Genomic DNA, 55,878 nt, shown 5'->3' with positions numbered 1-55,878 from the left:
GCTGCAAATCAGAGGAGGGGCAGGCCTGTGCCATTGTGGAGATAGCCAGCCTCTATGTTGGTAGCTATGTGGATAGCTCTTGCCTTCTGAAGATTCTTCAAGATCCATAGTGTTATAGGTGTGGAAGTGCTGTTCATTCACCCCTGCCTCCTCTTGGAATGATTTCCGGAAATCCTCATGTTGTTTTCCTCCCCTCAGGTGCCCTCCTGTAAGAATGGATGCTGAGGCCAATCATTTAAAAATTGGAACTATTCTCTTCACATTTATACTATTACAGGCTTGAGTAGCCTGATCTCCTGTAACTGGTTCTTGAAACTGGCACTTGCAGTTGTATTTAAACATTTCCCCTCACTGCATTTTTATCTGTTTGACTTCCATTTTTCATGGAAACCAAACTAGAGAAGCAGCTGGTAGATAACAGCTGAGAATGAGAGAGCTGCTGGTTGTCAGTAATAGTGCTGTTTTTTAAAATTCCCTATGGTGTTGTACTTTAGAATGGAAAAACAATGAAAGATGAAAATAAATGAAGCCACCACTTCCCCCCTTGAGTTGGAGTAGTGAATTCTTGGATGGCAAACTGGTTAACTGTGTTTGGTATGCTAGATACCTGAACAGATGGAACCTTCATCACCCGCTTATTTTCCATTTTCCATCAGGCTGAATTTCTGCTGAATTCAGCAATACAACTCCCATTAGCTTCATTTAGAGTTTGCACTGATTTGACCCTAGATTGCTTTCCTAAAGAGGATTAAGGGTACATGGAAATGGATCCCTTGAATAGGAATTGAAATTTTATAGTCATCTAGTAATTTAGTATTTTGATCTTTGCAGATTTCATCAGGCAAAATTAAGGTTGGTTGGGTGGTGCAAAGCAAGTGGGGTGGGAGTGAGTGGCAGTGGGAAGCTAGCTATATCTTGTCATATATATAAATCCATGGTATGCCCACATCTTGAATACTGCCTGCAGATGTGGTTGCCCCATCTCAAAAAAGATATATTGGACTTAGAAAAGGTTCAGAGAAGGGCAACAAAAATGATTAGGGATATGTGTGATGTTCTGTACCTTGGGGGAACACCCTGCCCCCCCATGTTCATCCTTATAATACAATTGTGTGGTATCCAATGCAATGTTTGTCATGTCGGGTTTCTTTGGAAGGCTCATGATGCATTGAGCATTGTTGTTATAGTAATGTTATAGGTTGTAATTTCATGTATATAGTTATGAGTCTGAAAATGTGTCCTCATGGCTTAAAACAATTCCAGGCAAAAACTCTCCAGGAGCAGAGGCCCAGGCAAAATTCTCCAAGAGCAGAGGGGCAGTTCACACCTCATCAGGACATGTATGGGACAAACCCAGCTCAGCCTCACAGGAACAAAGGACACTGGCCTAGACATCAACAAGGGACCTGTTGGACTCTCCAGTGAGTCACCCCCCTTCCCTTGGTCAGTTTGGGACTACGGTGAGGTAATACTCACTTGACTCTGAAGGGAATGGAGGGGGAAAGCCAAGAGGGAAGAAAGGACATGATAAAAGGGAGAGATGTTTGCCATGCTTTCTCTCTCTTCCACTTCCATCTACAGACCCACCACCAAGTGACTGAAGCACTGATCAAAGGGGAGAGCCTGGCTGACGAGCAACCAGGCAGTCTGTGGTGAGAAGCATCTAAGTTTGTAAAGGCATTGAAAGTGTTAAGATCATCTTAGAATACATTTTGCTTTTATTTCATTTGATCAAATCTGACTTGTGCTTTGACTTATAATCACTTAGAATCTATCTTTTGTAGTTAATAAATGTGTTTGTTTATTCTACCTGAAGCAGTGCGTTTGGTTTGAAGCATGTCAGAGACTCCCCATGGGATAACAAGCCTGGTACATGTCAATTTCTTTGTTAAATTGACAAACTCATATAAGCTTGCAGCATCCAGCGGGCATAACTGGACACTGCAAGACAGAGGTTCCTAGAGTTTTGTCTGGGACCAGAGATTTGGCTGGTGTCATTCAGTTGCACAATCCAAGCAGCGGCTGGCCAAGAATGCTCACTTATGTACCTGGGAGCAGCTTACATGCCAGAGGCTGTGCGTGAACAGCCCGGGAGTTGGGATTCTCACAGCGGAGCAGGATAAGGCTCGCTCACAGAGTTGAAGATTGGCGTGATATAGCAGATCACCGGTCCAGATAACACCAGGGGAACGTCACAGTATGGAAGAGATTAAGAAGTCTGGGACTTTTCATCTTGGCAAAGAGACAACTAAGGGGGGATATGATAGAGGTCTATAAAATCATGACTGGTGTGGAGAAAGTAAATAAGGAAGTGTTATTTACTCCTCATAACACAAGAACTAGGGGCCATCAAATTAAATTTATAGGCAGCAGGTTTAAAACAAACAAAAGGAAGTATTTTCTCACACAACGCACAGTCAACCTGTGGAACTCCTTGCCAGAGGATGTTGTGAAGGCCAAGACTATAACAGGGTTCAAAAAAGAATTAGATAAATTAATGGAGGATAGGTCCATCAATGGCTATTAGCCAGGATGGGCAGGGATGGTATCCCTAGCCTCTGTTTGCCAGAAGCTGGGAATGGGCGACAGGGAATGGATCACTTGATGATTACTTATTCTGTTAATTCCCTCTGGGGCACCTGGCACTGGCCTCTGTCGGAAGACAGGATACTGGGCTAGATGGACCTTTGGTCTGACCCAGTATGGCCTTTCTTATATTATGTTTTTATGTCACTGTTTATTTTCAGACTTTTTAATGTTTAGTTGTAGAACTGTAAATAAAATATAACTTCTTTTGAGAGGTAACCAGGCTCCATTACTACACACTTGCAAACTTAATATTTTTAACAGTTTTTTAAAAATCCCATTTTTTAATGATTGCCAGAAATTTAAATTGAGTTGGTCCATAAGGTCAATGGAGGGAGCCCTGTTCTGAAAGATCTGACATTGATCAATCAGGGTTCCTGTCCTACAGCTTTCAGCAAGTCTATAGGAGGGTTGAGTAGGGTGATATATGAGGGGTAGTGAATAACGGAAAGGAATGAACATGTTGATGGAGAAAGGCTTTTATCCACATAGCAAACCTGAAATGCTAAATTATTTATATCTAGAAATTGTTAATGTTTAAAGTTTTAACAATGAAATACCACTCCATCTCACCCTATTCCTCTCAATGACTCCACCAACTCCCTTCACTCCTCCTCCATGCCCCCTCAGGACACTGTACACCAAGATCTCAGATGATCCATTTCTGAGAAACAAATATAAAGCAACAAAGTTTTAGACATAGGAAAACTAATCTGGAAGTAGAGAGAAATAAAGAAAAAATTTCCTAGATTTTAAGACCACTATCCAGCAAAGATCTTAGGCACGTATGTAATTATACACATGAGTAGTCAAAATGATCTCTGGGACTCTTCATGTTCTAAAAGTAATGCACATGCTTAAGTGTTTTTCTGGATTGGGGCCTAAGTGCATAAATAATCTTTAAAACACAAAACAGGGAGACCTTCTCCACCAAACAACCACGCACATTCCACCCAAAAAAAGCATGAGGCCTGGTCTATGCTAAGAATTTGCTTTGGAATAGCCATGTCTCTTGGGGTGTGAAAAATCCACTCCTCTGAGAGATGAAGCTATACTGTCCTAACCCCTGTCATAGACAGCACTAGGTTGATGGAAGAATTCTTCTGTCAACTTAGCTACTGCCTCTTGGGGAGGTGGATTACCTATACCAACAGGAGAACGTCTTCCATCTGCATAGGTAGTGTCTACACTGAAGCACTACAGTGGTGCAGCGTTTTTTGGCATAGAGACACCCTGAGTAAAAGTTTAGTAAACCCAGGCTCTGTTGGACTGATCAGAGACCATCCATTGAGAAAGCCCTGCTTCCTAGGCCCTAACTCAGTGGTCCCCAAATTTTTTACATCACATCCCCTCTTACCGCTGTCCACCCCTCACCGCCCCCCCCCGAAGCCGTGGTTGGAAGGTGGGGCTGGGAGCAGGGCCCCGGTCGGGGCCACGGCTGGGGGCAGAGCCACAGTTGGGGGCAGAACTAGATCCAAGAATGGAGTCACGACTGGGACCTGGAGGTGGGGCTGGAGCAGAGGTAGGGGCAGCAGAGTGGGACTGGGTGACATTCCTTCCCCAAACCCTGTGGGGGCTGGCCTGGGTCCCGCCGCACACCTCTGAATGTTCCTCTGCATCCCCTATGGGGGTGTGCCCCATAGTTTGGGGACCACTGCCCTAACTGATATACTTGGGAACTGTCAATTTAAGCTGTCGCTGCTGTGTTAAAACATGAAGAGAGAGTCCATATCCAATTTGGTAGGGTTGAAACCATTAAAGCTTAATGGATCAAAACCTAGACTTTGACTTATACCTGGGAATGAACTAAAAGGCAGAGTAGACCCTGGGACATATAGTCATGTACAAGAACCAGCACTATTGTTTGAAAACTCAAAAGGAGGCTAGAGAGAGAAAAACAATCCTGATGAAGTCTTTTATTCTTTAAAACAAAAAGACAAAGAAGACAAACTGGAAAAATGCTAAAATGGCAAGGAGGATAGCTGGAAGCAATCAGCAGCACATACAAAGGTATAAAGCTCATGTGATATTAGTAGGTTTCAGTTCTGTATTTGTTATACTGCTGCTGTGTTGCTTGTGAGAGATTTCTGCTAATAAACAACCCTCTGCAGTTTGTCCCTTCCAAATGTTTGGCATTTTGGCTCTCAAAAATAAAAACATCCCAATTTTTGCAGGTTCGGGGAAGAAACCTTTGTTTAATAGGAAGCAGTGGGGTTGGGGGAGGATCATATTTCATCTTACCTCAGACTCACATAAGTTGTGTATACCAAAGTTTGTAGTGTAGCAATGGCAGTATTCCTGTACAGGAAGAGGAATTAGCTATACTGGTGCATCAGCATTATGGGTTGTACTGATATAACTATATCAGTACAAAATCACACCTCTAACAAAAATAGTTATACAAGTGCAAAATCTGTATATAGACCAGGCCGAAGACACATACTGCCATAAATGATGGCATGGTGGGGGCAAGACAGTAGAGCCAGTAAAGCTCTCTCAACACGTGTACACAGGTTTGAAGTTTAGTCTCTAAACCTTCGTGTAGGAAGTATGCAAGAATCTTAGCTGTTACTAGAGCATATGGGCCATGAAGTGGCGGAGGAGTCATCCCTTAGCCACTTTGTACCAATGCACTGTGTTTGGGGTATAGGACTCCCTTTTCCTCAACATTTTTAAATCCCTTGTGCAAAACCCATTATGTAGAGGTTTCCGTACTTGGTCCAATAATATAAGGTGTGAATTACTCCCTTTCATCTCAGTGGCATGATAGCTCTAAAACATACTGACAACAATTTACAGACAATATTAACTAGTTCATTACTGATCATTATAGCAGAAACATCCATCTATTATGCAGCTGTAGGTAAAGCTTGAATAGAATGTTATCAATCCTTCCATTTAACCCCTGGGCAGGATGCACTTAGCCGTACCTGCCTAATCCTATGCTTTTGATGTGCCTGGTGTATACTTAAAATTTAGGTCAATTTAGCTACTGCGCTCAGGGGCATAAAAATCCACAACCTGAGCACCATAGTTATGCCGACTTAACCCCTGGGGTAGAAGCAGCTAGACTGATGGCAGAATGCTTCTGTTGAGCTAGCTACCATTACTCAAGGAGGTCGTGTTCCCACAGCAATGGAAAAACTCCTTCTGCTGCTGTCTACACCATGGGGTTATGCTAGCATAGCTACAGCTCCATAGCTACGCTGCTGTAGTCCCTATAGTGTAGACCAAGGGGTTCTCAAACTGGGGGTCGGGACCTCTCAGGGGGTCGCGAGGCTATTACATGGGGGGTTGCAAGCTGTCAGCAGCCTCCACCCGAAACCCCGCTTTGCCTCCAGCATTTATAATGGTGTTAAATATATTTAAAAGTGTTTTTCATTTATAAGGGGGAGGGTCGCACTCAGAGGTTTGGTATGTGAAAGGGGTCACCAGTACAAAAGTCTGAGAACCACTGGTGTAGACATAGCCTGAGACTAGCCTTTTAGGAGATTTCTTAAAATCTCAGGATTTCCTCCAAAATCTCCGGAGTATTGTCAAGGCTGGTCGTGTCATAACCATAAAAATATAGGGCAAAAAAGAGTCCCACAAAGAAGATAGATCCTGAGCTCTAGAATAGTCTAGATTCACCATATGGCATATAATATTCGTCCTCATTTAAAAGATGCTGAGATACCAGACTGGTGGCTGCTTTATAAATTTCTAAGTTACATCCAAAATAATTTAATGTTAATATTTTTTCAAATGATATGGAGAAAATTGGATGAAATGGATGGGCAGAGGGAGTCTACCTATGCTGAAAGGTATACCTCAGGCTTTTCTGTTTCCATTTGCAGGCTGGTATGTACCCATTGCCAATGTGAGACAGGATCAGGTCCTTTGGTTATAGATCTTTGGGGTATTGACCATATCTTCTTATATATCTGTAAAGTGCTGTGCAGATTTGAGCTGGATTTAATAATAAAATTAATGCCCATGCAGAAGCTCTGAATATCCTAAAAATAATCAAACTTACAATAACAAAAAGAACCACCCAGCAGCATTAAATACTAACAAACAAATACATTATCGGCAGCATTGAATAATCAAATAATGATGCTTCATGGTACTGCATTAATATTGAGATACTGGGGATGGACAGCGACTCAGACATCTCAAAATTGCAGATCAAGATAAATAACACCATGTCACAACATTGGCAGGGGCAGTGGGATACGAGAGAGGATACACAGAAATGTCTTGAAGCTGTGGAGTGAGATAAACAGCACTGTATCTTAATGTGTAGCAAGTGATAATGCAAACCATAGAAAAATATAGAGAAGAGCCTGAAGAAAAATACACTTTCTGTTTTTTATGAGCTTTCTGTTTTCTGTTTTTTTTTGGTGGTAGTGTCACAACTGGACATGCTGGAATTCATTCCTGCACTGAGGCCACTGTAAGCCCTTCTGGGGAATATACCTGAAACGAGGGGGCACAACAACAACACAGTATAGCTGGTTCTTTGCTATCCTCATCAGGAGTCTTCACCTCAAGAAGTGTGCCAGGAGAGCGGCCAGGGTGTTCCTATGCCAGGGCTATTCCTAACTGTTAGAATTGCTCATAGGGAAATAGTTGCTGCTGGGGCAAAAACTAGGGCAGCCCTTGGGAATGCTGTGACCTGTGTCGGGGTGCACAGAGGTGTGTGGAGTGGGTCAAAAGCATGCCCTAGCAGCCCTGTGATTGGAGAGGCGTGATGCCCCTGCGCTGTGCTCTGCACTGGTGCAGGGATGAATTTGGTCCACTTGGAAAGCCAAAAGTTTGCACAGATATGTGGGACCTCCCTAAGGCTGAAGGTAAGTTAGTGGCAAAAATAACAACATCACTGGGGAAAAGATTGGTGTGATCTGGATTTCAAAGAAATAATGGCCATGCATATTACAAGTACAGGACAAAACTTGTTTTTAAGATGCTATGCCCTGGCATGCAATTTATTTGTGGTGTAAAATCACCTATTTGTATCAAGATCATGGACTTTTTTTGTTCAAAGATTGGTGGGTTAATTTTGAGGGAGAGACCTCTGGGACTGCGTGGTGGGTGGTTTTTGAACAGTTAATGCTGCATGCAGGATTACATTTTTGGTGTAATCCTAGGTGTGTTTATGGCACAATTAGTGGTGACGGTGGATTATGTTGGGGGTGAGTGGTAGGGGTGGGGAGTGATTGAAAATGTAGCAATGGGAGTTTTGGGGGTATGCTGGGAGGGATATTCGGAGGTGGGAGTGTTTATGTTGGGGGCTAAGTGAGGCTGGGGGTGTTGCTGAACATTGGGACGTGGGAGTAGGTATTTTTTGTGGGGGGAAGGGGTCTCAGGGCAGTTAGAATTGGCAGTAGGCTCTCTGAGGAGGGTGGATGCACAGAGAGAGCTGGGTAATATCTGTGGCGGGGGGGGGGTTACACTTCGAGCTGGGAGTGGCTAATTCAGGGGAGCCCTGCGCCTGTAAGATGTCCCCGCTTAGGAGAGGGGAGGATGGAGACGATAGGCCTCTCCGGTACAATGGCGTCACTATGGTAACCCAAGAGCCCTCTTCGCTCGCCCCCCCCTTTCCGGATTCGTTCTCGCGAGAGCTGGCCGGGCCGGCGCGGAGAGGCCAAGGCGCTCAGGGGCCTTTTCAAACCCAGCGGCAGCGGCGCTCGGCAAGGAAATGGCGGAGAACGATAAGCCGGAGGCCGCGGCGGCGCCGCCACCGGGAGGAGCGGAGGAGGCCTTAGCCGCTCCCGACAACCAGCCTCAGCAGCAGGATGAGGAGGAGGCGGCGGCGGCAACGGCGACCGAGAGCGGTGGCAGCGCCAATGGCGTCAAAATGTGTGTGCGGGGCTGGGCCTGGGCTCCGAGCCGGGGGACAAGCGGGAGGGGGCCAGGCAACGGGGCTACCTGAGCGCGGGGATTCAGCCGGCCGCCTAGGCCGTGGTAGAGAGGCAGCCTGTCCTCTCCCCCCCCCCCTTCCCGCGGGCAAGACTCCTCCCCCTCCGGGGGAGCCCCCATCACTCGGGAGGGGAAGTAGAAGCCCCCCGATTAGTGTTGGCCGTTGTGGTGTAGCCCGGGGGCGGTGTGTGGAGGAGGGGATAAGGAGCAGGTCAGAGGAGGGGGCTCAGGAGGGCTGCCCTGCGATGGGGTGCTGCGCTAGGGGAGGCTTGCTTCCCCCATGCCATTAGCCTCTTCTTGGGAACACGGAGAGCGTGGCCCTGCGGCAAGGCAGTTGCATTATATTAACGATGGCGAGGTTTCTCGGTGTGAGCAGTGCGCTTCCTTGAATGGTCGTGTGTCTGCTCGCTGAATCCAAGCCTGTACGTGTAACACAGACAGTAAGTATGTGATTCTGTGAGGATTGTATGGTTGTGAGTTGATCATCACTCCACAGGTCGCTTTCGAGTAGTGAAATCTTTATGCCTTCAAATACCATCACCTGTTCTGTTTCCACCACGATTTTCTGGAGATGTATTGTAACTTTATATTGCTGCCTTTTATATATATATATTTCTCCATCTCTAAAGCCAGGTTGTCTTAGAAACAGGAGTGCTCTTGTGCAGGTGGATAGAGACAAATCTGTACTTGTAACACATTTTGAAAAGGTTTTAAAAATTAACTGCTTTCTTGTAAATTACAGTGCTGTTTTAGTACTTGTGGCACCTTAGAGACTAACAAATTTATCTGAGCATAAGCTTTCGTGAGCTACAGCTCACTTCATCGGATGCATCTGATGAAGTGAGCTGTAGCTCACGAAAGCTTATGCTCAGATAAATTTGTTAGTCTCTAAGGTGCCACAAGTACTCCTTTTCTTTTTGCAAATACAGACTTAACATGGCTGCTACTCTGAAACCAGTGCTATTTTAAGATCCAGTAAGCCAGGACCTGTCAGGGACAGATGTGGAACATTATTAAGAAGCTTGGAATTTCAGCTTTCCAATGCAATAAAGCAAAAGGACTTTCTAGAACTGATGGTTCTTGCCTGGTAAAAGTTTGAAGGTCTGATGTCAATGGTTGAACATAGGAAGTCTTTGATCTCAAATCAGTATAACTTTCAGCTCCTCATTTTACCCAGTTCACACCTTGGAGGAAAGTATATTTTTTTACAGACTTCTTTTAATACATAGTGGCTGTTTGAAAGCTGCATTGACATTTGAAATGTTAAAAGTATGGATTGTGGTAAACAAACACACTTGAGGTCAGATTCAAAATAAAAACATTTATATAAGGGGTGACGAATGAAGGCATTTATTCCATGGTATTCTTGACCACACATATTTGTGTATATTATATTTTTACATACCTCGGTCAGGTTTTCCTTTGTTGTGCAGCTGGCTCTAAATGGTCACACTCCGGTTTTTTGTGGTTTGTATTGTTCTTGGTTTAAGGCCATATGTAGAGTCTTGCATTTTCAAATTGCTGTGCAAACATCAAAATGCAACATGGTGTTAATCACAGTTTTTCATTTTCTTCTGGGAATGTAACAATTATGGCACTCCTTCTAGGGTGCACAGAAGTTCTGCATCCATGGATTTCTATATTCCTTATGAATACTCAGGTGATCAGATTGTTTTGCTATAGATAAAAAATCAAAATACCAACATATGCTTGTTTTCTGGATATTATCTCTTTGGATATAATATATTTTTTAGATATAAATTTTGCAATAATCTCTCAACTAACTTGATTATTACATATTTTGGCTACAAAGCCCATTTCACACCAGTGCTTTCTAATTCTAGGAAAAGTAATTGCTTCAAATTCATTCTCTGAATTTCTAAAATGGAGTTTGGCATTGTGGATGGATAATAAATGGGACCCCACTGTAGAACTTTTCATTTACTTAGCGTGACAGTAATAAATTGACTTTATTGCACACTCAGGATATACAGGTTGATTACATTTGAAGGTGTGGTTACTTTTTAATGAAGAAAAGGAGTACTTATGGCACCTTAGTCTGTATTCGCAAAAAGAAAAGGAGGACTTGTGGCACTAAGGTGCCACAAGTCCTCCTTTTCTTTTTGCGAATACAGACTAACACGGCTGCTGCTCTGAAACCTTTTTAATGAAGAGAATCTTAGTTCTTAATTTCATAATTCTTCAATAAACACAAACCAAACAGTCCAGCAATGTACTCTATTTATAGAACTGAAATGTGTATTTTAGGTCATTTGAGTTACATGCTGAAAGTGTCAAAACTTGGTATAAAATTTTAGGTCCTGGAAGCCTGTTGAAACAAATACAGCTTGTGAGGCATTGTGAAGATACTGTTTTGCTCATGTAATAAGTTAAGCAAGAGGTTCCATATCCCCCTTTTCTGCAATCTTGTAACACTTAGATATGAGATGAATATTGTGTAATTGCAACTGGTGTCTTATGCAAAGATCTTTCAGTACACTGTTTAAAACACTTAAGACTCAAGGCTTGTAATAACTAGGATGGTACATCTCAGTTACACAAGTTTTTAATAATCCGTTTCTTTATAACACCACCTTGCTGGAACTTGACCGGCATATTAGTACAGAAGTACAACTTAACTAGAAATCCTTACTGTGATTATAATGGAACAGTGTGGCCTTTCTTTGCAAACTTTAACTTCTTATTTTGTTGCCAAATAAAACAGAGCGTGTTCATGAAATAATTCTTAAAATATCTTGGGAATTAGGGAGTTCTGAATGGTAGTTGCAAAGTTGATGGCATGCAAAATGTGGGATTTGCCCTATTAATATAGAACTGTACCATTATTTCAAAGCAAAACTAATCTGTCTGTCTTTTTGAAAATATAGGGATAATGATGAGGCAGCAAAGGAAGAGAAAGCACCTGTGAAGGAAAAGTATGTTCCAAAACCGAAGGCAATTCCATCTCTTGGAAACAAGAATAGATTCCATCCCTATTCAAAGGACAAGAATTCAGGCACTGGAGAAAAGAAGACTATTAACCGTAACAGAGTTTTCATTAGCAACATCCCATATGACATGAAATGGCAAGCTATTAAAGATCTTATGAGAGAAAAAGGTAACTCACTCCTGATAACCCACTTCATATAGGAAGGGGAGGAACTTAAAATATTTTTGTCCTTTGAGCCACACAGATTTGACTTGCATTTTTTTTATTTTTTGTTTGGCCTTTACTTGATGCATCTATCTTTCCCCCATTCTTTCATTTGAGACAACTGCATTGCAGAGTAGTACGGGAAAATGAAGTGTTTACAAACTTGCCATTCTAGTGTGACAGTAGAGAGCCAAAAGCATATGCATGCCCTCATGACTTTTTAAAGAGATTGTGTTTTGTCTAGTTGTAGTCTTCATAGATTTTTAAAGGGCTATTGTATTTAAGCAATGCACTTAGTGTGTATTTCAAAAGATGTTTTGTATTTCCTTGGTGGAATCTGGCTGTGGAATTAACTTTGTCTGCATTGTAACTACTGCCATGACTGACTGTCTGGAGATTTATATTAAAAGTGTGTTACTGCTGTTGCAGTTTTGATAGAGTAATCTGAACAACCCAAACGTTTTACTCTGGACAGTTTGGGGGAAAATAACTCTAATAAGAATTCTGTAAAAAGTTAGATCTGTTATTTTTCTTGAAAATATTGATTCTTTTAAAGTAATGCAAAGCACACTTGGCTTCTAGGCTGTTAAATAATGCCAAAAACTTTTTGTAACTGTGCTTGGTGTATCTGTTGTAAGGTGACATGACTATTTGATTGGTTTTATTCACCGAAACTTTAGAAAGTGTGTGGCTTGCTGTGAAATATTTGACGTGTAAATTTGGTTATTTATATTGAAGGCAAACTCTTATGATTGAAGACATTCAGGTAGAAAGTCACCTTAAAACAGCTGTTGTGAGTAGGATGACAAATGTCACTGAAAAGTGCTAATGTTGATGATCTAATCTGATAGGTTAAGGGACCAAGTGTGTATCTGAATTTGTTCACCAACTATATCATACTGGCCAAAATATGATCTGTAGTATGAATTAGGTTAAATATAGTTGTTTGTATAGCTCTTGAGAATGTGGCTGCTGCATATTTCTGAAAATTAGCTAAATTTATATAGCCATTGACAGGAGGTATGTTGGTCTGGTTTTGATTGTTGGTGAATAATAGGTGCTTCTTTGTAGAGTTGTGCACAGGGGCACAGTAAAGCAAGATACTGGTGTTTAAATGCATTGTCTCTTGGTATTTTCCCTTTGTATGTCTTATGTAGTTGGTGAGGTTACATACGTGGAGCTGTTTAAGGATGCTGAAGGAAAATCAAGGGTAAGTGCCGTGGGCAACAATCTGCTAGAGGTTTAAAAGTTCCTCAGCAGTTTTATTTTTGTATAATACCTGTACCAGTTTTTGGAAAGTAAGTTTCATTTTTATTTTATTATGATAGACTTGAGGCTTCTGTATTAGAATCAGTCTGACACTTTCATGTAAATCAAACTAGCTGGCTGTAAGGGACAAACTATTTTATAAAAGTCAACAAATGGCATTTACTTAATTCTTTTAAGGTAATACTTTTCAGCCAACACTTTAATTTAGGATTTTTGTTGTGTTCTAGATCTGTTTTATGTAAAGGACTTTAAAAAAACTACTGAATTGACAAATTTTGCAAGTGTAATTTTTTTGCGGCCAATTAGTATAAAAATGTTAAGACTATACTGTTTGAAGAATCTAATTTGAGAGTTTACAGGACTAGTGCTCTGAACACTTTGGATTACTGAATTTGCCTGTTTTTTAAACTGAATGGAAGGAGGTAGTTGGCAGCCAAGAGAATGCCAGCAATGAGGCACTTAGAGTGAAGAATGTTAAAGCTCCTTTGTCTTTTTTCAGTCAAAAGTTTGAGCTATAATAGATCTGAACCTGCTTTATGAACTGAGAAATGCAGGTTTGATTCTAACTAAGGAGGAATAATTGTTGTAAATGAGTTCCCTAACATTTGTAAAACAAAATGGTGTGTTTTCAGTTTAGTCTATATTACTGCTCACTTAAAGCAGTCCTAAGCTAGTTGCTTTATTAAATGGGTTTTGGTGCAGTCGGTAATTTACTTTCATGAAAAGTAACTTAACCTTTAAATGTAATTGAGACAGGTACACAAAATCCTTCTATATGTATGTGAAATTAAATTTTGTACTCAAAGATCAGCATCCAGTGACACACTGAGTGTGCTGATGATATTCTTTTAACTGTCCTTATATCGATCTGTGTGACATTTTTCTATAGTCCAATTCTGGTTTGGCTCAAAGAGAATAAAATAGAGTTTACAATATTGTCTTTTGCTTTTTAATTGTAATATCCACTGTAGTGCATTTGTTCAAAAGACACTAGGTGAAATTAAATTTTGGCTATCAGTAAAAGTTTGTGTTTATAAATTCTGGAGTTGAAATTTAACTAACAGTTATTTAACAGTAATATGGAATCTTAAAATATTTTATTAGTTATGTATACTGACTCACTCCTTTTTTTTTTTTTTTCCTCCTCATGTGTTCACAAATCTTCATCATGGATGTAGGGTTGTGGGTAAGTTTCTTTGTGTGTATGCGGAAAGACACTACTGTACAAATGTTCTGCTAGGTGTTTAAAATTAACTTTACTTTAATACTCTACATATTTTGTTCCTTCTTAAGTGTGGTTGAATTCAAAGATGAAGAATTCGTAAAGAAAGCATTAGAAACTATGAACAAATATGACCTTAGTGGAAGACCCCTGAACATTAAAGAGGTATGAATGTTACCTTGTTTTAGCTTGAATTGATGAAATCTTTTCTAGGAACACTTGAAGTGGCTTTACACTAACATGAGGTGGTCTATTAGCTATACATATCTTCCACTTTCTATAGTGGAAAGGCCTCTTTATGTTTCCTTAGCCAGCCAGGGGCCTATTGCTCACAGAAGGCACAATGCCAGGGACCTAATATGACAAAATCCTGATGTGTCCTAAAGTCTGTAGTATGCCAAAATAAACAAATGCCTTTTTTTTTTTTTTTTTTTTAAATGGTAGATATCTCCTAACTTCCTACCGCTTCCCTCTGTCATCCCTGGCTATTACTTTCAGTTTTTATACTTTTATCAAAATGACTCTTAATTCTAGTCTGCCAGTCAGATTGTTCTGACTATTTTGTAGTGGGACAGGGGGATGGAAATAGAGTGATTGTGCAAATTGAGATTTCAAATAAATGTCAAAATTCTCAATGTAATATATAGTGTTGGGTCCTTTGGAATAATAGTTCTTTGGAATGTTCTGTTACAATTTTTCATCATGGATTAACAAATAATCAAAGTTCATTGAATTAACTCAGTGCTTGGAAGAAGGTACTAGACTGACAGCCCACTAGATTGAAATCTTTTCTACTTGTCCATAGGCTAGGTACAGCATGTGAAGTGGCAGTGCACGCTTCCTCCACAAGTGCTTTGCCAATATGCCTCAACCCTCATCTGAAAGGACCCACCTCTAGAGGTGAGGGAATTAGGTCTCCATGCTACTTAAGTGCTTGATCCCTCTGCTGATGCTGACAAGGATATTAGTTGATGATTTTGATGGATTTTTGTGGAATTTTAAAATAGTACTTTTTTTATTCAACTGTCAATCCTGCTGTTGATGAATGTGTTAGCTTTACTTTTAAATGTGTTCTAGGATCCTGATGGTGAACATGCTCGTAGGGCATTGCAGCGTGTGGGAGGACCATTCCCAGGAGGACATGGACCTGATATGGCACCTGGATTGATGAATTTACCCCCTTCAATTCTCAATAATCCAAACATTCCTCCTGAGATTATCAGTAATTTGCAGGCTGGCAGGCTTGGGTCCACTATTTTTGTTGCTAATGTAAGTTTAAGCACATTTAAAAATTTTAATGTCTAGTCTGTCTTAAAAAATCCTTATGTTCAGTAGTACCAATCTCTGTGAATTACGCAAGAATATCCACTCGCTCTCCATTTTAAAAGGAAATGCATATGAATTAATTTTGAGGTCTGGTATTTCTTTCCTGAAGTTGAAGAGAGAGCGCATGTATGTGTCCAGATTGGGGTGTAAAAACAAAATACGTGAAATGGATTTTCAGCAGCAGCAGACTACTACTAGCAGGTCTTTATGATGGTCTTCACTATGCTGTAGTCCTTTGTTGCAATTTTTTAAAATAGTATTTACAGATAACTTTGGCTTTTCTTTACAACTGAGTGTACTTGTTAGTTGGCAAGTGTATTTGTATGTATCCACCTTGTGCAGAAAATCTTGCCAGTTACTCTGCATGAACACAAACTCTAGTTTACATTATTGTTTTAATGCAATCATTTATTCTGATTCTCTTACTAGCTCAGAATTTTCACAAATTTAAGAAATACCTGAACTAGTCCTGTTTCTCTTTTTAGATGCAAACTGGCACTTAAGAGAATGCAAGTGCTGCAAAAAATTTCCCTTCCTAATCAGCATGTTAAAAGTTGAGTAGGGAAGCATACAGAAGTGACATGAAATATATCGGAGGGATAAATACAGGAGAGGGAGAGGAATTATTTAAGCTCAGCACCAATGTGGACACAAGAACAAATGGGTATAAACTGGCCACCAGGAAGTTTAGACTTGAAATTAGACGAAGGTTTCTAACCATCAGAGGAGTGAAGTTTTGGAATAGCCTTCCAAGGGAAGCAGTGGGGGCAAAAGATCTATCTGGTTTTAAGATTCTACTCGATAAGTTTATGGAGGAGATGGTACGATGGGATAATGGGATTTTGGTAAGTAATTGATCTTTTAAATATTCAGGGTAAATAGGACTAATCCCCTGAGATGGGATATTAGATGGATGGGATCTGAGTTACCCAGGAAAGAATTTTCTGTAGTATCTGGCTGGTGAATCTTGCCCATATGCTCAGGGTTTAGCTGATCGCCATATTTGGGGTCGGGAAGGAATTTTCCTCCAGGGCAGATTGGAGAGGCCCTGGAGGTTTTTTGCCTTCCTCTGTAGCTGGGGCACGGGTCACTTGAGGGAGGCTTCTCTGCTCCTTGAGGTCTTTAAACCACGATTTGAGGACTTCAATAGCTCAGACATAGGTGAGGTTTTTCGTAGGAGTGGGTGAGTGAGATTATGTGGCCTGCGCTGTGCAGGAGGTCGGACTAGATGATCAGAATGGTCCCTTCTGACCTTAGTATCTATGAATCTATGAATTCATCACTTTTAAAGAGATTTGACTTGTTCGACCCACTGTGGTGGACATGTGCTATAAAAATATATTATTTTTAGGAGTTTAAAAAGTTACTATGCTGTACAATGTCTTCAAAATTATTTAATGAGAAGAGGTAAATGTATTGGAATTGTGTAATTTTGTATATTCAGCTTGACTTTAAAGTTGGCTGGAAGAAACTAAAGGAGGTGTTCAGCATTGCTGGAACTGTAAAACGTGCAGATATCAAAGAAGACAAGGATGGCAAGAGTCGAGGAATGGGAACAGTCACTTTTGAACAAGCAATTGAAGCAGTTCAGGCAATATGTATCCTTATTTTTGAGAATTATTTCTGGTTAAAGGAGCAATTTGTTAAATGTGGATTGTTTGCGTTGAATGGTATATGAATGTATATGATTGATTTTAAAGCTACGCTATATCCATTTGCATTGTAGCTGGTTTATGTGCATGCTAAATTTCAGTTTCTGTGTACATGAAGACCTTGAGTGCACTTCACAAAACAGCTTAGGCGCCTAAACTCCAAAATTAGGCATGTAAGTCCCCATGCGTGATGCCACTGAAGTCCACAGAACTTCTAGGCTGCCACCTAACTGTTGGCACCTAAATTAACTTGGCACTCAACATTCCATTGTAAAAGTTCCCTGGGCACCTAAGTTTTTAGACTTAGACTTTGGGCATGTCCAATTCTACTCTAGGCATCCAGGTGCCTAAGTCCCAGAGCAATTCATGAACCAGAGGAAGATAGAAATTCGTTGGTTTGTGTGGCTTCAGGCACATGCACCAGTTCGGGTCCCATTCAAAATCCAGGTGGTGTTGGTGGTGCCTACCTTATAAATGTTAGTTCAGTGGTTAGAGCACTCCACTGGGATGTGGGCGACCCCGGTACAATTCTCATCTCTCTCTCCACCCTGAGCTATGGGATATTCTGATGTGGGGCTTCCTCAGCTTCTCTTGTTGAAGCCATTCCATAGTGGATAAATGAGAGTGGAGCAGGGGGACTGTACTAGGTTCTTCCACTTCCCAGGTGGGTGCTCTAACCACTGGAATATAGAAACATTCTCTCTCTCGCCCAGTGACTGTTCAAATGTGGATAAACGCTTAAATAATCATTGGGCCGGAGAGAGAGGGTAACTCTGCAGTCCAGTAGTTAAGGTTGAAAAAGGAGCTGATTTGTTCAGTGATTGTCTGTAACTGTCATTCTAACTAGCTAATCTCCTTGATTGGAGAAGTGGGGAGGGAACCACTAAGAAGGGTCAGCTAAATTATAAAAATGAGTCTTTAAAACTAGTTAGGCTGCCTTCAGTAGTCAGATCAAACTTCTTTGACTTGGTCTTCAGCTATGTTCAATGGACAGTTCCTGTTTGATAGACCCATGCATGTAAAAATGGTGAGTTGTCTGCCCTTTTCCCCCTTTAGCTAAGCTAAAATATAGTGAAATCCCTCCTAATAATACTCATTTCACAACAGGATGACAAATCAATTCCTCATGAAGACTTCCGTGTGGTGGAGAACAAGACGCCACAGTTACCTCGTGAGTATGGGCTATAATCTTCCTTACTCCTTGAACTTCATATATTATGACGTGCACTCTGGAACTGTATGATGTCAGCACCAGAAGGCATGAATGACATTTGTAGGAGCTCATTGTGGCAACAAAAATCCTGACTCCTGATGGTGATACTTGCTCTGGTTTTCAAAGGTGGCCTTGGAGGTATTGGGATGGGACTTGGACCAGGAGGACAGCCCATCAGCGCAACCCAATTGAGCATGGGAGGTGGAATGGGGAATATGGGTCCAGGAGGTGAGTATACTTTTATTTATTTTCTCTATAACTTCAATGGTTCTTGGTCTTGCTTCAGGAAAAGTTGTCTTCTCTAACAAAGTAAACCTTGAATAGTGTGAATTTGATTAATTGACTTACATAAATTACTCCTAGGGAAATTCTGCGCAATGCAGTATTTGCTCAAAATTAATATTCTGTGCAGAATTTCCTTTTAACCCCACAGAAATGGGCTGCAGAGGTGCTGATGGCCACTTGGGGCCACTGGACCCAGCAGAGCCCAGTTTGCAAATAGAAGCCACTCTGAGGGGGAGGGAGTTGAAGGGTTCCTGGCAGCTGCAGTTCCCAGCATACCCTGGAGGAAGGAGGCGTCATGCCCTGGAGGAAGGAGGCAACATGCAGGAAATGCTGTACAAGCCCAGGACCCAGCATCAGGCTGTTTCTCCCTCTGGATCCCTGGGCCTTGGGAGGATAGGAGGCAAGAGTGTCTGCGCTGGAGCTGGGCCCTGGAGGGAGTGTGTGGGTGCCTGGTCCTCAGGTTGGGCTCAGGAAGGGGTAGAGAAACAGAAACCGGGTTGTTGTAGGGGCTTCTTTAACTCTCTACTCCTGGGGGAATGTTTTTGTCTGTATTGCTCAGACATAGTTGCTGACAGTATTTTGAAATTGATTACCCAATAATTGAAATTGGTGTGATTATATAGAGTTTTGACAAAATATGCAGAATTTTAAAATATTGTGCACAGAATTTTATAGAATATAGAAATATAGAGAGCTTTTTCTGTCTTCTAAACAATATGTATAACTTTTGGTTAAAGGTATGGGAATGGATGGCCCAGGCTTTGGAGGAATGAACAGAATGGGAGGAGGTATGTGTTTTTTTTATTTATTTTCTGTTAACTTCTTTAAAATATTGTATAGAAAACATTTTTCCTTATTGCATAGGTATCGGTGGATTTGGTGGAATGGAAGGAATGACTAACATGGGAGGATTTGGTGGAGTCAGCAGAATGGGAGGTGGGTGAACTTTCTCTCTCCCCCTCTACTTTTAATCCATTCTCGTTATTAAAACTTGTTTCTTTACATAGGGATGGGGAGTGTAGATGACTTCAGAGGAAATATGGGCAGTGGAATGAGTGGGGGCATAGGAACCGGCATGGGAGGCATGGCAACTGGCATGGGAGGTAAGTTAGCAAACTTAAATGTGGGCTCTTCAGATTTGTGCTTTAAACTACTTTCCCTTTGAATGAGCAGTCATGAAATATGTAATTTCTGTACATCTTACGTTGAAAATATAACAGAAAATCTATTGCAACTCCTGCTTCTTTGTTGGTGTATTCTCAGCAGAAATGTTTCGTGGTGGAATGGGAGGAAGTATGGACAGAGATTTTGGTCGCAGTGACATGGCAATGAACCGGGGCTTTGGAGATTCGTTTGGAAGAATGGGTATGGTAACTCTGTCAAACTTGAGTTCCTCCTGAGCAATCACAATGTGTTGCAATTACTTATTTCTTTTGACAAGAAAACTAACTTGTTAATTTATCTGTCTGCTCCTCACCATCAACTTCAGTCTCCAAAGAGTATTTTGGTAGGTGCTGCAATGAGGATAAAATTTAGATCTTTACATAGATGGAAGTACAATGCCCCTGTCTAAAACTAATAAAAAAAAAAATGATGATTTTTTTTGAACCAGGGAATAAAGAGAATATTTATTCTCTTTGAATAAAGAGAATATTTTAAGTTAACACAGTTAGTAACTTTGAGTATTTGAATAATTGACATTCTAGGACACCTTTCTGGAAACAGCATACCAGCTGTTCAAATAGTTGTCTTGCAATTTCTGTGCCCCTGTTTCATTAGTGCACACTAGACAAGTTGTCCTTCCCGTTTATGCCCAATGTGCTTCCTTTCTTTTTTTGATGCAAGTCATAGTCCTGGGGAAATTCTGTGCCAAAAAATTAAAAATTCTGAGCACAATATTTTAAAATTCTGAAAATGTTATTTGTCAAAATAACACTACATAATATCAGCAGTTTCAGTTATTTTGGTAATTCATTTCAAAATACCTGTCAGCAAGTATGTCTATAACCTCACTCACTCACTCCCCCAAAAGTAGAGAGTTAAAGAAACCACTATGACAACACAATTCCTGTTTCTCTGCCCCTTTTCCCCTCCCCCAGAGCCCAGCTGGGGGGGCCAGACACCCACAACCCCTCTCCCCCTCCCCCCAGAGCCAGCCACTGTGCTCCACAGCCAATATACCCAACCCCAGCCCCCCTTGCCAAGATCCCATGCCTCCTTCCGCCAGCATCTGCCCCCCAGAGATCCAGAGGGAGAAACCGCATGATGCTTGGCCCCAGGCTTGCATGGAGTTTCCTGTGTGCTGCCATCTCCTTCCCTCAGGGCATGCTGGGAACTATAGCTGCCAGGAATCCTCTAGCTCCCTTCCCCTCCCCCGGCAGCATCTTCTATGTGTGAGCTGTGCTCTGCTGGGTCCAGCGGCCCCTAGTCGTGGATAGCAGCACTGCAGCCCATTTCTGTGGGGGAAAGGAAATTCTACATGCACAATGTTACTTGTACAGTGGCGCAGAATTCCCCCAGGAGTAAAGTCAGCTCAGGAGGTTGTGCTGATATTTTCTCCACTTTTAGATCACCATGTCCTGTGCAAGGATGTTGCACTTTTTTGACGGAGCAGGTTTCGCTACTCTCTTGTCCCAAATGACCAAGTTAAAACAAAAAATATTCTGCAGAAGTAGAGCCTAGGTTGACCAAAAGTGCAAGAATCAGTCTGGATCCTGCCTAAATGTAGCTATTTACTGCCTTCCTTTTATGGTGGACATGCTAAAGATATGGATTTTCTTTTCTGTTAACTCCACCCTGCAAAGGTGAAGAATAGCATAAGGTTGACTCCTAAAATCCTTCATGATATATGTATGCCTCATTTGGAAGAAGCAGAGGGGACTAGTTTAGGTTGCCACCATAAAGGCTGCTTGTAAAACAGTTTTTCCCTGAAGGAGATTCAGGCATGATTACCAATTTTAATTAGAAAATCCCTATTTAGACAGGTGTCTAAATCAAATTAGAGAACCGTTCGTTCTTTACACAAGTCAGTCTGGAAGCTCTGCTTCTTCCGGCCTGTGAATGGCTCCTGCTTTTCATACATTCTCTGTTTGGGGTGGGGCATCTTCAAGGATTAGGTCCACATCACAAAAAACCGGTGGGTCCTCTTGACTATCTTGAATTTCTGAGTTGCCTCCGTGTCTCACAAGATGATTCAGTCTTTTCTTTAGGGGCAGAAAAGAAGATTGTGCAAAGATGATAAAACCATTTGCTAAGAATCTGGTTAATTTGCCTCTTTCCAGAAGACATCAGATTTTCTGGTATCTTTTTTAGGCTATTTCCCATCTTTCAAGGTGACAGGAAGTCTTTGCCCCATCTTGGATTTAAAGTGGCTGAACAGTTCCTTGGAAGTGAAGACATTCAAAATAGAATATATTTAGGCTGCTATGTATTTGCAGGCAAAATTTCTCGGTTGAAAACACAAACTTAGCTCTGACTGCAGATGTTTTTCCCTGTATATTGATCATGCATATTGGTCTTGCAGAGGCTGGTATTAAGTCTGTGCATTTTAATCCTGTTGTGAGGAATTGGATGTGGGAGCTTTGCATGCAATAGACGGGAGCAGACTTTAGCTAAGTAGAGTGCAAAACAGCAGGGCTCTGCCATATACTTGTATTCTCTGGTGCTGTTGTAACAGGACAAGACAGTACATACTTAAAGGTGAAAGTATCCTGGGCTGATTTGTAGCTACAAAATCTATATCTCTGCTTCCTGTGATCAGTACTGTTTAGGGATCACTGAGAAGGATAGCAGTGGCAGAGAATGGAAGTAATTGGAATATACCAAATATCTGCTTCTCTTGATTGTATTTTGGCATTGCATTTTTACTTAGTGAGAACTTGATATAATCCCAGAGGACCTATAACTTTTTTCCTTTTGCTAGCTAAACTATTACGACTTTACATCATAACTGTTGGTTGATGCTGTGCTTAGCTGCATAAGATCCTACTCTTCTCTTATCCCAATATCTAGGCTGATGCCTTCTTACTTAAGGAAAATGGGCCACTGGTGCATCGAAGGGGGTCTTCGCAGCTTTAATGCACCCGAGAGACTGTATTGGCCATTTTAAGGGGCATTCTTTGAAGTAAAAGGCTCTCCCCTCTTCCTTTTCTACAATATCAAGAAAATTAATGAATCTAGAACAAGATCTATGTAATCACCTACCTAGATGACTAGCTTATTTAGAAGTTTGTGTATTAAGGGCTGTGGCCAGAGCAGAGATGTTCTTGAGTCTAGAACTCTTCATTAATGAGAGGCCCTTGGCAGAAGCTTTCTTGCTCCTAACAAATGCTTGGAGACTAGTATTGCCTTCAGGAAATCACTTTGAGGATAAAATCTGATTGTCCAATTAGCATGGCAGATTTCTCCAGCAATCTGAGCTCTGCTAACATTTTGACCTTACTGTATACTGCTGGGATTTAGTACCCTAAATCAAACTCTGCCAACAGTTCCTTATCATGGAGGACACTTTCAATCAAAGCATGAATGTGAAATAGTCTTTCCCGTACAGGTCACAAAATGTGTGGAATTGTAATGAAAAGGATGCCCCTGCAGGACTCAAACACAAGCTTTTTGGTTTGGGGATCCTGTCTAAGCATCCATCTGACACAAAAAAAATATTGTACTTCAGAGAGAGCTTTTGATCCCCACCTGCTGGAGTGCTGAAAAGCCTAGCTTGCATTGAACAAACTCAGTATTCTAGCGAGAATCACAACATTATTCTGAGGTCAGGTAACACTAGAGTGGCATAAGTAAATTGCAGAGGGGGAAACAAACTCTTCCTCTGAGAGACCATCCTTCTAGTCAGGTTTGCAGAGAACAATCATCTTTCCGTTTGAACTGCTGAGTCTGTCATCTGGTTCATTATACAGAAAATATATCCATCCTGGGGAGCAGTTTCAGAAATTGGGTATTCAGAGTGTGTGCAGTCTGGGCAAGTCAGTCACCGACTTTCTGTGGCAAAAAACACCAGACCAGATAAACAAAAAACCCAGAATGTGAAAGGTTCTCCAGCAGATAAAGTAGCATGGGCAACATGAAGTTTCGGTGTTCTTCCTTTTAGCCCATGCCATGTACACTTGTGTTTTCTTCCATGTGAAGGGTAATAAAATCAAGCAAGACAGAGCCACGGTTGTGCTGATAGTTCTGCAGGGACCAAGTCGTCAGTTTGTGGACTTACATTAGATGGCATTAGAACCCCACCCATTTGTCTTCTCATATCAAGATCTATTGTCACAGTGATGCTGCCTTTGTCGCAATCTAGCAGATTTAGGTTTATCAGAGAGAGAGAGTTCTGTCTATTCTCTTACCCATAAAAATGGCCATACTGGGTCAGACCAATGGTCCACCTAGCCCAGTTTCCTGTCTTCCAACAGTGGCTGGTGCAGGGGGCTTCAGAGGGAATTAACATAACAGGGCAGTTTATTGAGTGGTCTGTGCCTTGTGGTTCAGTCCCAGTACTGTCAGTCAGAGATTTAGGGACACTAGGAGCATGGGGTTGCATCCTTGATCATCTTGGCTAATAGCCATTTATGAACCTATCCTCCATGCATTTAATTAATTCTGTTTGAACCCATTTATACCTTTGGCCTTTACCGTACCCCCTGGCAATGAGTTCCACGGTTTGACTGTGGGTTGTATGAAGTACTTCCTTAAGTTAGTTTTAAACTTGCTGCCTCTTATTTTCATTTGGTGACCCCAGGTTCATGTGTTATGTGAAGGGGTAAATAACACTTCCTTATTTACTTTCTCCACACCATTCATGATTTTTTAGATCTCTATTATATCCCCACTTAGTCATCTCTCTTCCAAGCTGACTAGTCCCAGTCTTTTTAATCTCTCCTCATATGGAAGCTGTTCCATACCCCTAATCGTTTTTGTTGTCCTACTCTGTGCTTTTTTCCAATTTTAATTTTTTGTTTTATTTTTTGAGATGGGTGACCTTGAATACTGCATGCAGTTCTGATGTGGGCATACCATGGATTTATATAGTGGCAATATGATATTTTCTGCCTTATTATCTATCCCTTTCATAATGGTTCCTAACACTATTAGCTTTTTTAACTGCTGCTTCACATTGAGCAGATGTTTTCAGAGACCTGTTCACGATGATTCCAAGATCTTTCTGGAGTGGTAACAGCTAATTTAGAACCCATCATTTTGTATGTATAGTTGGGATTGTTTTCCAGTGTGCATTACTTTGCATTTATCGACATTGAATTTCATCTGCCATCTTGTTGCTCAATCACCTAGTTTCTGTGAGATCCCTTTGTAGCGCTTCGCAGCTTTGGACTTAACTATCCTGAGTAATTTTGTATCATCTGCAAATTTTGCCACTTCACTATTCTCACTCTACCCCTTTTTCCAGACCATTTATGAATATGTTGAACAGAACTGATCCCAGAATGGATCCTTGTGTGACCCCACTATTTACCTCTCTCCATTGTGAAAATTGACTATTTATTCCTACCCTTTGTTTCCTAACTTTTAACCAGTTACTGATCGATGAGAGGACCTTCCCTTTTATCCCATGACTCCTTACCTTGCTTAAAAGCCTTTGGTGAAGGATCATATAAAGGGTTGCTGAAAGTCCAAGTACACTATTTCCACTGGATCACCCTTGTCCACATGCTTGTTGACATCCTCAAAGAATGCTAATAGATTGGTGAGGTATTATTTCCCTCAACAAAAGTCTCATTGACTCTTCCCCAATATATCGTGCTCCTCTGTGTCTGATAATTCTGTTCTTTACTGTTATAGTTTAAACCACTTTGCTTGGTACTGAGATTTCTTCCAGAAAGAAGGGCAATTTAGCTGCTTACTACAGAATCTGGACAGGGACAGGAGGTGTAGTGCTATGGTAACCTCTACCAAAGCCATCAAGAGGGAGTTATAGAATGGTAGGATTAAAGTACTTTCCCCTTGCTGTCTCTGTCTTGCAGCTCTTATGAGTTTGTTTAATTTGGTGTGACTTTTCTTCCACATCCCTAGCACTGTTCCCTAAAAGCATGTTTTCTCTCCTCTGACCCACTATAGGCTTCCCAGTGGAATCTTTACTTGAGCATTTAATAATCAGCTCCTTTGAATTCCTTTGAATCTTTTTCGGGAGAGAAGCAAAAACTTCAAGTAATTCTCCTGGTATTGGGAGTGGAAATGACAGAAGCCCTTTCCACCCTATATTTTTCACAATAAGGTGGTCCTGTTAGCCTTGCTTTGAGGTTCTTGCAGGATCATTTTCTTTCTTCTTTCCATCTAGCTTGCCCAAATGGCAATTTCTCCAAACAAAAGAATTTTTTTTCTTAGAGGCTTTGGAAAGCATCTTAAAACCTGTAAAAAGAGCTCGGAGCTAGAGGCCATCAAAGTCACTTATTAGAGGCTTCCCACCCAGATTGCATAATAAGGTACCAAACCATATAATCTACCCAGGTGAAACTAGTCCACAGAGAAGAATAAGGTAAGAATGTCTTGTCTAGTTTTAAATGTTAACTAGTGTACTTGCTAATATTATCTGGCTTTGTTAACTTATAGCCATAGTCTTAGCATATGTCACTTGATTTTTTTTTTTTTCTCCTATCTTTGTTTAGGTGGTGCAATGGTTGGTGGTTTTGCAGGAGGAATGGGAGCTTCTAGCATGGGCCCAGTAGGATCTGGAATGAGTAGGTTGATTTGGTTTCAACAGAATGTAAATAATCAATGTATAGATGTAGCAGAAGATTTTTGAAAATAATTAACTTGTTCTAGTGCAATACTTTCAGTGGCAGGAAAATATTCATGTAGCAGTCCCAGGTTGTGATTGTAGTTCTCATTGTTTTTGGAGGAGCTCTTTTGCTAGAGATGCTTTCCTTCTATATAGGGCCCTACTAAATTCACTGACCGTGAAATCAGGCCTCTCCCCTCCCCCCCCCGCCATGAAATCTAGCTATTGGAGGGGAGTGGCAGGGCTGAGAGCACCCCAACTGTTCACTGGGCTCCAGCTGCTAGTCTGCTGGGATGGGGAGGGATGGGGCTTCATCTTCCCTTGCATGACCACTCTGAGGGGAGATTAGACCCCCCTCTCCCCCCCATGCAGTGGAAGAGGAAGTCCTGTCCCTCCACAGCACAGCCCAGATTAGCAGGTAGGAGCCCCTGGCTGGGGCACTCCCAGCAGTATGGGGGAGATCAGACCCACGTCCAGGAACCTTCCCGGCTGCAGAAAGCTCTATGGCAATCCTGTGCACGCACACACAACAGCTTTGTCTTGCACCTCCCCCCCCCCCCCCCCCATGCCCTTTTGGGTTGGGACCACCGCGGATACAGCACAGTGAAATTTCAGATGCAAACATCTGAAAACATGAAATTGACCAATGTTAAAACCCTCTGGCCATGAAACTTGCCAAAATGGACCGTGAATTTGATAGGGCCCTATTTATGTATTAACACTGAGTTTCTTTCTCGTTCACTACATCCTTTCTAACTCTTAATCTGGTGTTGGAATTTGTCAAACTTCTTAGTATGCTAAGTATTTTTTTGAAGAAAGGAGCAGCATTCTGGTAAGATTTTTGCCGGAATCCTACAAATAACTCTTGATTTTTTTCAATACTGTTGTTTTTGCAGTAAGTAAAACGTGCTAGAAACCATCATTTGTAGTCTAGAATTTCAGATATAATTCAGTTAACTTTTTGTGTAGAGGTCTAATCCTGAACTTGTGTAAAGGCAACGTTCATAGTCAGTAGGCATGACACCTTCACGTTGGGATAGTTGAAAGAGTAATGCCTTGCCATTGGCTATCTTGGATGGCACATTAGGAAATCCACCTCCTTGATACTCAAGATATGTGGATGAAGTTGAAGCTCCTGCCTTACCTGAATTTTAATTGTGGATTCATAAAATTTTCAATTGGATGTTTATCTTGAGTGCCAATAGTTTCACACGTATGACACATAGTAATGTGCTTTAAAATAGCATTTAGTGTTGGAAAGTCCAGGCTTCTGATATCAAATAGTGGCTATCAATGCCAATCCAGTTTAATTTCCAGAGAACCCTTCCTTTAGAAGATGATGCCATCAGGTAGGTAAAAGTCTGTATTTGCATTCAGGAAAACTGACGTATTTTTATTTTGCCTTCCTGGATTATAATTCTCGAATTATCCATGTTCTAAAACTTCTACAGTATTTTCATTTCATCTTTTTAGTCCACTGTGTGACTTAGTGAAATTTGAAGGTCATTGAACTTTCAGTTCCTGTGAGGTTTGTGGTGATATTCATTGGAAAGTTTTTTATAGATACAGTACTAGTCTATCAACATTTCTGTATCTGCTACTTGGTATCTTATTGTACAGTACTGATATTTTGATAATTCAGAAATGTTCAGATAAAAACATCAATTTTAGTAATTTGCAAAGAATGTAATAACTGTGATTGGGCTAACATGCTGATATTTGAATCTGCTTGGAGCTTATATGAAATATGACAAACTTCATTATGCTCTGTACTAGACCAGTTTTCTTACCTAAAATGACAGCATTTTCCCTACAGAAGAGATCCAATTAGTTAAATTCACTTACAATACAGCTATAACTTGCATTTAATGTAATATGAAGTAAACTTATTTTTATTTCCTGAACATCTTCTCTTCCTCTCTCTGTCTAGGTGGTGGAATGGGTGGTATGAATAGTATGACTGGAGGAATGGGGATGGATCGTATGAGCTCCAGTTTTGATCGAATGGGACCAGCTATGGGAGCTGGCCTGGACAGGAACATTGATATGGATCGAGGATTTGTGGCTGGCCCGATGGGAAGTGGTGTGAGAGAGAGAGGTTCTAAAGGCAACCAGATATTTGTCAGAAATGTAAGCATGTGAATTCGAACAAACAGCTATTTTTTCCACTCTGTGTCTGTATATATTATTAATACCTGTTTTCATTCTAGCTTCCATTTGACTTGACCTGGCAGAAGCTAAAAGAGAAATTCAGTCAGTGTGGTAAGTATATGGAAGGCTGCAAATGCTGTTGTCCTGCATAAGCCATAAAATCAGAGTTTAACAAATGTCCAATCCACAAGGACAGTGGGATGTAGTTGTTACCTAGGCAAAATGTTAATTAGCCTGAAGAGTAGTCTGGCCAGCCTTATCCTGCTCACATATGTTAATTTCTGGGGAAAATTACTGTACTAAACTTACCCTTGTGACTTTAGATGCGTCTTACAGCTGGAGGCAGATTGTTTTTGTTCAGCTAGATGGGCCTGTCTGTGTATTATCTGAGGGATGTGGCTTATTACAATGAATAAAAGCATTGTTGCTATATTGTTTGGCTTTGTGTATGGAAGACATGCAGGATTGCTGTGGATATTCAACAGAGCATTGATTTATGCAGGTACTTCGGAAAGCCTTTATGGCCCTATTGCTAAAAAATGCATGAATCATGGGGTTTAGATGCAAGAACAAACACCTTGTTTCCACCTTTGAAAACTCACTTTCAGAACTCTGTTCCTAATTGGCTTTTTTACTTTGTGGGGGGAGAGAGGAGGAAGAAATAATTCTCAGCATAGCACTATCATCTGATTCGTTGAATAGAGGGTGATAAACATTTGTGCTATACAAATGTGATAGCAAATGTACATAGTTTTTGTCCAAGCAAATGAAGTTGCAGGTATTCCTGCTTTTGACCATGCAAAGATGTTCATTGCTGGGATGTTATGGGTACATCTATACAGCAAAAAACAACACAAAAACCTGACTTGGGCTGGCACTACAGGGCTAAAAATAGCAGAGTAGACACTCCTGCTTGGGCTCTGAAACAGGTGGGGATAGGGGAGCCTCAGGGCCTGGGCTCCAGCTTGAGTCGGAACATCTACACTGCTGTTTTTAGCCCTGTAGTGCAAGCCTGAGTCAGTTGACCCAGACTTTTAAGACTTGCTTCTACAGGGGCTGTGGGTTTTTTTTTCTCTCTCTGTGTCGATGTAACCTCTGAGACTTGGCAGGATTGCATAAGATAGTAAACTATTTTCCAGTCTCCTGTGGCTATTTTTGTACCTAAACGTTCTTCCTCTTGGCTATCTTCAAGTTTTACTGCTGTGCTTAGAACCCATAGTTATAGATAAGAGCTCCATTGTACTTGGCGTTAAACAAACACAAAACAAAAGATGGTCCCTGCCCCAAACATAAGTTCAGTAATAACCATTTTTTGCAATTGCTCTAATCTCAATAGCCACCTTCTTTTCATATGTTATCTTGGTAATGTTGCATCTTAAAATTTAAAAGAATTTTGTGAACATTGGAAGAATGTGGAATTAAAATGTGGAAAAATCTTTACAAGCCATTCTGCAGATATTAATATAAAGGAGAAGCAGGGAGGGGAACTAAGGATATGTATGAAAACAGGATCTCGGTTTAAGGGTTGTCTAAATACAGTTTTTTTTGTACTGCATTAGCTATATGTTTCTAAACTGATAATACTGGTACAACCGCCTAGTATAGATGCAGTTATAAAGGTGCTTATACCAGAATGGTTTTTATTCATAAATTTACAGAAATAAGCTATACTGCATCTTTACCTGTGCCCCAGTATCCCTGTTTCTAAACTATGCAATTTCTGTTCAGATTTAACTAGATGAGCCCTAGAAATGCATCTGCTTCTCTTTGACAATCTTCATAACAGCTAATGTAGTAATTGTTGAATGATTTTAAGAAACCAGTAATTAGTACAAATCAGCAAAATCTGTACATCATGAAAATGTCAAAGTGACTACAAAGAATATCTGTCTCTAAATGTTTCATTTCTTTCTGTGAAAAGTCATTCTTATATTGAGTCTCTTAAAAATGAGGCCTACATTTTAGAGAGGCTTGTCTACTTGTGGTGGCTTGGCTGTATTATCATGGGGTAGCTAAAAGGATAGCTCGTTATGAAATGTCTGTCTTAAAACACCCAGTTAATGACTAGTTTTCTGTCTTGAGTGCTTTTTTGAAATCTTAAGTCTTCTAAAGAAGTGTATTCAGGATAAAGGAATGTCCATCCATGAAAAAATCAATTAATTCTTATTTCGATAATCACTCCAGTAACAGAACTTCCGCTCCGTTTGATCTGTACTATGATTTTTACTGTAACATGCACCTAGTAAGTAATCACTGTGTGATAGCTCAAATCGTGACTGAAAGGGCCTCAAAACTGGTCTTATTCTAATGGGATTCTTCTGTTTGTGCAACTGAGCTCAATTAATTCAAGCAAAAGCATGTTTAATTCTATACTGGTTTGAGACCAGAAGTATTGCTATTTGTGTAGACCAGGGAGTTTTCATACTCTGATTCTTGTCTGCTGTTTTGACACTTATTGAAAGGAAACTTAAGTAAACACTACCTGAATGTTTGGAATAACATTTTTTTTAATAAAAATGTAAAGCAGTTAATTGACACCTCAGATTGACCCAAAGATTCTGCTGTAAAATCTGCTGTAAAATGGATGCAAGCCTTACACTTGGTTAGCCCATTTGATGGTAGTATGTTTTCTAAAATGTATTTTAACATCTAAGCTTAGCCTCCTAAATTTTTTTTAAATGCCTTTCTACCTCAATCTGTCATTTGATATCTAACTTGGTAGTGCAATGTAGCCTTTATAGTAACTGCTGTTTAACTTATTTATTCAGGTCATGTAATGTTTGCTGAAATAAAAATGGAGAATGGAAAATCAAAAGGCTGTGGAACAGTCAGGTTTGACTCGCCAGAATCTGCTGAAAAAGCCTGTAGAATAATGAACGGCATAAAAATCAGTGGCAGAGAAATTGATGTACGCTTGGATCGCAATGCATAATTTAAAACTGTATTCAGGAACATTCCTATGTCTGTTTAGCTTCTATATCCTAGTAAGTCATTTTTAGTAACATTGTATGCTTACAAAAACTGTAAAAACAAACTTTTAAATCCCACCAGCCTTTAACAGTATAGTGTTTAATATACTGTGATTCTTGTTAACTAAATCTTACTATGTTTGGTTTTTAAGGACAGTTTGCCTGATTTTCAGAGGTACTAAACACCTGCAGTCCCCTTAAAGACTGTGGATGCTTGGCACCTCTGGAAAATTAGGCCAAGTGTCTCTAGTCATTCAGTTTAAATGAATGGTTATACTGTTTTTAATAAAATAAGCCATTTTCTCTGTTCTCAAGATTGCATAGTGGGATTTGTTTAGTGTTTCAGATTCCCCCAGCTCGTATCAACATTGTAATGTAAAAAATTAGATGTCCTTTCCAGAATTTTGGTTTTATATATGCATTGTAGTCACACTGTAATTCTTGACTCTAAAAGAAAGGGCTCCAATTAGGCTGTGATGTTGTTTTATTTTTAAGATTACTTTTATGCCATGATTTAGAACTTCTGTAAATAAGTTTTAGAGCCCAAAGGGAGTTTTGGATTTTTTTTATTTGACTAAATGAAGAAATTGATCCTCTCTCATTGTTTTGTGTCTTCCTCAGTACAGTCACTGGCTAAAACTAGCCACCACAGACCTTTACAGGATTGTTCCCTATGATCCCAAGTTCATATAAAATTGACAGTATAGCAAATGCTAAGTACATTACTAGACAGACTGCTCCCAGTTTTTTATCTAACTTCCAGCCATTCAGGTGAACTGCCAGAAAAATAAAAATAATGGAACAAATAAGAGAAATAGCTGTGTAAGTCAAACCACTGCTATTCACTTCCACGGGTGCTGATGTATCTATGAAGGCAGTTTTTATAAACCAAGGTACTCCCAAACACAGCATATCGAATACATTGGATCCTACAATGTTAGACATAGCCATATCTCCTTTCCCTGCAAAACAAAAACACCGAGTGTCCATTCATTTTTATTGTACTGTAGAAAGAATTTTCTAAGCATCTCCCTAAACTATGAGCACCTACATTGAGATCACTTGATAAAGCAAACTATATACCACCGGCCTAAAATCAATCATGTTGGAACACAAACATGCAGTTTTATAGCAGTCATAATTCTTGTCCAACAGCAATCAAACTTTTCCAAACCCTTTCCTCCCCTCCCTCCCTCCCCCCCCTTTAAATTTTGGAAGCTACAAAATTGACTTTAGGTGAACTTCAGTTCAATTCATAATACTAATGAATTTTGTTTTAGACACTCAAACAGTAGTAGCTTTATGACTGGCTCTATTTCAGAGATAGATATCTATGTTGAGATCTCTCTGCCCTAGCTCCGAAAACAAGTTCTTAATTGAGTGAGCATGAATACTGAAATTCTTACCTTTCCTAGCCACCAGTACACTTGCAACTGTGTCTGGTATGCTTGTCCCTGCTGCTAGTAATGTAAAGCCCATTACTGTTTCTGGAATTGCCAGCGTATCACCTGTAGTGAATAAACAAGGATATTGAGTAACACATTTCACAGCTGAAGTCTGGCCCGAGGAAACTGCTATGGATCTGTGCTTACCAGAGAAAGAAAGGATTGGTATTTGTATGCTAATTCCAAAAGGAAAAGGAGTACTTGTGGCACCTTAGAGACTAACAAATTTATTAGAGCATAAGCTTTCGTGAGCTACAGCTCACTTCATCGGAAATGCATCCGATGAAGTGAGCTGTAGCTCACGAAAGCTTATGTTCTAATAAATTTGTTAGTCTCTAAGGTGCCACAAGTACTCCTTTTCTTTTTGCGAATACAGACTAACACGGCTGCTACTCTAAATTCCAAAAGGGAGCCAGTAAGAATTCAGGATAGCTTAACTTTCTTTACTGAAATCTTACACTGATTTCTTTGTAATTTTTTTTTACTAGTCAGTGGTTATTTACTAATGGAACAAGCACCTGTCTTATCACACCAAAATCTATCAGTAACATGATGAGGAATTTTGTTTTCAGCTTTGAAAATAAATATGCCCACTCAGCTAGAGGTAGAAGGCTATTACTGACTTCCTGCAGATACAGTAAAAGTTTGAGGTTCTGACCATTGACGCTTTTTGAACTGCTGAAAATAGACTAATCCCTTGTGTTCTTTGGGCTTTTTATCACATGAGTTCTGGAAGTCACATGAAGCAGTAACCTCTTTAATCATTCACTCTTGAAAAAAGCACATGAACTCCCTGGGGAGACATATGAAAAGACTTTAAATAATCCTTACTACTGTCCTGTCCAAATTCATTGCTGTGAAACTTCACTTCAGTCAAAAAATGTAACTTTCCAAGTCTTAGTAGTCATACTTAGCAAAATGCTAAGTAGAAGTGTTGCAATTATATTTTACTTATGTAGAAGCCTATGTTTCCCACTGGTAAATACTAGTTTTCTCACATTAACTTCAGTAGCAGTACACTATTTTCTTCTCTGCTAGCAGCCATTAATACTTTGAAAATGGATTAACTTCTCTTCATCTTTGTGCTTCAGTTGCTTACCTAAAATTTAAAGCTAGAACTATTTAACTTGGATTTGAATCTATCTTTTGGGGCTAACTTTGAGCAACCTTTAGTTTTGATTTTACTGTCAAGCAGCTGTTGTCTCCATTTGTTTTCCCTAATGCAGTATTCATAAAACTTCAGGAGAAGGTTTGAAGGATTTGATCTTTGTTTAAACTTTTAACTTGTTTTTTAATGGCTAATTTAATTCACTTTACTGAAAAGTATATTGTCTACCTCTACATATTTTTTTTGTAGTGGGCCTTTCATCCATAATAGTAAGGGTTTTGACAAACCGTAATAAGCAATTTTGTTAGACCAAATTATGCAGTGGATTGTCTGTAAATTTAGGTGCACTGTAGTTGCATGCCAGATACGGGCTTAGATCAGTTAGAGGCAAAACTTAAAAACAGGGAATCTAAACCTGCTGCTTCTCTGTTAGAAGTGATTGAAAATTATTCTGATCTGGGATTTGTAATGATCCAAACCCTCCTTCCCCAGATTAGGGGATTAGTATAGGAAGAAAGTCATCTTGTAAACCAAGAAGACTAAAAAGTAATGGGCATGACAAGGGAGAGTTGAAGCATGAATCTCTTAGCCTATGGCACAAAGTGCTAGCTTCTTGCCCTAGAAGGTAAGATTGGAACCTAAACAGAAGTGGGTCTGATCTTTCCTCACTACATAGTTTTATCAGCTTTGAGTTGAAGTGCAGATCTAGCCTGGTAAGTGACAATGTAAAGATGAGATTAATACAGGGGTGGGCAAACTACTGCCCGGGAGGGGGGGCCCACATACGGTCCTTCAGATGATTTAATCCAGCCCTCTAGCTGGAACTTGTCCTGCTCCACACATGCCATGGCTCCCAGAAACAGCAGCATGTCCCCCTCCGGCTCCTAAGTGTAGAGGCAGCCAGGGGGCTCCACATGCTGCCCCTGCCCCAAGCGCCACCCCCGCAGCTCCCGTTGGCCAGGAACCACGGCTAATGGGAGCTGCAGGGGCGTTGCCTGCAGATGGGGCAGCGCGCAGAGCCTCCTGGATTTGCCTCCACGTAGGAGCTGGAGCGAGACATGCTGCTGCTTCCGGGAGCTGCTTGAGGTAAGCGCTGCCTGGAGCTTGCACCCCAATCCCCTGCCATAGCCTTGATCCCCCTCCTACCCTCTGAGCCCCTCAGTCCCAGCCCAGAGCACCCTCCTGCATCCCCAGCCCCACCCCAGAGCCCTCACTCCCCCACCCTGAACTCTTCACTCTGGCCCTACCCCCAGAGCCCTCACCCTCTCCCACACCCCAACCCCCAATTTTGTGAACATTCATGGCCTGCCCTACAATTTCTGTACTCTGCGGCCCTCGGTCCAAAAAGTTTGCCCACCCCACGCTAATACATACTAATAGGGAATGTGAACATAAGAATGGCCATACTGGGTCAGACCAAAGGTCCATCTTGCCCAGAATCCTGTCTTCCAACAGTGGCCAATGCCAGGTGCCCCAGAGGGAATGAACAGAACAGGTAATCAAGTGATCCATCCCCTGTTGCCTATTCCCAGCTTCTGGCAAATGGGCTAGGGACACCATCCCTGCCCATCCTGGCTAATAGCCATTGATAGACCTATCCTCCATGAATTTATCAAATGGGTGTGTTTTTTTTGTTTTGTTTTTGCTAGATTCTATTCTTTGTATGCACCAGAATTAAGTTCCAGTATGTTAAACCGGTACAAACCCTGTGAAGTCCAGGGGCAGGATAGGGTGTTAGTGCATTACCTTTTACAAAAACTGATTTATGAAAAGAACCCAGGATGAAGATGTAGGGCTATGTAAAGCTTTATCTTGTAGACAGAACAAACATAGTTTGAAGTCAGTGAGACACAGACCCCCCCCCCTTCCAATAGCACTGTTAATCACTTCAGAGTAGACCAACCCTGTTTGAAACCTTGGCATATCCACTTTCACATTGTCATGGCTCTAACTAGCAGATCAGCAATTGTTCTCACCTGCAATATGGGAAAGATTGTCAAAGATTCCTAGGTCACTACAGTAAGTTACCTGCTTTTACCTAGTTATGAGTAGGATGTGTTTTATAAACAATGAGTGAATGTAGTAGGTGCTGAATTACCTCTATCAGTACACTAGATCACTTGACAGCTAGTTATTTACTTTTGGTTGTATCAAACTACACAAGCCTCTGTTGGCAGGATTGTTTTTCCTTAAGACATTCAATTAGAATTAATTCAAAACAAATTTAGGTGTGAATTAGTAGACTACATAGGCAGACTTAAAGTGAGCTACAAAGAAGAAATGCAAGGGTTGTAACTTCCCTATCCCCCTTTGCTTTTTGAGATGTAAAGCTTGAAAGGCTTGTCAGTTTAAGGTTTGTTCTTAAAATTTGAAATTTCATGTCTACCCTGAAAGCTATGACTAGAGAACTAGTCAAGTTATGCCATGTGACTGAAAGTTTGAGCAACTGAAAGGGGGAAAACAGTTTAGTCAGCATTCAGAAATATTTTTTTGCTCTTACACCTATTTAACTCCAGTTGCTAAAACTCTGAGGAGACAGGATGACTTCATTAGAGACTTAACACTTCTGCCCCTTCACTTAAGATGTGAGTTCATGAGACTGACAGAGTATTCTAGTTTTTCCTAGTTTGCTAGACACACATGATTTTTAAAGGTTTAAATCTCACTCTCTCTCTCACACACACACACACACACACACACACACACACAATTCAAGCCTCCCCATCAGAGCAGCAAAAAAGGCAAACCTGAAACTTGTTAAAACCCTTTACTTGTCACTAAAGGTATTAAAATCAATTCATTTCTTTAAATGACCATGATCTTAGCCTCCTAATTGATGCTTGCAAGGAAATGATGTTTAAAGTTTAGTGATAACTGCTCTTGTATGGTTTCAGAGTAGCAGCCGTGTTAGTCTGTATTCGCAAAAAGAAAAGGAGTACTTGTGGCACTTTAGAGACTAACAAATTTATTTGAGCATAAGCTTTCGTGAGCTACAGCTCACTTCATTGTATGAGAGGAACTGAACATTTATCTCCAGTCTTGGCAGATAAATGTGGTAACTTCGATACCTGCTTGGTAAATCAGTTTAAGATAATGCTATTTATGATCTTAACATTCGGTAGAACAAATCCATAATTTTCTGAACAATTTGAGCAGTGAAGTTGTAAATATTTTTCTCAAATGCATTCATTGTTACATAGCCAAATGAGTAGATGCCCATCACCTAGATTGGGAAGGCTGATGGGGCAGCCCAATGGTACAGCCAAGCTCAATTTCCAGAAAATATTCTTCTAGGGAAATATCAGATCAAGAAAGAAAGTTAACTATGAAAACGTCTCTATGCAGTCTTTAGGTAGTTCTGGACTAGCCCTTTTCAAAGCAATAACAGCTGAATTATCTTGTTAACCACATTTTTGGGGCAGTGGGTGGGGGAGAAACTTGAGCTATGAACATGCAGTCTGAGGCTAAGCTTTTTCAGAAGAGTACAGAATTAAGATCTGACCCTCCCCAATTGTGAAAAATCATTCATTCCTCAGTGATTGAGTCAGTTGACATGATATAGCAGCAAGTAAAGTACATACCAACTATTGTTACCATCCATACAAGGACATATGTAAATGCAGAAATCCACACAGCTGATATGAAAAACGTCACCATGAACCAGTTTTTCCAAAACTGTCTTCTGCAGTCTGGTGTGGTTAAATAGAGTAGTGTAATAATAGGAAGAGATAACACCCAGAGAATTCTTTTAAAATCTGCTTCAGGGATGATGAAGACACTTGGAGGATCTGTTGGAAATTAAAAGGTAAACCATTTCAAACTATTCCTATAATGAAGCTATGTTTGTGTATAATCTGATAACCTGACTTTACTTGTAAAAATGATGGGCAAAAGCATACAAAAATACAATCTCAAACAAGTTTTCCCTTTTGTCACTAGAAAAAGCCACCTGAGTTATTCTTGCTTACTTGAGTAACCTGAGCTGTTTTGTAATGGGTTTGTTTGGTGCTTTCTTACTGAGTAACTAGGTGCCTAAATGAAGTTTTTCCATAGGTACCTGATTAGTCATATCAGGGCTGTCACTTTCTTTTTTTTAAATTCCTGCCTCAGAAGCATTAGTCAAATCCATACTATAGCACATCTTTTGGGGCTATAAAACAGCCTGTTTCACAGAACTCCAGTATCACACAGTTAATGCAAGTGGCCGTTATATCAAATGAAAGACCTATCAGCTGAGCTATTGAGAAGTTTCAAATATGAACTTCAAAGAATCTCAAGGAAAGTTACTCTACCCATCAATCACAGTTCTTCTACTGTGGCTCAAATGAATGACTGCTCTGGCATTCTTCCAGTGGATAACATTATATAACCAGCTCTGTGTTTTGATTTTGCTAAAGGTCAGATTCCAAGAAAGAATAGTAGTGTATTACACTCAAGTAGAATTCTTTCATGGTCTAAACCATTTGAAATTAGTCTTACAATTTACTCAACCCCCGCTCCCATAATTAGAAACACACGTAGACTGGTAGAGGCTGTATTAATACCTTCAGAAATTTCATCAAGCCCAAATAAACTTATAGAAAGCTGTGAGTAGTCTGATTCATCATGAAAAATTCCACTATCAGTTCTTGATTGTCGACAAATTAGTGGTTCACGTTCTTCCTTCCAGCCAATTAATGGCTGCTGTTCAGTGTTTTCTTCCATAGCTTTTGCAAAACAAGTACAGCAGGGACTAAACTTCTTCATAATATATTGATTGATTTTAATATTGAAACACAGCACCAGAATATATAACCCATAAATCAGCAGCAGGGAAGCACCTTCATACCTAGAATAAAAATTGAATTTTACATAAAAATGCAACTCATTTTTACCTTCAGTTATTTTAAAAGAAATTGATTTTTTTAAATAGCTGTTTTAGCGTAGTAATACTTAAGTGACTTCCCACTAAGGAGATAATTAATTGGCTTTGGCAGCAGAAGGAAAAAAAGTAGAAACAATTAAACATATTTCCCCGGTGCAGATTATCAAAGATTTCTGGTTTACAAGGACACACGTTATGTATAGATACCATATTGGAGACTGTTTCTCCTTATTTTACAGCTATTTGATTAACAGACGACAGCCCCAGTCCCACAAACACTGATCTGCGAAAGTATTCTATAGTCTTATGGAACTACTCGTGAGTAAACATTTGCAAGATTGAATCCTATTATGTTAGTCAACAGAAGGCATGATCTGAGCTCTGCTTAGAAGCCAGGAACTTCAGAGTTCTATTCCTGGGTTTAGCTAATTTGCTGAAGGCTACACAGAGGAACGTATTTGTAAAGAAGAGAAACTAATCCAAATCTCTTCTGGTACAAATGGGTGCAACTCCATTGACTTAAATAGAGTGTCGCCCCTTTATATTAGAAATGAGCCCACTATTTATTAACTCAGCTCATAATGATGTTGAGGATTTTAATGGTCTTTGAAGATAAAAATGCCAAATGAGTGCAATGTATTTAAATAATGAACATGGAATAATGACAGTTGGTAGGTGCTTCCATTACCCAGTTAAAGAAAAACCTAAAAATTCAGCTCTCATGCATATTGCAGACTAATTTCTGTGGGAAAGAAGAAAAGTGGAGGCTGAATGGTTCAGGAAATTGGTAATTAAAGACTAAAGCCTCTCCTTATAGGCTCAAATCCAATTGAGGTCAATATTGACTGAAAATAGTTACCATCTGATAGTTCAGCAGTTCATATGAGTTACTCGGTCCATTTGATAGTGGACAACTGTCTCAAGTCACAAAAGAGAGGTTAACAAAGGAATAGACTATGAAGACTAATGGTTGTGCAAGAGAGAGGACACCAGAACAGGTTTGAAGTGCAGTGCAAGGAAGCCTATGCTGGTTGAGATTTATAAGCGGGAACCTGCAGAATGGTTAATGTAACAGCCTTCATGAACACTGAATTCAATATACAATTCTTAAAGCCAACAATATATTCATATTTGTCTATGTACAATACAATGAACTTCAGATTGGGATACCTGAGGTTAATGCTTGATGAAAAAGTGACAAAATAAACTTTGATTTTTACACTCACTAATTTCCAGTCAACATGAATTTAACACAAATTGTGCACTTACCAGTAAATTCTGCTGTCAAATATCATTGCAAGGACTGCTGCGGCACTAATTGCATATGCCAAACAGTCTCTAAACAGTGGCCAACAAGACAGCCTCAAAACCTGCAGGACACAAATTACTTTTTCAAATTTGTTGTTCTTTCACCAACTACTGTACATGCTGCCTTAATGTTTCTGTATTGATATGTGACTAACTTGGTTCTTAGGAAATGATTTAAATATAGTAACTCAAAAGTAATTAAAAAAAATTTTATTGGGGAGTTATCTGCTGATTGATTACATTCTGTTTTGCTACTGAGTAATAAATTGAACTATTATCATACTAAACTTGCTTTGACTTTTGTCAGTAAATCATAGGAAGTTACCATCATTTGGTTCTAAAGAGAGCCAAATTATATCCGTGTTTTACGTACCACACTAGATAACAATCCACAAGCTGCACAGATACCGAGAAGGTTATAGATTGCAGATCCAAGGATGGTGCTAACTCCAATGTCTCCCTTTGTCACGAATACCCCTGTAAGCAAAACAGTGTTTAACATAGTTAATTTCCACTTTTTTGGGAGGAGGGGAGATTATATATTCTGAATTGTTAAACAATTGTTTGTTTTACCTAGAAAAGCAGTGACCAATTCAGGAGCAGAGCTACCAGCTGCCATAAAAGTTGCTCCAGCAACATCCTGAGAGAGGTCAAGGGCTGAAGATGGAATAAAATAATTATTATTAAACAAAAGTTACACCTCTGATCTATACACACTACTTACAATTAATGTGAAAAAAGTAGCTCCTTGTATTCTTAGCAGAAGAATTCATTTATTGGTTACAGAATAAGCTATAACACAGATGCTTGGAGACCTTTAACAGTTGTCTTACTGACATTCAAACAAAGAACTTCATTTATAAAGACAGGTTTCAGAGTAGCAGCCGTGTTAGTCTGTATTCGCAAAAAGAAAAGGAGTACTTGTGGCACCTTAGAGACTAACAAATTTATTTGAGCATAAGCTTTCGTGAGCTACAGCTCACTTCATCGGATGCATTCAGTGGAAAATACAGTGGGGAGATTTATATACACACACACACACAGAGAACATGAAACAATGGGTTTTATCATACACTCTGTAAGGAGAGTGATCACTTAAGATGAGCTATTACCAGCAAGGGGGGGGAGGAGGAAAACCTTTTTGTGGTGATAATCAAGGTGGGCCATTTCCAGCAGTTGACAAGAACGTCTAAGGAACGGCGGGGGAGGGGGGAGAAATAACATGGGGAAATAGTTTCTTTGTGTAATGACCCATCCGCTCCCAGTCTCTATTCAAGCATAAGTTAATTGTATCCAGTTTGTAAATTAAATTCCAATTCAGCAGTCTCTCGTTGGAGTCTGTTTTTGAAGTTTTTTTTGTTAAAGGATAGCCACTCTCAGGTCTGTAATCGAGTGACCGGAGAGATTGAAGTGTTCTTCGACTGTTTTTTGAATGTTATAATTCTTGACGTCTGATTTGTGTCCATTTATTCTTTTACATAGAGACTGTCCAGTTTGGCCAATGTACATTTCAGAGAGGCATTGCTGGCACATGGCATATATCACATTGGTAGATGTGCAGGTGAACAAGCCTCTGATAGTGTGGCTGATGTGATTAGGCCCTATGATGGTGTCCCCTGAATAGATATGTGGACACAGTTGGCAACGGGCTTTGTTGCAAGGATAGGTTCCTGGGTTAGTGGTTCTGTTGTGTGGTGTGTGGTTGCTGGTGAGTATTTGCTTCAGATTGGGGGGCTGTCTGTAAGCAAGGATTGGCTTGTCTCCCAAGATCTGTGAGAGTGATGGGTCATCCTTCAGGATAGGTTGTAGATCCTTGATGATGCATTCGAGAGGTTTTAGTTGGGGGCTGAAGGTGATGACCAGTGGTGTTCTGTGATTTTCTTGGTTGGGCCTGTCCTGTGGTAGGTGACTTCTGGGTACTCTTCTGGCTCTGTCAATCTGTTTCTTCACTTCAGCAGGTGGGTATTGTAGTTGTAAGAATGCATCAACTTCATTAAAAAACTTGTACAGATACAGACAGACATCATCTTCCTCTCCAAATGCAAACAGATGGACATCATACCAAAAGGACAGAAGATAAAAAATCCATTACAATCTACATACCACACAGATTATGCTGACAGCTTGTGCTACACACTCTCAAAGAAACTGCGGAACCACCTGATCAACATCCTCTACAGCAAACAGGGAAAGATTAAGAATGAGCTCTCAAAACTGGATACTCTCATAAAGAACCAACCTTCCACACAAACTTCCTCGTGGCTGGACTTTACAAAAATTAGACAAGCCATTTACAACACACACTTTGCTTCTCTACAAAAGAAAAAGGACACTAAACTACTACATGCCACAAGGGGCCACAACAGTGGTTCCCTTAACCCACCCAGCAATATTGTTAATCTATCCAACTATACTCTTAGCCCAGCAGAAGAATCTGTCCTATCTTGGGGCCTCTCCTTTTGCCCCTCCACCCCCATGAACATGATACAGTTCTGTGGTGACCTAGAATTCTATTTTCGATGTCTCCGACTCAAGGAATATTTCCAACACACCTCTGAACAACATACTAACCCACAGAGACCTTCCTATCAACACTACAAAAAGAAGGATTCTGGGTGGACTCCTCCTTAAGGTCGAAACACCAGACTGGACTTCTACATAGAGTGCTTCCGCCAACGTGCACGGGCTGAAATTGTGTAAAAGCAGCATCACTTTCCCCATAACCTCAGCCGTGCAGAACACAATGCCGTCCACAGCCTCAGAAACAACTCAGACATCATAATCAAAAAGGCTGACAAAGGAGGTGCTGTCATAATCATGAATAGGTCAGAATATGAACAAGAGGCTACTAGGTAGCTCTCCAACACCACTTTCTACAAGCCATTGCCCTCTGATCCCACTGAGGGTTACCAAAAGAAACTACACCATTTGCTCAAGAAACTCCCTGAAAAAGCACAAGAACAAATCTGCACAGACACACCCCTGGAACCCCGAACTGGGGTATTCTATCTGCTACCCAAATTCCATAAACCTGGAAATCCTGGATGCCCCATCATCTCAGGCATTGGCACCCTGACAGCAGGATTGTCTGGCTATATAGAATCCCTCCTCAGGCCCTACTCTACCAGCACTCCCAGCTATCTTCAAGACACCACTGACTTCCTGAGGAAACTACAATCCATTGGTGATCTTCCTAAAAACACCATCCTGGCTGCTATGGATGTAGAAGCCCTCTACACCAACATTCCACACAAAGATGGACTACAAGCCGTCAGGAACAGTATCCCCGATAATGTCATGGCTAACCTGGTGGCTGAACTCTGTGACTTTGTTCTCACCTATGACTATTTCACATTTGGGGACAATGTATACCTTCAAATCAGCGGCACGGTGATGGGTACCCGCATGGCCCCACAGTATGCCAACATTTTTATGGCTGACTTAGAACAACGCTTCCTCAGCTCTCATCCCCTAATGCCCCTACTCTACTTGCGCTACATTGATGACATCTTCATGATCTGGACCCATGGAAAAGAAGCCCTTGAGGAATTCCACCATGATTTCAAAAATTTCCATCCCACCATCAACCTCAGCCTGGACCAGTCCACACAAGAGATCCACTTCCTGGACACTACGGTGCTAATAAACGATGGTCACATAAACACCACCCTATACCAGAAACCTACTGACCGCTATTCCTACCTACATGCCTCTAGTTTTCATCCAGATCACACCACAGAATCCATTGTCTACAGCCAAGCTCTACGATATAACCGCATTTGCTCCAACCCCTCAGACAGAGACAAACACCTACAAGATCTCTATCATGCATTCTTACAACTACAATACCCACCTGCTGAAGTGAAGAAACAGATTGACAGAGCCAGAAGAGTACCCAGAAGTCACCTGCTACAGGACAGGCCCAACCAAGAAAATAACAGAACCCCACTAGCCATCACCTTCAACCCCCAACTAAAACGTCTCCAACGCATCATCAAGGATCTACAACCTATCCTGAAGGATGACCCATCACTCTCACAGATCTTGGGAGACAGGCCAATCCTTGCTTACAGACATCCCCCCTACCTGAAGCAAATACTCACCAGCAACCACACATCACACAACAGAACCACTAACCCAGGAACCTATCCTTGCAACAAAGCCCGTTGCCAACTGTGTCCACATATCTATTCAGGGGACACCATCATAGGGCCTAATCACATCAGCCACACTATCAGAGGCTTGTTCACCTCCACATCTACCAATGTGATATGCCATCATGTGCCAGCAATGCCCCTCTATCATGTACATTGGTCAAACTGGACAGTCTCTACATAAAAGAATAAATGGACACAAATCTGACGTCAAGAATTACAAACATTCAAAAACCAGTCGGAGAACACTTCAATCTCTCCGGCCACTCGATTACAGACCTGAGAGTGGCTATCCTTCAACAAAAAAAACTTCAAAAACAGACTCCGAGAGACTGCTGAATTGGAATTAATTTACAAACTGGATACAATTAACTTAGGCTTGAATAGAACTGGGAGTGGATGGGTCATTACACAAAGTAAAACTATTTCCCCATGTTATTTTTCCCCCCCACCCTACCCCCCCACTGTTCCTCAGACGTTCTTGTTAACTGCGGGAAATGGCCCACCTTGATTGTCACCATAAAAGGTTTTCCTCCTTCCCCCCCCTTCCTACTGGTAATAGCTTATCTTAAGTGATCACTCTCCTTACAGCGTGTATGATAAAATCCATTGTTTCATGTTCTCTCTCTCTCTCTCTGTGTGTGTGTGTGTGTGTGTGTGTGTGTGTGTGTGTGTGTGTGTGTGTGTGTGTGTGTGTGTGTGTGTGTGTGTGTGTGTGTGTGTGTGTAAATATCTCCCCACTGTATTTTCCACTGAATGCATCCAATGAAGTGAGCTGTAGCTTACAAAAGCTTATGCTCAAATAAATTTGTTAGTCTCTAAGGTGCCACAAGTACTCCTTTTCTTTCATTTATAAACTTTTCTAAAGACTGGTCCATAGGTTTTAAGTGTTGAAATAGTTTTTGCTCTAATATAAGTGCACAAGATTTATAAACTTGTAGGATTGGGACCTTTATTTGTGGGTGAAAAATGTAAAGTCAGATTTAAATCCAAGTTCATTAATGTTCTAGATGTTACTTGTTTGTATCTTCTGTTGTGAGGAAAATACACTCCAAGTCAAGCATCAGCAACTCAGTGAAGCATAAAGCTGACAATTAGTTCCTGCTTCACTTACTTGCTGAATCCATTTGTAAAATGGGTATAGTACTACTTGCTTCATGGATATATTGTGTAAGGCTTAAGCCATGTCTACACTAGTAAGTTTACAGTGGCACAGCTATACCGCTGCAGCTGCGCTGCTGTAAGATCACTTGTGTAGCCATTCTATGCCAATGGCAGAGAGCTCTCTCATCCACGTAATAAAACCACCTCCACACACAGTGGTAGCTATACCAGCGGGAGACACTCTCCTGCCAACATAGTGTTGTGCACACAATCACTTTTGCGAGTGAAATTATGTCCTCGGGGGTGGTTTTTTTCACATCCCTGAATGATGTAAATTTTGCTGACATAAGTGGTAGTGTAGACATGGCCTTAGTTAAGCAGCTTAAGATCCCGTTAAGCATAACAAAACACGAAGTTACCAGCCCACTCAGGATTGGGCATTTTACCCAGCAATTGTCTCTCTTAATGAACGGTTTTTGGTTTTAAACCACATTGTATGGGGACGAAGGAAACTTTAGGGCTAAGTTTACCACTAGCTTTTATGGCAAAACTCCCATTGTTTCCACTAGCACATACGTTTGGTAGAAGAGGTCACCACTGTTCTTAACATTGTGTCCTTATGCTCTTGGAAATTGTCAGGTTATTTAATAGGTAAATTATTTATGATTCTAACAAGTTAACACCTTTTGTTCCCCCCACTGCTTAAACTGATTTTAAGTAAGATATTTTGAATGCACCCAGCATCTTAGTATATAGGCACTTAGCTAGGAGATATCTACTGTAGATAGAGAGAAAGCAAATGTGTGCACCTGCCCTTCTGTCCTGCTGCATGTGGGATGATAAAGCCGGCAGGGAGTGTTGATCAGCTAGCCTGACCTGCGTAAAACCAGTCTTAGGACTTCCCTGAATTAATTCCTGCTTGAACTAGAGGAAACCTTTTAGAAAAAATCCAATCTAGATTTAAAAACTTCTAGTGATGGAGATTCCCCTACATCCCTGGGTAAATTGTTTCAATGGTTAATTACCCGATTACAATATGCATCTTTATTTAGAGTCTGAATTTGTCTAAGATATTGTTACTGTATTCTTCAATGTAACAAGCAAAGTGTACTACACATTTTTGTTCCCCATGTAGATACTTGGATTGTTAGCAAATCACCCTGTAACTACCTATTTGATCAAACTAAAATATATTGAATTTCTTGAGTCTTTCTAATGTTTTCTAATCCTTTAATCATTCCGTGGGTGTTTTCTGAACACTCCAATTTATCAACATGATGTATACAAGAGGAATCCTATTGGTACTAGTGTGTGTTTTGTTAGCTTTTCCCAGGACACTGGTTCCTGCAGAAAAGTTTATCTGCCTTAGTCTAGAACATCTGGTACTTTCATTTCTAAAATCACTTTAAAGTTAAATCACTTTATTGAAAATATTTTTCTTTTTAGTGTTAAGCGTCGATGTCAATATCACATCTCCTACACTCCTGTAGTTTACCAGCCATAAGCCCACTCTCTCTGTACATTGTTTCCCAGCTAAGCTAAATATTGAATGTTGAACTTTCTGCCCTTATTTCTAAGGTGCACTCATAGTATGAAACTCTGCCAAGAGAATAATCTTGTTCAATTTTACAGAAATGATTACTAGGACTTAAAAAATAACTTACATTCACTAATGATCTCTAGAGAAGGAAGGAAGTAATCATCACACACAATGGATACAGCCATAAACATGTAAAGGATAATTATGAAATAGATAATGATCCCCCCATCTTCTCTCTCCTGTTGTGTAAAAAATGCATCAGGAAATTCCGATGAGGGAGAGGGAATACATTGTGTTTTATTTTCTGAAAAGAGAATACAAAGGTCTTGTGCATATTATCAAACATGGTCTTCTCCCCCAGCTACAAAAGTTTTGAGGATATCTTCAATGGAATTCTGGCTAGGTGGAATATAAGAACTCATTTTAAATGATTTGTTCTTAATTTTTGGAAGCCCCAGACCGAAACTGTTGCAGTACACGTAATGGTATAGAGATATTGTCAATGTTTCCCTCCTGCACACAACTCGGTGCAACCTGCACTGTGGAAAGCCAGCAACCCAAACTTGTTTCCAACCCTTTGTCTAATGAGCCTTTGACACACATCCCTTTCTAGAGCAACCAATGATTTCAGAGTAGCAGCCGTGTTAGTCTGTAGTCGCAAAAAGAAAAGGAGGACTTGTGGCACCTTAGAGACTAACACATTTATTAGAGCATAAGCTTCCGTGAGCTACAGCTCCCTTCCCGATGAAGTGAGCTGTAGCTCACGAAAGCTTATGCTCTAATAAATGTGTTAGTCTCTAAGGTGCCACAAGTCCTCCTTTTCTTTTTAGAGCAACCCATGTTAAGGTATCCCAGGGTTTCCAGTACAACTCTGACGACCAGATAAGACGCCAGAGAGGCAAAAAACTCGGGTGGGTACCATGTCTTGCCCTGGACGGTTTGCTTAGACGTAGACATTTTCCAATCACCTACAGGTCAGGCTGGAGTTATTCCGGCAAAAGAAATAAACGGCTCCCTTCCAACCGCCGGGGAAGAAACCAGCCAGCGAAGGAAGGGGAGAAAACTTAGGCCCACACTGAAATAGTTGAATAAATTTGCCTTTCTTAGCAACGACTCTAGTGCGACAAGAAAGATCCCAACGCTTCCTGCCCGGCCCCTGGGTGCATCCCCGATTGAGTAGCTGAAAAGCCCGTAAACCGAGCGGCCCATGCGAGGGCTAGTCCTGTGGCTCCTGCGCTGTTCCCACCCAGCGCCCCTTTCCTGCGGGGTCCCCTGGCGCACCGGGGGGGCTCCGGAGCGCGGCCGGCTGACGCTCCGCGCCCCCCCCAGCCTACCTGTGCCCCCGCGGAGCCGCTGGGCGGCAGCGCCCCTGCGAGGCAGGTGAAAGGCGGCCAGAGCCCCCAGGAGCAGCAGGACGGAGGCTGCCCGGCCGCCTCTTGCCCGGTTCCTCCAGCCCTGGCCGCAGCCTCCCTTCATCGCGCCGGCCTCAGCCTCGCACTGGGCGGCCGGGGAGGCGCAGAGGGGATTAGGAGGCCGGCGGGATCATGTGAGGGGGCGGTTTTGGCGGCTTCCCCCGGGCGCGCCGCGCCGCGGCGCGGAGGCTGGGGGTGGGGAGCTCGCCTCCTGCCGCAGACCCGGGCTCGCTCTCCCGCCAGTGCTGCTGGCGCCCCGGCCCTCAGGCTGCCGGTCCGGGCCCGAACGGGAGGCGCACCACGCTGGGGCTGAGTTTCGGGGCCTCGCTAGTCCCGCGGGGTGGCTGCTCCCCGCCCCACGGTTCGGCAACGAGCCGGGACTCGGGCTGGAGTCCCCTTAGCCCAGGCAGCCGCTGCCAGCGGTAGATACAAGCCATAGCTAGGGCTCCCCCCCCGCCCCCATCGCCAAGCCTCCCCCGGCTTCTCCCAGGAATTGCCCCCACCGGCGCGGGGCCTGGCCCGCTCACTGAAGGGCGCCAGGCCCCAAGAGTAGCCCACAGACAGCCCTGAAGCTCTGGGGTAGGCCCGGATCTCCCAAGGGCTTCCGGGCCCCTGTGCTCAGGCAGAACCCAGGTACAAAGCTCTGTCCAGTTGCAGACGGGAGGCTTTAGCCCTTATCACTAACTGCCCTTAGTTTCTGCCACTGTGGAGAAAGCATGTGACATGTTGGCCACCACCAGTGTTGGGCTGGTGCAAGCTGCTGAGGCTGCGTAAATGTTGGGGTGGGAAGGAGATTTAATGCAGGCTGCTCTTATGCGAATATGACTATCTTCCGTGCACCACTACTACAGCCTCAGCTTAGTCCCAGTGGGTTGTGCCAGAGTTCCCACGCTGGGTGATGCCAATATCAAGTTTGTGGGGGAAGAAGACTTCTATACCCGTCAGATGAATTATTCAGCAAGAGTCACAGTGAGATCAAGCGCGCAGGCCCCGGCTTCAGAGCCTGCAACCCAAACTTGTTTCCAGCCCTTTGTCCAATGACCTTTCAACGTTGAAGTCGGGTGTGTAACTGAAGATTAAATACAAAGCTTTCTTGCTTAAAAATGTATTTTAGTAGGTCCCACAAAACTATTATTGGCTACTCCAAAGGAAAAGGTATGAGTAAGGTTTCTATCAAATCAATTTCTAAATTTAGTTTCCATAAATGTTTACTGTCCAATTATGTGAAATGCCATTGTAAAGTTCCAATATTGTAACTAGCCATTTCATAGGAGCAGGGCTAATGCTCACACACATTTAGATATTTGGTCTTATTTCTCTTGCCAATTGAAAAACATTATTTTGTGTCATTGCATCCTAATCCTTTAAGTGTATTGTTCCTTATTCCCATGCTGTTTTAGCTAATGCATGATCAACCATCCTCTGCAGGATTTGCAGAGTTTTGCCCGAGAATGAATAAGGAGTGGGACTTTAGCCTGAAGCAGCTCTTTATGGAGGCGGCACTTAGGCTGTGTCATAAATATAAAGGGAAGGGTAACCACCTTTCTGTATACAGTGCTATAAAATGCCTCCTGGCCAGAGGCAAAACCCTTTCACCTTTAAAGGGTTAAGAAGCTAAGGTAACCTTGTTGGCACCTGACCCAAAATGACCAATGAGGGGACAAAGTCAAATCTGGAGGGAGGGGAACAAAGGATTCTGTCTGTCTGTGTGATGCTTTTGCCGGGAACAGATCAGAAATGCAAGCCTTCCAACTCCTGTTAAGTTAGTAAGTAATCTAGTTAGAAAATGCGTTTGATTTTCTTTTGTTTAATGGCTGGTAAAATAAGCTGTGCTGGAGAGAATGTATATTCCTGTTTTTCAGAGTAGCAGCCGTGTTAGTCTGTATTCGCAAAAAGAAAAGGAGTACTTGTGGCACCTTAGAGACTAACAAATTTATTAGAGCATAAGCTTTCGTGAGCTACAGCTCACTTCATCGGATGCATTTGGTGGAAAAAACAGAGGAGAGATTTATATACACACACACAGAGAACATGAAACAATGGGTTTATCATACACACTGTAAGGAGAGTGATCACTTAAGATAAGCCATCACCAACAGCCGGGGGGGGGGGGAAGGAGGAAAACCTTTCATGGTGACAAGCAGGTAGGCTAATTCCAGCAGTTAACAAGAATATCAGAGGAACAGTGGGGGGTGGGGTGGGAGGGAGAAATACCATGGGGAAATAGTTTTACTTTGTGTAATGACTCATCCATTCTCATCTCATTTGTCAAGTGGAGTGCCCCAGGGGTCGGTCCTGGGGCCCGTTTTGTTCAATATCTTCATAAATGATCTGGAGGATGGTGTGGATTGCACTCTCAGCAAATTTGCGGATGATACTAAACTGGGAGGAGTGGTAGATACGCTGGAGGGGAGGGATAGGATACAGAAGGACCTAGACAAATTGGAAGATTGGGCCAAAAGAAATCTAATGAGGTTCAATAAGGATAAGTGCAGGGTCCTGCACTTAGGATGGAAGAATCCAATGCACCGCTACAGACTAGGGACCGAATGGCTCGGCAGCAGTTCTGCGGAAAAGGACCTAGGGGTGACAGTGGACGAGAAGCTGGATATGAGTCAGCAGTGTGCCCTTGTTGCCAAGAAGGCCAATGGCATTTTGGGATGTATAAGTAGGGGCATAGCGAGCAGATCGAGGGACGTGATCGTTCCCCTCTATTCGACACTGGTGAGGCCTCATCTGGAGTACTGTGTCCAGTTTTGGGCCCCACACTACAAGAAGGATGTGGATAAATTGGAAAGAGTACAGCGAAGGGCAACAAAAATGATTAGGGGTCTAGAGCACATGACTTATGAGGAGAGGCTGAGGGAGCTGGGATTGTTTAGTCTGCAGAAGAGAAGAATGAGGGGGGATTTGATAGCTGCTTTCAACTACCTGAAAGGGGGTTTCAAAGAGGATGGCTCTAGACTGTTCTCAATGGTAGCAGATGACAGAATGAGGAGTAATGGTCTCAAGTTGCAATGGGGGAGGTTTAGATTGGATATTAGGAAAAACTTTTTCACTAAGAGGGTGGTGAAACACTGGAATGCGTTACCTAGGGAGGTGGTAGAATCTCCTTCCTTAGAGGTTTTTAAGGTCAGGCTTGACAAAGCCCTGGCTAGGATGATTTAACTGGGACTTGGTCCTGCTTTGAGCAGGGGGTTGGACTAGATGACCTTCTGGGGTCCCTTCCAACCCTGATATTCTATGATTCTATGATTCTATGATCTCATGTGCCAGCAATGCCCCTCTGCCATGTACATTGGCCAAACTGGACAGTCTCTACATAAAAGAATGAATGGACACAAATCAGATGTCAAGAATTATAACATTCAAAAACCAGTTGGAGAACACTTCAATCTCTCTGGTCACTCGATCACAGACCTAAGAGTGGCTATACTTCAACAAAAAAGCTTCAAAAACAGACTCCAACGAGAGACTGCTGAATTGGAATTAATTTGCAAACTGGATACAATTAACTTAGGCTTGAATAGAGACTGGGAATGGATGAGTCATTACACAAAGTAAAACTATTTCCCCATGGTATTTCTCCCTCCCACCCCACCCCCCACTGTTCCTCTGATATTCTTGTTAACTGCTGGAATTAGCCTACCTGCTTGTCACCATGAAAGGTTTTCCTCCTTCCCCCCCCCCCCCCGGCTGTTGGTGATGGCTTATCTTAAGTGATCACTCTCCTTACAGTGTGTATGATAAACCCATTGTTTCATGTTCTCTGTGTGTGTGTATATAAATCTCTCCTCTGTTTTTTCCACCAAATGCATCCGATGAAGTGAGCTGTAGCTCACGAAAGCTTATGCTCTAATAAATTTGTTAGACTCTAAGGTGCCACAAGTACTCCTTTTCTTATTCCTGTTTTTGTGTCTTTTTGTAACTTAAGGTTTTGCCTAGAGGGGTTCTCTATGTTTTAAAACTGATTACCCAGGTATTTACCATCCTGATTTTACAGAGGTGATTCTTTTACCTTTTCTTTAATTAAAATTCTTCTTTTAAGAACCTGATTGATTTTTCATTGTTCTTAAGATCCAAGGGTTTGGGTCTGTGTTCACCTGTATCAATTGGTGAGGATTATTATCAAGCCTTCCCCAGGAAAGGGTGTGTAGAGCTTGGGGGGACGTTTTGGGAGAAGACGTCTCCAAGTGGTCTCTTTCCCTTTTCTTTGTTTAAAACGCTTGGTAATGGAAGCATACTGTTCAAGGACAAGGCAAAATTTGTACCTTGGGGAAGTTTTTAACCTAAGCTGTTAAGAATAAGCTTAGAGTGTCTTTCATGCAGGTCCCCACATCTGTACCCTAGAGCTCAGAGTGGGGAAGGAACCTTGACAGACCGCAACCAGCATCGGCGCAGCAAGACCTGGCACCAAGTGCATTGGTGCGTAGTGCCCCAGCAGCGGTAACAGAGACAGCACCGCAGAAAGACTGGACGAGACCCGCTGCACCACCGCTCTCCGGTGCGGAAACAGTCGGAGACGACTCAGCACCGGTCCCATTCCCTCGGGCAGAAGCAGCAATGAAACAAGGTACTGGAAACCTCGACTTTGGGTCCCACCCCTTCGGTACTGGGCCAGTGGGGCGCGTCTGAGGGAGGAGCCCCCAGTGCTGAAAATTTTGGAGGCGGCACTGTTGACTTCGGTCCTGCAAGGAGGGCTGTTGAGTCTGGTGCAATTGGACTTACCGTGTCAGGTGGTGGAGGAGGTGCAACTGCCTTCCATCCCAGACACATTTGAGACTGCGAGAGACCTCATAGATATGATGGCACTGCAATCCCTGGCCCTTCACACCAAGCCTCTGATGCCACAGCGTTCGGCACTGTCCCATGGAAAACCGGCAATGCTCTGCCCCTTGGCACCCCACCAGAGGCAAGACACTGCTACTGCAAGGGGTTGTCTACATCTCCTTGGCCACATGGCAGCCTGCACTTAGATGGTCCTGCATGCCAGGCTGAGGCTTAGACCCCTGCAAGTGTGGCCTGCATCGGCCTATCAGCCGGAACACGACAACTTGGATGTAGTCATGACGGTACCAGAGCAACTGCCAATGTGGCTCGACCCTTGGAGGGTGTTCGAAGGAGTCCCCTTCAACAGTCCCCAGCCCTCCTTGTCCCTGGTAATAGACTTGTCAGCGCTGGGTTGGGGTGCGCATTTGGGATATCTAGAAATGCAGGGCCTATGGTCTCAGGACAAGCTCTCCCTTCATATCAACATCAAAGAGCTCAGGGTAGTATGTCTAGCATGCCAAACTTTTTGGGCCTGGCTGCAAGGCCAGTGCGTGGCAGTGAGGATAGACAACACCACTGCCATGTTTAACATCAGCAAGCAGGGTGGAACCCGTTCCTCCCCCCTGTATTGAGAAGCCCTCAGGCTCTGAAAGTTCTGCCATGCTCTTGGAACTGTTAGTGGATGCCCAGATTGCGTTGCCACTCAGGACCACGGTCGCCTGCTCCAACCAGACCTCAAGTCCCCCATTTCACAGCTTGGAAGCTTCATGGTTAAATCCCATTGAACTGCTGTGCTTGGAACCTGTAAGGGAAGTCTTACTTGACAGCAGGAAAACATCCACCAGGGCAACTTATCTATCTAAGTGGAAAAGGTTCACTTGCTAGTGTGCCCAGCATCACACACTTTCACTTCAGGTGCCTATACCACTCATTCTAAAGTACCTCCTGCACTAAAACAATAATGCCTGGCAGCATCATCCATCAAGGTATACCTCGCTGCTATCTCGGCCTTCCACCCAGGTGTATCTGGACGCTCTGTATTTGTCAACCCCATGGTGGGACATTTCCTCAAGGGCCTGGAATGGCTACATCCACAGATTAGACAGCCAGTTCCTACGTGGGACCTTAACTTGCTCCTCTCCAAACTAATGGACCCCCATTTGAACTGCTAGCAACTTGCTCCCTTCTCTGTCTATCTTGCCAGGTAGCTTTTCTGGTTGCCATTACCTCAGCAAGAAGGGTGTGTGAGTTAAAGGCCCTCACCTCTGACCCACTTTACATCGTTTTCCACAAGGATAAGGTGAAATTTAGGCTTCACCGAGCCTTTCTTCCTGAAACATTTTCATACAAGTCAAGACATATATGTGATGGGTTGGATCACAGAAACCCCCTGGGAGCTGCCATCTGATGTGCCAAGATTACTTCTGCTCCTGCTTTCCTGCCCTGCCAGCTTAGAACTCCAGCATCCTGCCTGGTTTGAGCCAGACCCGATAGCCTGCTGCAAACCCAGACCCAGGTCTGAACCACGTCTCCTAGCAGCTGTAGGCTTAACTGAAAGCAGCTTACAGAAGTGTCCCCGTCTTTAACACTCAGATGCCCAAATCCCAATGAGGTCCAAACCCCAAATAAATCCATTTTACCCTGTATAAAGTTTATGCAGGGTAAACTCATAAATTGTTCGCCCTCTATAACACTGATAGAGAGATATGCACAGCTGTTTGGCCCCGCCCCCAAGTATTAATACATACTCTGGGTTAATTAATAAGTAAAAAGTGATTTTATTAAATAGAGAAAGTAGCATTTAAGTGGTTCCAAGTCGTAACAGACAGAACAAAGTGAATTACCAAGCAAAATAAAATAAAACACGCCAGTCTAAGACTAGTACAGTAATAAAAACTGAATACAGATAAAATCTCACCCTTAGAGATGTTTCAATAAGTTTCTTTCATAGACTGGAGCTGGACACCTTCCTAGTCTGGGCACAATCCTTCCCCCTGGTACAGCCCTTGTTCCAGCTCAGGTGTAGCTAGGGGATTCCTCATGATGGCTCTCCCCTTGTTCTGTTCCACCCGCTTATATATATTTTTGCATAAGGCGGGAATCCTTTGTCCCTCTGGGTTCCCACTCCTCCTTCTCAGTGGAAAAGCACCAGATTAAAGATGGATTTCAGTTCAGGTGACATGATCACATGTCCTGTGAGACCCCAAGCCTTCATTCCTGCCAGCCTAACTCACAGGAAGCCCTGCCTGCAAACAGAGCCATCCACAGTCAATTGTCCTGATTGATGGGAGCCATCAAGATTCCAAACCACTATTAATGGCCCACACTTTGCATAACTACAATAGGCCCTCAGAGTTATATTTCATATTTCTAATTTCAGATACAAGAGTGATACATTTATACAAATAGGATGACCACACTCAGCAGATTATAAGGTTTGTAATGATACCTTACAAGAGACCTTTTGCATGAAGCATATTTTAGTTACATTATATTTACACACTCTATATAGAGTGCGTCACAATATACCTGCCCGTTTTCTTTCCGAAGCCTCATGCCAGTAACCGCGAGCAGAGGCTGCACTCTCTGGATATTTGGCAGGTGCTAGCCTTCTACATCTAAAGCATTAAGCCATTCAGGGAACTAAGTGTTAGATGTAGAACACATTCAGCACCATATAGTTAGCTACACGTTAGATGTAGAACACATT

The 55,878-nt window shown here is 41.8% G+C and overlaps 2 protein-coding genes across 3 annotated transcripts; one reads left to right on the top strand and one right to left on the bottom strand.

Moving 5' to 3' along the window:
* Positions 1-8,051: 8,051 nt before the first annotated feature.
* Positions 8,052-32,059, top strand: MYEF2 (myelin expression factor 2). Its single transcript, XM_038418473.2, is given in 20 exon segments — positions 8,052-8,159; positions 8,161-8,232; positions 8,234-8,427; positions 11,376-11,605; positions 12,799-12,851; positions 14,089-14,096; positions 14,204-14,297; positions 15,210-15,401; positions 16,903-17,056; positions 18,088-18,137; positions 18,218-18,281; positions 18,450-18,551; positions 19,346-19,396; positions 19,473-19,544; positions 19,616-19,711; positions 19,872-19,973; positions 26,231-26,302; positions 28,274-28,473; positions 28,554-28,605; positions 31,263-32,059. Coding segments are annotated over 20 exon segments (2,115 nt in total). The 5' UTR covers positions 8,052-8,066; the 3' UTR covers positions 31,427-32,059.
* On the bottom strand, positions 29,571-48,862 carry SLC24A5 (solute carrier family 24 member 5). Of its 2 annotated transcripts, XM_038418474.2 has the most exons (9): positions 48,321-48,862; positions 47,111-47,290; positions 40,762-40,845; positions 40,562-40,665; positions 40,150-40,250; positions 38,561-38,844; positions 37,598-37,804; positions 32,870-32,971; positions 29,571-32,425 (listed from the first exon to the last, which is right to left on the bottom strand). In XM_038418474.2, the coding sequence occupies exons 1-9, from the start codon at positions 48,460-48,462 to the stop codon at positions 32,103-32,105; spliced, it is 1,527 nt and encodes a 508-aa protein (XP_038274402.1). In that variant the 5' UTR covers positions 48,463-48,862; the 3' UTR covers positions 29,571-32,102. The 2 variants fall into 2 exon arrangements, with proteins under 2 accessions (XP_038274402.1, XP_038274403.1); XM_038418475.2 differs by lacking the exon at positions 47,111-47,290 and having other exon boundaries at positions 32,014-32,425; positions 48,321-48,618.
* Positions 48,863-55,878: the final 7,016 nt, after the last annotated feature.

This window comes from Dermochelys coriacea, chromosome 10 (assembly GCF_009764565.3).
Source record: "Dermochelys coriacea isolate rDerCor1 chromosome 10, rDerCor1.pri.v4, whole genome shotgun sequence".
NCBI classification, from domain to species: Eukaryota; Metazoa; Chordata; order Testudines; family Dermochelyidae; genus Dermochelys; species Dermochelys coriacea.
Note: the sequence above shows the minus strand (reverse complement) of the source record. Positions and strands in the feature narration are given on the sequence as shown.

Coding starts and splice junctions, on each gene's coding strand:
- SLC24A5 (XM_038418474.2), bottom strand. CDS start 48,462: ATGAAGGGAGGCTGCGGCCAGGGCTGGAGGAACCGGGCAAGAGGCGGC. Junction 47,291..48,320: donor GCGGCTCCGCGGGGGCACAG/GTAGGCTGGGGG, acceptor TTCTCTTTTCAG/AAAATAAAACACAATGTATT. Junction 38,845..40,149: donor TTTGACAGCAGAATTTACTG/GTAAGTGCACAA, acceptor TTTTTATTCTAG/GTATGAAGGTGCTTCCCTGC.